Consider the following 57,500-nt stretch of genomic DNA (forward strand, 5'->3'; position numbering starts at 1 on the left):
TTTCATTGAATTTTAAAAGTCAGATGAAATCTGGAGGGTAAAATCAGATTTTATCTAATTTTATTCTGTAACGACAAGAGTCGTGTCAGGAAGAAAACCTTAGGCCTGGTAACATTATTTCAGATTTTTTTGCTCTTTCTTTTCATTAACTTCTGCATGTGCGTGCTAAATATAAGATCATTTTATCTTATTAAACCAAGAAATTGTTAAACTTAAAGAGAATCTAAATTTATTTTATTATTATTAGGAAGGCCACTTTGAAGAACAAGAGTGTAGCGTAGTCGTGATTTGTACATATTATTATTATTATTTGTTATTTTTATTATTATTATTATTATTATTATTATTATTATTATTATTATTATTATGTTTTATTACTGCTGAAGAAATCACAATTGCAAATGTAGATATGTTCTTTCTTCTTTGTATATATATTTCTAATATATATTTACACTTTCACCACTGTGGATTTCTTCAATGTTAAATCTTAATTGTTATGTGTATTAATTGCTTCTTCTTCTTCTAGATATAAAAAAATCTGCCTGCCTCGAAAAAAAACACCAGGTGACCTTCCTTCACATATGAGTGCAAGACCAGTAGGCTTATTAAGCAAAACGCGACGTTTCTTGTCCAGCCGCTGCCATGGTAAATTCAGCGACATCTCACACCTTCCCGCAGGTAACATTTCCTTGCCCTTTCGTCTGGCATTTAGGAAGTAGCCCATCGGAATAATTTTGATATTTCATGCTGACAAGAGACCAATATAGGAAATGTTTACTTTTGGGATATATTTCATACCGGGGGAACAATTATAGGAATCTTTTTTTCTTACAGAATATTTTTATAGTTCCTGACAGGAAGACAATTATAAATGTTTACTTTTGGGAATCTTTTTATTTCATACAGAATATTTTTTATAGTTTTTTATAGTTCATGCTGACAAGAAACCAATATAGGAAATGTTTACTTTTGGGATACGGAATATTTTTGATATTTCATACCGACAGGAGACAATTATAGGAATCTTTTTTTCTTACAGAATATTTTTTTTATAGTTCCTGCTGACAAGAAACCAATATAGGAAATGTTTACTTTTGGGATACGGAATATTTTTGATATTTCATACTGACAGGAGACAATTATAGGAATCTTTTTTATGCAGAATATTTTTTATATAGTTCATGCTGACAAGAAACCAATATAGGAAATGTTTACTTTTTGGGATGGAATGTTTTTATATTTCATAATGGCTGGAGACAATTATAGGAATCTTTTTCTTACAGAATATTTTTTTATAGTTCCTGCTGACAAGAAACCAATATAGGAAATGTTTATTTTGGGATACGGAATATTTTTGATATTTCATACCGACAGGAAGATACAGAATATTTTTTTATAGTTCCTGCTGACATATTTTTACTTTTGGGATACGGAATATTTTTGATATTTCATACTGACAGGAGACAATTATAGGAATCTTTTTTATGCAGAATATTTTTTATAGTTCATGCTGACAAGAAACCAATATAGGAAATGTTTACTTTTGGGATACGGAATATTTTTGATATTTCCTTGACAGGGAGACAATTATAGGAATCTTTTTCTTACAGAATATTTTTTATAGTTCTGACAAGAAACCAATATAGGAAATGTTTACTTTTGGGATAGGAATATTTTTATTTCATACTGACAGGAGACAATTATAGGAATCTTTATTATACAGAATATTTTTTATAGTTCCTGCTGACAAGAAACCAATATAGGAAATGTTTACTTTTGGGATACGGAATATTTTTGATATTTCATACTGACAGGAGACAATTATAGGATAAATATTTTTATAGTTCATGCTGACAATATTTTCTTTTTTTGATATTTCGGACAGAAAGATAAATATAGGAAATATTTTCTTTTGGGATACGGAAAATTTTTTATATTTCATAATGGCAGGAGACAATTATAGGAAAGTTTTTAGAGGATACAGTATATTTTTGATAGTTCGTGCTGACAAGAGACAGATATAGGAAATGATTAATTTTGGGATACAGACTATTTTTCATATTTCATACTGACAGGAGACAATTATATTAAATGTTTTTTTATAAAGAATATTTTCTATATATCGTAATGACAGGAGGTAAATATAGGAAATATTTACTTTTTGGATACAGAATATTTTTCATATTTCATACTAACGGGAGACAGTTATGTCAAATTTTTTTTATACAGAATATTTTTATATTTCCTACTGACAGAGATGAATATAGGAAATATTTACTTTTTGGATACAGAATATTTTGATATTTCATACTGACAGGAGATAAATATAGGAAATATTTACTTTTTGGACATAGAATACTTTTCATATTTCATACTGACAGGAGGCAATTATATTAATTAAATTTTTTTAGACAGAATATCTTTTATATTTCGTACTGACAGGAGACAAATATAGGAAATATTTACTTTTGGGATACGGAATATTTTTCATATTTCATACTGACAGAAGACAATTATATCAAATGTTTTTTTTTTGTACGGAATATTTTTGATAGTTCACACTAACAAGAACAAATATAGGAAATGTTTACTTTTGGGACACTTGGCGTTTACGGTTAACTTTGCAAAGTGATTCACATTCTGTGTAAGCATGGAGAATGTTGACATGATCGAGGTACATGTTATATATTCGTGAAGGTGCAGTAAGGAGATTACTGTGCCTGAGTAAGCACCCTTGTCCTTGAATTGGCAGATCTTCAAAGGGCAAAAAAATATTAATTTTTATTGGAAACTAACTCAATCTTTTTATGCTTCTAGGATTTTGACATTCCAGTGCGGAGATTGCTATTCCTGGGTAAAATTCATTTGTCCTTGAAGCGTCAAATCTTTAAAGGGCAAAAAATATGGATTTTTATTGTAAACTAACCAATTTTTTGTCACTTCTTTTAGTATTCTGGCATTCTACACAGTCTGCGCCCAATATGATGCTTGTGTTAACGTTGATATTTCACTTTTAGTTTTCTCTAAAAGAAAACTATTGTGCCGGCTTTGTTTGTCCGTCCGCATTTTTTCTGCCCGCACTTTTTTCCTGTCCGCCCTCAGATCTTAAAAACTGCTGAGGCTAGAGGGCTGCAAATTGGAATCTTGATCATCCACCCTCCAACCATCAAACATACCAAATTGCAGCCCTCTAGCTTCAGTAGTTTTCATTTTATTTAAGGTGAAAGTTAGCCATGATCGTGCGTCTGGCACCGCGATAGGTGTCAACAACACAGGCCACCACCGGGCTGTGGCTGAAAGTTTCAAGGGCCGCGGCTGAGAGTTTCGCATAGCATTGTACGCTGTACAGAAAACTTCGACTGCGCCGAAGAAACTTCGGCGCATGTTTTACTTGGTTTTTGCTTATCCGGTCTCTTCCTGAAGCATAGCTAGTATTCACTAGCTATGCTTCTTCATTTGAATAGGAAAGCTCATTTCCCGGCTGTTTCAACATGTCCAGCCATTCTTAAGTGATGGGTCTTGACATGATTTCGTCTAGAGATATATTCAAAAGGTATTCACTGAATGAATGGATAAAATTAAACCTTTCAAGGCTTATGGGTTCTCCTAACTCTTAATTGTCAAGAATTGAGAATATCACGCGAATGTCATTTCCGCATTTGCCTTCATTATTTTGTTACGTGATGCTATTTCTTGTAATCGTATGATGATATGCATATTAAAGAACGGAGACAACCCACATTTCAGTCAACATCGATCTCTGCCGAAATGAATAAAATTTTTCCGACAATCAACCAAGCTTGCTCTCCTCCTCCTCCTCCTCCTCCTCCTCCTCCTCCTCCATTTATTCGACCCGTCAGAAAATGTGAGATTATCGTATCCCGACGCCTCTCGCAACTAAAGCAGTCTCGTACAAGCAGCGAATTGATTATTGTGTTTTCGATCTCGGCGGGATGCCACGTCAGCCATTAGTATTGGTTCTCAGCTGGAAAAACACCGAGCTTCGTCATACAAGATTATGAGGTATCAATGAAGAGTTACTAGTAATGTTTCTAGGGTTTCTTTCTTTCTTTCTTTAAGACGCGCAGGTCGTTTTTATAGGAGGTAAGTGAAAGCTATTTATCGGTAAATTCTTTCAGCATTCAAGCTTAACTCCCTTGCAAATCGAGAATTTCCACCTAGCCACGCAAGGTGTGTGTTAGAGAGAGTGTGAGAGAGAGAGAGAGAGAAGAGAGAGAGAGTAGCTTCCTCTTATAAAGTCAAAAGTTCAATGACTGTCATCATCTCGGATTTAGGTAAATTCCTCGAGTCGATAATTTCAAACATTTTCGAAGAACATATCTGCATTGAAAAACAGACCGTAAATTTAATTTTGGCAGGTAAACATTTAAAAAAAAAAAAAAATTTGGGTCATGTGTTTTTGTGTAAATGTTTCTTTATGGGGAACGGATTCCGTTTGATTGTTTTCCCGATTGTTACACTTAGTTGTGTATCTATATTTGCTGTTAGGATCACCAACCAGCATCGTTATGAACTTTTCCTACGTGTTATGTTTCGTCTTGTTTAACTGCCCACATTTGATAATGAATTGGGCAGTGTGCTAAGAAATTAAACAGTTGCACCATCATATGCAAGTGATTGCCTGTAATTATGTTAAGGGACGTGGAAAATCATCCTTAATTATTAAACAAACAAAAAACAATTCGAAATCACAGAGGGAATGTAGTTGGAAAACTACTATCTCTGAAAAGCTCCCAACAGCTTTGTGAAATGTACCTTCAGAAAGGGTGTATTTAGATAAGATTAAAGCACCCTGATGCGCAGACCGAGAAGCTAAAAATAATTAAACTTAATCTACAAATACGTGCAAGACTTTCCATTCGTCCTTGATATATAAGATCAAGACCTTTCGAGGGTGGCCTGGCGTAGACAAGATAATGTCCAAGGTAAAGCAAGACCTTGTCTTGGGCTCCACAGAAAAAATAAATCTCACCAGTAGTCTCGCCCTTTCTGGATCACTTAAATCCAGATTACGAACATTCAAAAGAGATAGGACTTTAGTAATTCATAGCAAACCCCATGTAAATCCTTAAAGTATGACCTACTGCCATCAATAATTGAACTTTATAGACGTTACCATCAAATGGTAAGCCCAGGGTGGCTGGCAGGAGCTTTTTAGGTACTTGTGTCCCCAAATCTGTGGCAGCTTCGAAACACATTATGACAGTCATACCAGTCAACACATGTAAATGTTAAAATGAAAAACAAAATGCAGTAGGTGTTGTGCATTAAAGCCAAAAGATAAATTACAGACAAGCTTTACGAAAATTGAATACTTATGAAGTTTGTGAACGTTAAATTTTACCCGCCCCCCCTCCCCACGCCCTACCCTTCCCTAACAGCCCGTTCCCCTACCGCCACAACCCGGCCCAGTCCACCCCCTCACACCCCGCCATTGAAAGCATGGCTACTCCATTTTTACCATGTAAACTCTGCAATATCTTCAGTACGAGGTCACCCTAATCTAACACTCGTAGGGGTGTAGTGCCATCAGTGCACCTCATGCGGTGCTCTGTAGGCATTACTTAAAGGTTCTTTGCAGCGTGCCCTCGGCCTCTAGCAGCAACCCCTTTCGTTCCTTTTACTGTACCTCCTTTCATATTCTCTTTCTTCCATCTTATTTTCCACCCTCTCCTAACAATTGATTCATAGTGCAAGTGCAAGATTTTCCTCCTGTTACACCTTTCAAACCTTTTACTGTCAATTTCCGTTTCAGCGCTGAATGACCTCATAGGTCCCAGTGCTTGGCCTTTGGACCTAAATTCTATATTCAATTCAACCCTAATCTAACAAAAATCATCGTCCTGGGGAATCACTAAATTATTCTTCTTTTAGAATTCAGTAGAATAATACGTGCATACATAGTTTGTTCCCATCATCATTAATTCATTCCTTGACTTGGCCTAATTCTGACTTAGCACTGGAATTTAGTGTCTGTGTCACTCTTTTAGAAATATCAGACACCACGAACCGTTACAGCAAGAAAGATATCTTTATCTTATGACACTGAGGAATAGAATAATTAGAATGACGATGTTAGCTTAAGAAAATGTAAAAGGTCTGCGAATGTTATGATTAATGCTAACAAATCAAAAAACTGACAGTTTTGACATTTGCATATGAAGTGGGTTTTAGGAATATATGATTTTGACTTTTAAAGCTGACAAGTTCAGGAATATTTGAGTTGTACTGTAATGTCCTGGGAGAAATGGTAATGTTCAGTTACTGTTATCAGATTCACTGGCTTCTAATGGGAACTGAATTTTAGCTGAAAACTAAGTTATAATCATCGTCACCATTATTAGACGCTGGAGAGGGCTTGTGTTAGGCCAGTGTTGGTTTTCCGGTGAAGAACATCTATTGCTGGTGGTTTTATCTCGTACATTTAATACAATACTGAACGATAGCTCTCCGGTTATGGTGACACGGAAGGCGGGAGGCCAAAGTTTGATATACTATATGACCATTGTGTGCATTATTTAAAGCCTTGCATTTGCAGTTCCATTTTCTCCTTGGGTATTACTTTACTGTTGCTATATAGAGGAACGATATCGGTTTAGGTTTACATAAGCTATTCAGGTTCCCTGTCTTTTGCAGAGTCGCGGGGAGTAACTCCTTTCCCAGTTATGAGTCTGCAAGCTTTTTCCTCATAGGTACTCCATGTTTGTTTCAACCCACGCCTCTTCCATTTAGTCATGAAAGCCGGTTCTGGCTACAATAGTGAAGGCTCGACTATTCCTAAGTGAGCCAGCATATGGTCTACAATCTATGTGTCAGTTACTTTTCCTCTTAATTGTACCTTGTTGTATGCAAAAGTACGGAACTGGAATTTTCATCCTTATGATAACATAAAGTGTCTCCTGTAAACACCCAGCCTAATGGTGTAGATGCCAACCAGTTATTTTGAATTTGCATTCGAGGTCCTTTAGCTGGTGCTGTTTCTGTAGTTCCTGTTTCTTTAGGTCCTGTAGGTCGTGCTGTTTCTTTAGGCCCTGTAGGCCGTGCTGTTTCTTTAGGTCCTGTAGGTCGGATGTTTCTGTATAAGTCGTCGTTCTTGAGTTTCTTTCCTGAGGTCCTGTAGGTCGTGCAGTTGCTTGAAGTACAGTAGGTCGTGCTGGTTCTTGAAGTCCTGTAGGTCATGCAGTTTCTTTAGGTCCAGTAGGTCGTGCTGTTTCTTTAAACCCTGTAGGTTGTGCTGTTTCTCTACGGCCTGTAGATCGTGCGGTTTCTTGAGGTTCTGTAGGTCGTGCTGTTTCTTGAGGTCCTTTAGGTCGTGCTGGTTCTTTAGGCCCTGTAGGTCGTGCTGTTTCCTTTATTTAGGCCCAGTAGGTCGTGCTGTTTCTTGAGGTCCTATAGGTCATGCTGTTTCTTTAAATCCTGTAGGTCATGCAGCTTTCTTTAGGTCCAGTAGGTCGTGCTGTTTCTTTAAACCCAGTAGGTTGTGCAGTTTCTTTGGGCCCTGTAGGTCATGCAGTTTCTTGAGGTCCTGCAGGTCGTGCTGTTTCTTGAGGTCCCGTAAGTTGTGGAGTTTCTTGATGTCCTGTGGCCGTGCATTTTCTTGAGGTCCTGTAGGCCGTGCTGTTTCTTGAGGTCCTGTAGGTCGTGCTGCTTCTCGGGTCTTGTAGGTCGTGCTCTTTAAGTCCTGTAGGTCATGTAGTTTCTTTATGCCCTGTAGGTCGTGCTGTTTCGTTAGACCCTGTTGGCCGTACTGTTTCTGTAGACCCTGTTGATCGTGCTGTTTCTTGATGTCCTGTAGGTCGTGCTGTTTCTTGGGGTCCTGTAGGTCTTGCTGTTCCTTTAAGTCCTTTAGGTCGTGCTGTTTCTTGAGGTCCTGTAGGTCGTGCTGTTTCTTGAGGTTCTGTAAGTTGTGCAGTTTCTTTAGGCCCTTTAGGTCGTGCTGTTTCTTGAGATCCCATGAGTTGTGCAGTTTCTTGAGGTCCTGTAGGACGTGCTGTTTCTGGTGTTGACGAAGACTTCATCAAATTTGAATATTCCGTCGACACTCATGAAAGCAAAACTAGAGCACACTATACGTTGAGGGTCATCAAAGTAAATCCTGAGAGCCATAACCAATGAATTTATGCGAACTATCGAATTTGAGTGTGTACGTGGCTAATATAAGGTCTTAGGTCCCACGGAGGTGAACTTAATCAACAGGTGGGTGGGATAGCAGTGAATTCCCCTTGAATTCTCCCTAAACTGTATTATATACTGATTAGTTGATTAGTGTCAGAACGAGGAGTTTCCAAACACGCTCACTTATTTCTGTAGACCGGCGTCACATCTCCCGTGGTCATGCATCCGACCATTAGCAAAGAAAAATAAATCTTGTGGCCAGGCATTGTTCGTACCAAATGACATGCTGACAGAATTCCACATTTTTATAGTCTAGACTGTTTCCCAGGGGATACCAAGTCCACTACAGTATGCAGCTGTATAAGAGATCGTAACAAATACAGTAAGAATAACAATACGTCTTTTTATTCTTATTGTATTGAAATTGTCAGCATGTCATTTGGTAATTACACTGTCTTGGCACAAGACTTATTTCTTTACACATGGTCAGATGCACGACCACGAGAGACGTGATGCCAGCCTACAGAATTAAATAAGTGTGCTTGGAAACTCCTCGTTCTGACACTAATCAAATAATCAGTAAATAGTACGGCTTAGGGAGTATTCACTGATATGCAACACTAATAATAATAATAATAAAATATGGTAAGAAACCAAGAAACAAAAGGAAGCATTATTGAAAAATGACACGAGCAAACACAGCTGGTCCGTAAGTTTGCACAACAGCCGCCGACCTTCAGCGGAAAAATGGTAAGACGGAAATCTTAATAGCAAAGATCAGAGAATTGCAAAGAAAAAATGCTAATACAGACAATGACAAAAATTACAAAAATAATGATAGAAAAAATATTGGAGAATCAGGGAAACAGAAATAAACACTTCAAGGCAACCATAACGTAAAAAATGATAAAAACAAAATTGGTGCTACTTTGCCTTGTTATCTACGCGTCACCTCCGAGGTGCTAGCTAGCACTAAACTTGGTGGAAGCTCAATGGGACGCCGTGTTTAGTACTAGCCCCTCGGGGATCAAAGTATTACACCCATTTCTATATTGTGTGGTCGACAAATTATATTAATGAACGATATATTTGATCCCCGAGGAGCTAGTACTAAATACGGCGTCCCGTTGAGCTTCCGCATATCTTTCTTACTAGCATCGGAGGTGACGGTGAAACAGCTAAAGTAGCACCATAAACACCAACAACCCCCGTCAATGAGATAAGAGAAGTAGTTTCAGATTAGTCTTTAGAATGATTACGATAACAAGGTGTGTTTGCAACCAGCCTCAAGTTGTCATGAAGAAGAGTAATATTTCGCAAGGAAAAACGACTGAAATCCGTCCAAAAGTAGCATCCGCAGACGCTATGGCAGTTTGGTTTCCAGGTGACAGAGTAAATCTTGCAGTCGTGTTGCAAATCGCAGCGTTGACATCGTCTGTGTTCGACGGCAAATAGTTCTTTTATGGAGCGTCATTGCAGCGTCCCTTCGGCCCCTAGCTGCAACCCCTTTCATTCCTTTTACTGTAGCTTCATTATCTTTCTTATATCTTGCTATCCACACTCTCCTAACAATTATTTCATTGCGCAACTGCGAAGTTTTCCTCTACACCCTTCAAACCTACCTACTCTCCATTCCCTTTCCAGCGCTGAATGACCTCATTAGTCCCAGTGTTTGGTCTTTGGCCTACCCTATCCATTCCATTTATGGAGCGTCTACATTGCAGTAAAACATGTCATAAACAGGTCGAAAATTTATCACACAGATATCATAAACTGGTTGACGACGAGTTAAAGACTTATTGGTAGCTCTAACGAGTGCTTCGTAAGATTATCCAGAACTGGCCAAAGGTTCGTTCTCCACTTACGGTCGATGACTTGTTTTCAACCTGTTTGCGATATTTATGCGACGTTTCCAGCGCGTTTATGACATGTTTTACTATAGTGCGGACTCAGCCTTAGATCCCTTGCGATAATGCGCTCTAGATATCGATTATTTGCTGTAGACTTTGGCGTTGATGGAGAAATTAGAACCATAATATTCAAGGTTATGTGACAAGACGTTATAGCCCATTTGGCAGAATTACTGCAATTCAGTCAGTTCATTTGAATTCCAAGTTAATCGCTCAACTGACACCTGCATCTATATCCTGAAAGAGCTGCTGAACTATTAGTCATCTTTATTCTTATGTTTTTTGTGTTAAAAGCATTTGTCAGAGTATACTTTCTGGACATTTCTGTGAAGCTTCATAAGAGATGGACACTATTTTTAAGTGGTACATTACATTATTATTATTATTATTATTATTATTATTATTATTATTATTATTATTCAGAAGATGAACTCTATCCATATGGAACAAGCCCACAGGGGCCATTGACTCGAAATTCAAGCTTCCAAAGAGTTTGGTGTTCATTAGGAAGAAGTAAGAGGAAATAAATGGAAATGCAGAAAAGAAGAGATCTCGCTTATTAAGAAAGAAAAAATAAATTAATAAGTAGATAAAAATGTGTGTTTTTTTTTTTTTCTTCTTAATAAGCGAGATCTATCTTTCTGTGTTTCCCTTCACCTCCTCTTAGTTCCTCGTCGGGCGAGTCGGTAGAGTTGTCGGCTAGCACTCTGCTAGGCCCGAGTTCGCATCTCCGGCCGGCCAATGAAGAATTAGGGGAATTTATTTCTGGTGATAGAAATTCATTTCTCGGTATAATGTGGTTCGGATTCAACAATAAGCTGTAGGTCCCGTTGCTAGGTAAACCAATTGGTTCTTAGCCACATAAAATAAATGTAATCCTTCGGGTCAGCCTTCTCCAGGAGAGCTGTTAATCAGCTCAGTGGTCTGGTTAAACTAAGGTGTACTTAACTTTTTACCACCTCTTACTTCTTCCTAATGAACACTTTAATATTCTTTGGAAGCCTGAATTTCAAGTTAATGGCCCCTGTGGGCTTTTCCATATAAATAGGGTTCATCTGAATAATAATAATAATAATAATAATAATAATAATAATAATAATAATAATAATAATAATAATGTCATGTACCACTTGAAAATAGTGTCCATCTCTTCTGAAGCTTCACAGAGAGGTATACTCTGAGTAATACTTTTAACGCATAAAACATAAGAGTACAGATGACTAATAGTTCAGGACCTCTTTCAGGATATAGATACAGGTGTCAGTTAAGTGGTTAACTGGAAATTCAAATGGACTGACTGAATTGTGTAGATATTTGACGAAACTGCAGAAGTTGCAATCGGATGAGGACTATCCAGGTCATCTGCATCTTAATTTTGTTTTAGATTAATGGTATTGACATCTTTACGATTATAAAAGCTGTTTTTATTTTTTTAGTCTCGCATGTGCATTTTTGTTGAAGGAAAATATTTTACATTTTTTCAGAAATAATTTTATTTTAGTTGATTATCTTCATAATTATATATATATATATATATATATATATATATATATATATATATATAATTATATATATATATATTATATACATATAATATAAAAAAATTTACTTATGTTTATATATTTGTTTTTATATCTACGTTATTGGGTTACATATGCAAATGGATGTACTAACAAAGATATATATATATATATACTTTTTTCTCCCCAGTGAAAGGCCTACTATAATGCCTCATGTGTGTTTCATGGGCCGCGACTCACACAGCATTATACGCTGTACAGAAAACTCGATTGCATTTTTTACTTGTTTAGTTTAGCCTCAGAGATATAAAAGTCAAAATCTCACCTCTCAGAGTCTTGAGTCTCCTGTAGGCGTCCTCACTCGTCAGAACCTGGATGTCAACGGTTCCCTTATAGTTCTCGACTTTGGGCGGCGGCGTCGCCGGAGTCGTCGTAGTAGTCGTAGTTCTGGTCGTGGTGGTGGTCGTAGTCGTTGTACCGGCTGTAGTCGCGGTAGTCGACCCGGTCTCTTCTGTGGCCTCGGTAGCCGTCGAGTCGGCAGCCCTCGTGGGCTGAGCTACGTGGTTGAGCTTCTGCTCCTCCCGCAGGAAGGCGGCGATCTCGTCCGGGTGCCGGGGAATGAGGTCCTCGCACGACATCTTGCTGTACCGGAAGGTTTGCCCCGTCACTTCGAGGGCCGACAGCTGGAGGACCGACGCGGCTAGGAAAGCGAGCGCCAGCGACTCGGAACGGACCATTTCGATGGAAGATTTTAAAAAAAAAGTCTCTCTTCTTTCCGGACCCTAATTCTGGGAAAATCCTGCTTAGGTTCGTTTTAGCGATGCATTCAACAATTCCACATTGTCTGAAGGCCGGTGAATTATCGGAAGATGAACTGTGTATTAACAGTTGTCAGAGAAACTGGCAACGTCACCTAAAAACTGCTTATGAGCAGGCCACCAAAAACAATCTTATGGATCGAGGGCTCAGCGTTCATAAGAATCAGAAAATTAAAAGGTCTGATTTTGCGTTGTTTAGGAAACCTAAGCTACAGTTTATATCTACATATATATATTACAGTCTGTGCAGATGCTTCTGAGAAACCAGTGCTATTCTGTAGACTGTTATAACTCGTTTCCCGAATGGCGGATGTAAACTTGGCGGCGCTCGTTACCGGTTGATAAACCGGGAGAGTAACACTACCGATTCTCTCGCAATCCGGTCCCAGAATGACATACTCTTCTTCTCCGATAGCCTATCGTGAATCGATGCTACTCCTTGACTTAATGATGAGTTACATGCGCTGGACTCGTTCCCCCTTTTCCTGATATTACTTCTGCTGTTACTACTAATACTCTCTCTCTCTCTCTCTCTCTCTCTCTCTCTCTCTCTCTCTCTCTCTCTCTCTCTCTCTCTCTCTCTCTCTCATAGACAGCATCCTGTAAATTCTTCGTAAAGACAGCGCAGTCCCGTGCCAAGTCCACTTCTCTGTATAGTATACATTTAGCTCTACCTAGAAATCCGATGATATAAGCACAAAATTCCTTTCTCATTTAGCTCACAATTCTCTTGCAATTATTTCTTTGTTTCTTTAATTGTTTACGATTTATTGATTTCTTCTTTTCAAGGATAAAGGCGTCCACAGGAGACACATTGTACTTCTCGCTAGTTCCATTCATTCTTGCCAAAATCACAGTTTTTGTCGTATCCTCAGCTACCAGCATAAAAGGAAAAAAATAGAACTGTCAAAATGAGATAAAGAGATGAGAGACACTTTGGAGATTGTTAGAGAGATTTTCAGCGAGATAAATAATGAAGAGATGCTGCCCTAAGAGATTCTGGCATGTGCTGATTCATATTAATAGCTTATTTTTTATTCTGTCTGTGGATGTACGAACGAGTGTCCTGGCCACTGTTCTTGAACACTTTCTTTTTATGATATACTCTTGCCATCAATAAATATGGAGCATAGCAGAGTGGTTGAAACACAAACACACACACATATGTATATGTGTGTGTATGTATATATATATATATATATATATATATATATATATATATATATATATATATATATATATATATATATATATATATATATATAAACAATATATACACCAGTTTAATTACACACCAATCAAAACGATTTTACCAAGTAGCATGTGCAGCGTATAAATGTCATTCGATCTCTAAATTTCTCCCCATCTTTGTGAACCTATTTTGGATGAATCGAATACTTCGGAGTACTTCACATAATATATTCCATAAGCCTTTTTTTTTAATGAAAAGATCAAGGGATTGAAAAGGCAAAGGACACGACGTTTCTCTCTCTCTCTCTCTCTCTCTCTCTCTCTCTCTCTCTCTCTTTTTCAGTTAGTCAATAACCTCTCAAGTTCGTTTGTTTGTTGGTTGTAGTATTCATGAGAGGGATAAATAAAAAAAAGTAAAAAGAACTAAGTAAACGAAGAATGAGAAATATGTGAGGGAAATAATAATTGTAAAGAAAAAAAGAGGGAATGATTAAGAAGCAGCATATGATAAGAAAGATGTGCAAGGTCTGCTATTTAGAAAGGAGGAAGAGGAAAAAAAGTCAAAAGAAAAGGAATAAGGTAGAAGAAAGGCAAACCATAGAAATTGAATAACTCAGAAAGAAGATGACGTGCTGCAAAGTCTACTGTAACATCACCCTTTCTCACATTTCGACATGAAAGGACGAAATGACGATACACTAAAGACTTTTATGAATCCCTTAGCAGTCTTGCTAACTATGAATATCCCAGAGGTGTCTCTTAGCATTCGAAGAAGCACATGAAAAAAAAAAGTTATATAAATAAGTTACTGACAGAGGACGACCCGGCGGGTAAAGTGAGCAAGCTTGTTTCTGGATGAACCAAATGTCAGCATTCCAGAACTCCAGGTGAATCACGAATGCCTGAGATCATTTGGTTTTTAAGCTCATGGGATTCTCCGGGTGGCCTCAGGAAAGACTGTTGGTATTTCGGCGCTGTACAAAAGTTGTTTAAGGTTACAGACACTATAGAAAGCTGGCATTTTAGTGATTTTTTAAAAGTTACTGAGGCCAGTCGTAAAGGAGACTTGATGACCTTATCTAACCTTGTTTGGGAGATATAAGAGCAACGAGGTAGACGTGCGGCCTTCAAATAAGAAGAAAATGCATTGAAAAGAAAAATGCCCCGAGAGGTTTTTCTTTGTGACTGCTACAAAAGACTGGCGTTCAGAATCTTCAGCAGCTGTCCCATGCTGATGTTATCCTGGATAAAAACGAAACATTACAGCTCCCTGTTGGGTTGCTTAGAGAAGATACGGATGACCAGCGCAGAACATACGTCTATAATATTATTGTTATTATTATTCAGGGGCCATTGACTTGAAATTCAAGTTTCCAAAGAATATGGTGCTCATTAGGAAGTAAGAGAAGGTAAAGGGAGTCACAGAAAGAAGAGATGTCACTTATTAAAAAGAAAAAGTGAATTAATAAATAGATAAACATGTATTAAAATGCAAGGAAAATAGCATTAGGCTAGTAATGCATTGCATCTTCGCTCGAACGTTAGAAGTTCTAATTGCACGACATCCTCAGGGAGACTGTTCCACAGTCCAAAGGTGTGAGGAATAAAGGACCTCTGGAACTGAGAAGGTCGACAGCGAGGCACATTTACTACAAATTGGTATCTTTTGTAGGAGACCTTGAATCCCGCAAATCTGATACGACAGAAGCTATAGTGACTCCCCCATTCTTACACTGTCCTGGTTTTCTGTAAGAGAAAACTATTGTGCTGGCTTTGTCTGTCCGTCCGCACTTTTTCTGTCCGCCCTCGGATCTTAAAAACTACTGAGGCTAGAGGGCTACAAATTGGTATGTTAATCATCCACCCTCCAGTCATCACACATGCCAAATTAAAGTTAGCCATGATCGTGCTTCTGGCAACGATATGGGCTTGGCCACCATCGGCCCGTGGTTAAAGTTTCATGGGCCGCTGCTCATACGGCATTGTACAGAGACCACCGAAAGATAGATTTATTTTCGGCGGCCTTAATTATACGCTTTAGTGGCTGTACAGAAACTCGATTGCACCGAAGGAACTTCGGCGCATTTTTTACTTGTTTTTCTTGCCACTGAAAGAGGCAGTGCTTCTTAAAATGGGGAACTCTGTAGACAGTGGCAACTGCTGGACTCGCATAGATCTTGCTTGAGAGACCATGCCAAAGGTACCATCACTGTGGTGGTCATCAGTTTGGAAAAGGAACAATAACAAAATTCGATCATGCCGAGGTGACCAAGATGCGTGCAAGCAGTGAAAATTAATGCTTGCAGGAACTATTCCTCTTTTATTTATATTTCATATTGGAAGCTTTATCTTTCTGAACCTCCTCTCTCTCTCTCTCTCTCTCTCTCTCTCTCTCTCTCTCTCTCTCTCTCTCTCTCTCTCTCTCTCTCTCTCTCTCGTTACCTTTGTTATTTTTCGACTAACTGAATACTTTAGTACTAAAGGTAGTATACATATTCCGGTTGCACTTGTACGTTAAGCCTTTCTTACATTGAACGAATATGGTCCCTTGCGTAATTTATAAGAAGTACCTGAAATGCTTAGTAGTATTAATGACAGACATGTAAACAAACAATTGGAAAGAAGAGTGAAACAGACAGTTAGTACGATGAACAAAGAAATGCAATAATGGGTGAAAATAAAAAGGGAGAATTTTTGGCAGAAATATGAGAAGAAATATAAATTGATGACAACCCTGAACAAACATATACTCCAAATTTAATGTCACGTATGGAATTCGCTTCTGTATTTGCCAGTTTTCCTTTCACGATCTACGACGGAACATTGCAATTGCTTCAGCTCGCGAAAGAAACTCTGTTAAAATGTGTGAACGAAATGCAGAAGATTTCCTAAAGAATTGCGATTACGAGATTGGATCCCAGGGAGCTGATGCTCACGGTACTGAACGTAAGAAATGGTTCTTACTGCTATAGTGAAATTTTTGGACTAAAGTCACTCGGAATTAGCACAGGGTGGCGGTAGTTCTCCGTAACTAAAGTAGTACACTATTCTTTTCCATGGCTGAATCATCTTACACTTGCAGAAAATTTAATTCTTGCCACTGTTGATAGAATTCAGGTTGCTAAAGTCTTATTTTTTTTTTTTTTAGGTAACCATAGATTTCTGAATCTCACTTTCAAGTTATGTTTATTCTTCATGAACCCAATGCAAGGCAGAATGGTGTCAGCAATTGCGCAATTTACCAGTTGTTCGGTGAACTACAAATTCTGCAAATATGATCGGATTTGCTATGATGTAACATCATTCTACAAAGAGTCTCGGGGAATAGATAATATCTGTTTTCAGTTGGCGATACGAGGTGCTTCGGTCGTAGATTACAGGAATTTCAGATTTCATCTGTTCTGTAGAGAGAATCAGTAAACAGCAACAGGGCCAAGCCTATGCAACTGTTTTCTGCCTGGAACTAGAACTTTTATCTGTCTGAGTTCCAGATCTGTTGACCTACTTTTCCAAAGTTCTCTCCCTTGTCATTTATTTCGTCATTTTCTTCCTTGCTATTATATAAATAGAATGTGCTAGCAGTGAGTTGATCTTATGTATTTCGTATGTTTGTTGAACAAAATTCTGTTTGCCTCATATTTCATTATTGGATGGAAATTACTCCCGCATATGTTTTAGACTTTCTGTTTTTTCATTGCATAATAAACACTTGTATCTTCTACTTCCTGTCATTAAATTTTAATATATGCCTGATCCTCCGCTTACTGACTTTATTGTATTTTCATGCCATGAATCAACTTGATAATAGCACTATACTTTCTATAACTATAAAAGATCGCATTTCAATTGCATTTCTTTTTCGTATTCCAGTCCCAAATTGTATATTATATCTTTTTACTTGTTTTTATATCAGTTGCTTTATTTTTGGTTAAATATAGGTCTAATTCTTTCATACGGTATTTTTTTTTATTTTACTTTAATAGTCCACATTTTAAAGAAATTGAAGTGAGATTATATAATAGATGTTTGTATTTTGACTTAATGTGTGTTTTATATGCATCAGTATGTTTATCACTTCTTGCTGTACTTGATACGGTGCTACTTGTTATCTGTCCGTCACCTACTCCGAGGTGCTAGAATTAAACATGGCGGAAGCTCCTTGGGACGCCGTGTTTAGTACTAGCCCCTCGGGGATCAAAGTATTATATACACCCATTTCTTTATTGTGTGGTCGACAAATTTATATTAATAAACGATATCTAGTACTAAACACGGCGTCCCTTGCTCCAACCTCAGATTTCACGAGAGCATTGCAGTGTACAGTATACTTGGTTATCAGTTTTTGCAAATGATCAATTTTTTGTACCGTTTTAATATTTTATTGGCATGTATGAATTGTGCATATTTGCGTTAATGCGTATAGTACAGCTGTGTTTAAAATTTGAACATTTCCTTCTGATGTTTTCGGCAATAACGAGAAGGCATTCGGCACTTCATTTGTTTTTTGGGGGCGGTGCTGGAATCTTCGGTGCCTTCATATCTTTTCAGCTCTTATTTAACTTACATGTAACCATCAATCTGTCCGTTTGTTGCAGTTAAAAATGTTTTTCTTAGTCAGTATTACCCATCTTTCACCCATCTCATTTTGTTCCGCTTCTATAACTATCACTTGGTATCTGTCAGAAATTACATCTTGTAAATACTAGAAGAAGAAGTTTGTTGACATATGGATGCGCGTTCAATGGTACAGCAACAACTGTTAATATGTTTTGGAATCTTGTTTGCCAAATTTCGTAAAGTAATGCGTAATTGTAGGCAAATACGTTATTCGTAAACATTCATTTAGTATTTTGTAGTACTTTTTGAATTGCTAATGTTCGTTCTTGTGTACAAATTTTCGTTAAAATTTAAAATGTAGTTTTCAGTCGGTGTAAAAATATTATGAACGTGGCGAATGCAAGCGATTGATAAATATTTAAAGGCTTGTAGGGCGTACAAGCTGTCATTCCCTTACAAATTCCCTCTGGGGTCGTGGAAGCCTTTCGGAAATTAGGTTTTAATGATTTAAGTTTAATTAATTTGTAATTTATATGCGGGAAACATGGTGCACAAAAAATCTACGTATCGACTTATGTTCAAAAACTATGATTCTGAAGTAAGGAAGACTGTCTGGGAAGAAAACAATTCTCTTAGGTAAGCAATCTTTCCGGTGAAAACTCAAATAGACTAGCCCTATGCATTTATTTCTTCACTGGCATACGTATGTCTACAGCAATATTGATTAACTACAAGCTGTAGCTTTATTTGAGCCTAGGAGAGGTTAAGATATCTTGACGTCACTGACTTGCAAGGCTAAGCTAGCTAGCTATTGTGAACCAAACTAAAGTTTAACTTGTTGCTTAGCGTAGTTTACATATAAGCCAAAGTTACCCAACCTATATTTACATCCTATTATTCTACTAGGCCAGGGACATTTCGTTTTACTTAGTTTACTTTAGCTTAGCCTAATCTGGTAGGCGGATAGCATAGCAGTTTCAGTTGTCATGTGAATTATAGGCTATAAAGCAAACAAATGGAGGCCTATATATACAGTATAACTTACCTATGGGAAACAAAGAAAGTTGGTGTGCGTGATGTGGTAACTGGCCCATTAGGCTAGGCAAGCTTTACTTGTTGTAGGCCTTTTATTTGGTCCAATTCCAGTGAACGTATTCTGTGATACGGAGGGCATTTGATAAGTAATTCAACATAATTTTTTTCACTGGCAATTTTTAATTATTATTTGACTTCCTTAAACATTCCCTCGTTATGTATTTATTTTCATTAATTTGGGATAGACAGTAGTGCTTAAGTCAGCTATCAAAATGGTGTCTGTGACTAAGGTACATTCTAAACCAAGAGCAGTGATAGAATTCCAGTGAAAAACAACTGCCATAAATATTCATAGGTGCTTACAGAATGTCTACAGAGATTTGGCAGTGGATGAAAGCACTGCGAGTCATTGGGCAAAGCATATATCATCAGAAGAAGGACAAGGAAGTCTGTGTGATCTCCAGCCTTGCTGGCTGCACACAGCTGTGACACCTGCTATGGTGGAACATGTAGACACTGTTATTTGAGGCAATTGGCAAATCGCAATCAAACAGCTCGCTGCTAAACTTGACATTTCTATCAGTAGTGCTGACAAAATTTCTCACAAATGAGGGTATTCAAAGGTTTGGTCCCGCTGGGATCCTTGAACCGTTCCCCCTCTTCATGACAACAGGAGGCCACACACAAGCCTGGGCACTCAAGAGGGAATCAGAATTCTTTGGTGGACTGTTCTTCCTCATTCGCCTTACAGCATGGATCTCGTACCTTCTGACTTCCATCTCTTTGGACCTCTCAAGGATGGACTCTACAGGAAATGTACAGCGGTGAGGAAGTTATTGATGCAGTAAGAAGCTGGCTGAGACACACACTGGTAGAGTGGTACCATGAAGGCATACAGGCTCTTACATTTAGGTGGCTTAAGACTAAATCTTGAACGAAGAAGGCTCTTACATTTAGGTGGCTTAAGACTAAATCTTGAACGAAGATTATTTTGAAAAATAGGGTTTTGTAGCCAAAGAACTGGGGTACAGTATGATGTATTTAAACTGGGAATAAAACAAATTTGTTTGGAAAAAAAATACAGGCAGTCCCTGGGTTACGACGGGCTCGGCTTAAGACGTTCCGAGCTTACGACGCTCTTCAAATATATTCATCAAAAATTATTTCCCGGTTTCAATGCATGTTCAGGGATTACAACACTTACGATGCCGATCCAATGGAAGAAATATGGCTCCAAAATGGCAGAATGGTCAGAATATGGAGGATTTTTTTTTTTATGAAAAACTCAATGAAAATGCAGGTTACATCATTTTCAAGATACCCAAAGGATTAAAAGTAAGATTTTCTTAAGATTTTTGCGATTTTTCAGCTTACGACGCGGCATATGAACAGAACCGCCGTTGTAAACCAGAGACTGCCTGTATGTTGCATTACTTATTGAAAGCCCCACATACTTTCAGATTCATTTGACATACTGAAAAGACATCTGACATATATTATCCTAATTGTCAAATTTATTTAGTTGTGACCCTCGAAAAATAAAGTCTTTAGTTTTTTCCTGAAAGACATGATGTTTTTGGTTCACTGGATATTAGCAAGAGCTGATACAGTAAACCCGCCATATTCGCGTTCTCACGATTCACGGACTCACGTATTTGCGGATTTCTCTGTGGAACGTATCTACCCATTATTCATGGAAAATTCGCCCATTCGCGGTATTTTTCACTGAGAAATATTCTTTAATTACTGTATTTTCATATCATTTTCATGACTAAATGTACTTTTTGTGATAAAACTATTAAAATACTCAGGTATAAGCATTTTTAGAGGGTTTTTCTTGTGTCTAAACTATCATAATAGGCAGTTCTAAGTGTTTTTAGAGGGGTTTTAAGTATTCGCGAATTTTAGCTAGCATCCCCCGCAAATACGGGGGGTTTACTGTAGTACAATCTTTGGGCAGCAGATTTCTTGTTGCTCTTAATGTAATTCCATTCAGTTTGGTTTCAACTTTTTATAGCCTATTTATTTCTACCGTAGTCCTAAGTATTGACCATATTTAGTGTAACTGACTTGGTAGTACAATAATAGTTTTATACAGTTTTATGAACATTCTTATTAATTTTACCAGAGAAGTTCTTTATGAAGTTATTGTATTTTAGTAAACTTCTTTCATTATCTTAGTTTTTCCTGGTACGTATTGATATTCTTGAGGTATATTAAAAATTATTAAATTGATCTTTCCCTAATTCATTTGTAGTCCACATCTGCCAGCTGTGTATGGTAATGCATTTATCCAGTAAAACTTTTACAAACCCTTATTATAGATTAAGAAGAAGAGAAGAAGAAAGATCACATCATAAGATAGAGGAGGACAACAGTTGTTGTGATTGTGACTCTTCAGATGAGGAAATAATTAGACCTCCCAAAACCCTAATGAAAAATGTCAGCGTACAAAGTCAGCCAGAAACGTAAGTCCTTTAAAGTTTGTGGTAAGGTCTTTACTTTTTACTGTGTATACAGTAAATAAATGTTTAAAGGCATTTTCAAATTCCTGTGTCAGATATGGAAATCAGCACAATCACATGTGCAGTAGAAATAAATTTCCGTCTCACGTTGGGATCATACTGAGAACTCTCAAGTGACAGGCAAGGATGAAACCCTTTGGGATCAACTTGTGGCAACATTACCATTCACTCATGAGTCCAAGAATCTTAGGTTTGGTCTCAGTGTGAGGCAGAAATTTATTTAATTGTCAAATGTGCTGTGATGGCTTGAGGAAAACATATACAGTACTACTGTATCTAGTAATTTTTCCCTCTCACAGGAGCTTTTTAGTATCTGAAATGAACCAGTTAAAGTTTAAGTATTCATTACAATTGCATGCCTTGCATGAGTGCTTCAGGTTTAATACATGTGAGAATATTTTATTCATGACAAGTATAATAGATCTTATCAAGTGTACTAATTTATTATCTGGTAGCTAGCACTTGTAAATGGTTGAACATAAATATTGTGACATTTGTGTGGCATAAGGGATAAATGCATTATTGATTTCAATTTTTTTTCTTGTATAATGTCTTTAAATTACATATATCATAATGCTCATTTCAGTTCATTAAAACTAAAACATAACGGAAAGAATGGAACACAATAATTTGAATGGACTCATAAGATTTAAGTGAATGTTTAGGCTGTTTCATCTTGTTTTGTACTTAAACCTTAATTCCCTGCTGCATTCAAAACGTATAGTCTTTTCAATGCTAATTGCCCTTATTGTAATTAATATCTATAATTGGATTACAAGCATAATGACTTTCTAGGACAATATTCAGTACAATATGTTGTTGGGAGCTTGCAAATTGAAAAAGAATAGTAAGTACAGAAAATATGAGTTAATTATTGCTGAGATATGATGCAGTAATTTTGCCTAATTAATATATGTTTTCAGATTCCATCAAGAAGTATCAGTAGCACAATCAGACCAAAAGAAGGTTCTTCCAAGTGTACCACGTCTCCATTTTTCACCAGATGATTCCCCAAGGTAGACTTATTTCATTCATTGCAGCATCACATTCTTGTATTTTTTTTAACGTTATATATAATTATTCTACCTAAAACAACTCAAACTTTAGCATACTATATTTTGTTTTGAGTTCAAGGGCTTTAAAGGAGGAATGATGGAAAATTTGCAATATATTTCTGGAAGTTGTGCTTGTAATATCTTTGAATCCCCTGTACGTTGCAGGCAACAGAAGGAAGCTGTTCATTATGAGAGTGATACTAAAGATACTAAAGAAGATCTGAACCCACAGTATTTAATGCCGACAAGTGATCCAGAACAAAGCGAGCCTAAAGACCTATCAAGGAATGGCAGACAGTTAGGTGTTATGCGGTCTCGATCTCAGGAAAGAGAGTATGACCTTATACCAGGTAATTATTTTTTAAGAATGCTTTTGATTTTGTACAAATGAGTTTTGTTGAAACCAGGATGTTTCTTTAACACATATTAAATGAAGCTTAAATTATATTACTTATCATCTTTATTTTATTAAGTTTTATTATAAGAGTTATGAGGAGGACATTACAGATACTTGTGTTTAATCATACAGTGAAGCATGTATTTTGTCAGTGTAAGTGGTAGATTTTCAACCATCTCATACTAATTCAGGGTATTTTGTCATTCATGAAGGACTAAGTCATGTTACAGAAGAATAAGCTGGCTGTTAAGCCAAGAATATAGCTTGCTTTGATGAGGGTAGAAATTGCTCCATGCCTAAACCTAACTTCTGAATAAACTTTTTGAATATTTTTTCTTATTTTTTACTTATCTTCAAAACTAAAAACTAGTTTTTCCAACAGTATCAAAAGAATCAGAAGTTCGGCCAAGGTCAGCATCTTCATCAAAGGCCAAACTAGTAAGAAGTCATAGATACCCTTACACATCTCAGCTCTCAAGAACACTAAGGAAGAATTTTCATGATGGTGATAAAAAGATAATTTACTTACCTGTTGGAAGTGGGCAAGTTGTTCGCTCAATAGGTGATCAGACATCATTTAACGTTCATCTGAATAAGGAGCAGGTGAATAAAAGCCTTTTACTTTCTTGATAGTATATTTATATGAAAACTGAATGCATTCCATTTTATATAGTACTCAGGAAAAGGTTTTTATATCTCATACACTGATAGCTATAATGTGAAATGTGACTTGTACTTGATACCCAAGCAGTTGTCATGTAGTTGTAATTTGAAATTTGAAAGTGTTCAAGCATAAATACAAACCCTCTAAAAAACTTACTTTGCCTTAGCGCTATTAACCAAGTGTTAATTTCATACTTACAGCAAGCAAAGAAGTTAACTCTTGTTGAGACCTCCTCTGGCATGGGGAGTACACCACCTCCCCAGCTGCACCAAGTCACTCACTTTACAGCCACAGTTTATAGTCCAAACAAGAGTGTTCTGATTGATATGTATTTCTCATAGTTTCGCCTTTATTAATTCACAAGTCAACATAGTTGCAGTTCCTATTTCTATATTACAACTGATGTGTTAGGAGTGCTCATCAGCAGGTGTTTTACTAGTATATTTACTGGATTTGTCATTTATGTGATGTTTTCTGCCCTTTTTAGGACATAATCAGCAGTGTGGGCATGAGGGGTTGCAGTCAAATATCAGTTTTTGGTTTAATGGCTTTATTATAATTTTGCAGTGAAGGTAGGGATGATCACACTCATTTACATAAATGTTCACACTTGAAGTATTCCTCATAGACCTTGTGTCTAAGGGACTTTATCCCTATAACCGAACTCCACAGGCTACTGTTTGGAGATATGCATCGTGTTTAGAATTGAGAACTGCTTAAGGGCACTGGAATTTGTCCCTGGGTTTGATTTTGGTGAAGGTATGTCATCACCATTCATTGCTTGGTCAGTGGTTGCTCATCTCATCAGTACTCGTTCATCATCATATTTCTGTCAAAAGCATAACGCAGCATCCTTATTTTTTGTTTTTAACTGGAATAGCTGGTGCCCACATTGTCACTCTGAATTCTTGTTTTAGATTTTTAGAGTTGTACTAGTCATGACAGTTGAATACAGTGCTTTTATATACATATTTTTACTTTTCCTCCCTGACAACTCCTCCCCTGCAATTTACAACATACCTGATGTTGACAGAAAAATGAAATGTTACATTTGTATTTGGACACTAGTACCTTAAGAATTAATGTTATTAATAACAAACAATATTCAACTTGCCTAAGGGCATTAAATTACTTTTAAGAACTACAAGTGCATTTGAATTTATGATAACAGCATAGATTACTTGAACTTTTGGTAAAAGCATAGATTACTTGCCAAAGTGAGCATAACCTAAACAGCACCTGCCACAGCATAGTAAAGACACAAATAGATGCAGATTCCTGAGGGCAGTCTAATCCAGGGTACCCTGAACTGAGGTGGATAAGTGTCTGAGGATGTGATATAAACAGTGAAAAGGCTATAGTGGCCCTTTTTGGATCCTCCGGCATAATGCTGGACAATGACCACTCCTTGTAGCTCACATGGGATTATTGTTTTGCCTTTTAAAACGTCTGTGGCAGATCTGTGCCCATGAGTGGCTGGTACAAGCCACCTCCTCAACATCAGAAAATGGTACTGTAGAAGTCTTTTTTGGCTCTGCTGGAAAAATAACATTGCTTGAGATTTCACTATTATTGAGACATCACTTACCCAGTCGTCTTCTACAAAGTGAACAAGAAGGTTCATATTTCCACCCAAATGGGTAAGGGTGGCCATTGAGCACAGGTTCCCAGTTTTGAAGTGATCCAGGCATATATGAACTGAGGATATTGGCTTGGATTTCTCATCTGCCAAAACCAACAGGAGCTACCAAGACTTCAACCAGCATTGACACATCAGACTTGACTATAATTTACTCCAAGTTACAGAAATGGAAGGTGTACTGGTCCAGGAGGATCTTAAAGCCAAGAATTCAGGGCTCACCCCAGAAAATACTTTTCTATCATGGAGCATTAGTTGGAACACTACTAAGATGAAGGTTCCTGGCAAGGTAACCAGTGGTGAGTACAGGGTGTTCCAGCTCACATAATGGAAGAAGCTTTACAGATCATATGGGTCTTGGTTAGCTAATCAAGGATTTTATCTGTTCAGTCTTTCCCATCTAGTGTCTGATTCAGTCTGACTCTTAAGTAATGGATTTGTTGTGAAACATCATTTCTTTTTAAGACAAAATAAATTTTAATCAAAACCAATAGTTATAATGCAAGTTCCCACCTTCCAGCAACATATTTCCCACAGCTCATGGATCAGACGACATGAATACTAACTTCTGACTGCTTGAGACTGTAGGATCCACAAGCACATACACAATACTTCTAGGTGACTGTCATTTTCTTTTTGAGGGGGACGAATCATTTTGAATGATTTCATGGGTTTGTATGAATAAATTAATTTTTATTTTTATTGAACCAGTAATGTGATTACAGGTTCGTTCAACTGCACTTCAAGCCTCTGCTCAGCGCAACAGGGAAATAGAGAACCTCATCAAGCGGCAGCGTAAAATTAACCTTGAAGATTGGAGAGAGAAAAATAAAGTTGAACATATAAATAATTCAAGTATATTCTTAGAAGATGATAAAAATATATTTTCAAGGTCAAGACCTAAAGAAAAACTGTATGATGATCAGCACAGGGTGAGGGTGTTTTCTAATTTTTGTAAGCATTGTGGTGGAAGGAAATGATTATTTAGAGTTTGAATTAAGTAGTGCAATAAAATTGTTATTTGTGTGTAAAGCAATAAAACCTTCAAATTTTTATTTTATACATGCCACAGCTGCCATTATCAGGCTTATGTTAGACCATACGTTAGGAGTAACAGATGTTAATGCAGCAGACTATCTCAGATCATTACTTATTCGACTTAGGTCCATCCACTTTTGACCATCAGAATTCTAGGAAAATTTAAGGTTATTTGCAAATTGTTATGTACCATTGAAAATGTAATGGTCTCAAAAGGTGAATTAATATGTAAAACTTCAGTTCGGCAGAAATATTATGACAGGTAACACATATTTAAAAGAACTAAAATGGAGTGCCAGTTTTTGGCATTGTATATGTAGTCACTGACTTGCATCCCTTCCAAATTACTTGTCAGGAACGTAACTCAGTCGTGAATATTGAATTGTCCATCTTAGTGTATTTCTGTCTTCCGAACGTTTGTTTAGGCTTTTCACATCACTTGCAAGCTTTCACTGTGTATAAGGATTTTTTTTCACAATTTTCTTACTTGGTAAGTACAGTCAGTAATTTTTAGTTTTTGCAAGTTTTGTTTCATATGTTGCACTTATGTGTAAATATGAAATTGTGTTTTTTGTTACTGAAAAATTATGTACCAAGTACATATCTACCATTGATTTTGATTCTCACCTGTTGGTGCTATCTGCTGGGTTAGGCATCTTTTTGCGCTGACAGATTTGTTGAGTGTGGTCCCTGGTTTGAGGCTCACTGGGAAAGGTATGGAAGCAGGAAATAACATGTTGGTATGGACAGTTTTTACTGTAGGAGGATTTTCCTGTAATGGTGATTTCAGCTCATGAAGCCCCATGGAATGACCTTGCTAATCAATTAGACTGAGATTCCCTCTTTTCTTTCCTGCTCCCACAAGAGATCTGGGAGGAATCTCTTAGTTAGGTCTTACAATTAGGGTTTCTTTAATTGGAAAGAGTAAACTTACTAGCGTACAAAGAAAAGGATTCCTTTCCATTTGGGGCTGTGGACAACTACCTCTATTGCTAATGCTTCTGATAACAAGGCAGTGTAAATCCAGTAATGATCTACTCACCCAACAAGGAAACAAAGATAAATGTTATGTGATGTACTGGTTTGGCTAAATATATCGGTGCTGTGGTAGTGTGAACATAGCTAAAGAAACATAACTCTTCTGCTAATAAATCACTTGATAAGCTGCAAACTCACTCAGAGAAGTCACAGTGTAAAAGGAAAAGCCTTGTAATTTATGGTTTTAACACAATATTTTTTTTTTTTTTTTCATAGCCCCACTTTTGTTCATGGTTTGGTAGTACAGACCCCCTACTGTATTAAATGCAGTGTAACTTGGTTTTGTAGCTTTTATCATGCCTCCCTGTAGCAGGTAGCTCTTGTGGAGAGTCCCTTCTTATTGTCCAGTAAAGTCTCCTCCCTTCTTATTGTTTGTACTCAATTTTATGTAAATTTTTTTTTTGTCCATAGAAACTTGTATACGGTAACATTTCAAGAATTATGAATTTATCTGAGAATGTTTATCTTGAATTTAAAAAAGTACTAGTCTCTTTACTCCACAAATTATGCTTCTTGGGAATAGGAGTGAGTATGTAGCATAGGTGTGTGGGTAATCCTTTCATCACTGCCATCCATCGAGTGCTGACTGTAACATTTATGAAGATGTACATTCAGCAAAAGTTGGTCCTGTCTTTGAAGCTCAGCTCAGTGGATGATGTGTGTTCCAACCATTTGTGCCCTTCCTAACTGTAGACAGTCTAACCTGTGTTCTTGCTGGTCTAGAGGCTGGAGATGAGCTATACAACCTGTTTTAAGATGATGTATGCTCTTTGTTTTCTTTAATGGAGGCTGGGCCTGGGAGCAGGAGGATGGTGAGCCAAACTAGCAAAGGGTTCACTCAGACTCTTGTATCAGATGCCAGGTTGTATGGAAAGTTAGAAGTCAGCCTTCCACTGCTCATATACTTGACCAGGAAACTGGCATTTCTAGGTGGTAATAGGCCATCTCTCCATTCTTTTACCAGAGGCACAGACTATTTGGGACATGGCATGAGGCTCATAACCTCATGTTCAAATTCTTTTCAGAATGGTGCCAATCTTGTTCTGTGAAGCAAAACCTTTCACCTAAGACAAGATTCTTCTTCTGAAAGATGAAAGTATGTACTCACTCAGGAACAAATTGCAAGTTTTAAAGATACTTTGCATTTTTCATAAATAAGAAAATCAAAGTTTTTTTATCATAATCCCACTGGACTTTCCATATTCATCCCTGTTTGCCAAAGAAAAAATGGGCTGACATTAAGGTGAGCTTCAACAATGAGATGCTTTTGCTTAAGGACTACCATTGTAGACTTCAGGTTTTTATACCTAGGAATAATGGAAGTCTTATTAAAGATTTGCAATGTTTGTGACATTTAAAGACTATAGAATCAATTTATTTATAAATTTAAATACCAAAACTTGCACTCAATATTCTTGCAATCCTATTACATATTTCCAAAATACTAGTCTCTTTCTTTTTGTTAAGTAATGAAAGGTTCCTAGAACTCTCCCAAATTTAGGAATTTAAATTTTCACTGCTTACCAATCCATATTTCTTTACTGGTTTTTCAACATAATGTACAATTAATCCAATTATGTAGGATAAAATATAATGAACCCAAAAAGTTATTTAAAACATATGTTGACTGCAGGAATTATCATCAATAGTGTTTAGGAATTAAACTTATTTGTATTAATAATGTATGGGGACCAATACTAGGTATGAGTATACAACTTACATTATGCTACTGTAATTTAAAGGTGCTATTTGTTTAATGTACTACATTTACATTTTTGCTGCTAACACGGGTGGAATTTTTACTGACCCGCAGCGGCAGTTTTTTGTGAAAATCAGCCTAATGCGGAAAGTGCATTGTTGCTGCAGGCTTATACATGAAAGATGGGCCATCCTTATGAGAGTTGAGAATGTTAACTTACTAGTGTGGTTAAATTATTTATTAATAATTATGACAGTACATAAGAAGTCATGATGATGCCCTCTGGCATGTCTTGTATAAATGAGGAGAAAATTTAAATATTAGGTTTAGTGCGATATTGTATGTCACATAATAAGGAAAGATACCTTTTAAACAGTGCGTATTTTGTCGTAATGTTAACGTACATTTTAGTGTGCAGTTGACTAATATTTTGTCATTTTAGTTGATTCCGTCCATAGTGTCAGAGTAATAATACTGTATTGATAACTGAAGATGCAATAATTTTGTGTGATTAATTGCAGCACATAGATTTCAAATTTGTCTCTAGTCCTTGGTATTGTTACATTTACTATTTATCTTGTTCATGCACTGGGAAATTGTGGATCATGTCACTTAGAACATAGTGTGAGTTTAAGTATTAATGCACATAGTTGATTCATATGATAAATCAGGAATAATTTGTTTCAAAGAAAAAACTTCAGTTTTATACTATGTTGGGCAAGAATGTGTCATATAGTAGAATATATGCAAAACAAAGTCTCTCCCATCTATCAGTACCACAGTAAAAAGATTTTCAAGTGTTTACATTTTCCCAAGTAAGCTGATGTACTGCACTGTAGGTAGTAATTATATATTTTTTAAATGTGATCTTTTAGTAGATAATGGTACTTACTATTATGACATGAAACATTACAGTAGACAATAATAGGATGCAGTTGAGTAAATATGTGTTCATAAATATTATAAACATATTTCTTGTACTATATCCATAATTCCTGTTGGGTAGATATATCAAATGCTGAATTGCTAATTAAAAAAAAAAGCTTAGTGAGTGTTAGAAGGAGTGTGACATCCTCAGCTTGGGAAGCTCCATGAATCTGCTGAAACCTTTTACTTCTTAACTTATGTGAAAATATGCATCAAGTGCTTTTCACCTGACCTTATACCTTTTTATCTGTACCTCATCTTTATTTTCAATTACAGTATTAACTTTAGTTGACATTAATTACTAGTTTTTTCCTAGTAAATTCTCAGCATTTCCATTGAAATGGAGTGCTTATACATTTTGCTGTGCGGGCAAATTTTTAACAAAGAAAATGGATGAGATTTTGAAAAGGTATGACTATAGAAGGTTATGATTCATGGCTTGAGTGCAGTAAGAAGCTTATATTATTAATTGATGAGTTGCAGAGAGGTTTGTTGTCCAGCATTTGAGAGATAACCTGCGATCTGAAGATGGCATGGGTTGAACCTATTATGGTGGGGGAAAAAAAACAATTAGTCAGAGAGGTAATAGATATGGAAATGAAGGATGAAAACCAGAAATTCATAGAAAATAGCAGCTTTGTACCAGTCAGTATAGGCCCAGTCAACCCAGACCCATTCTGGATGCATCTAGTCATTTCATATTCATTCAAGGGAGGACCAGCCTGCACAAATCCAGTTGCAGAAGGTTTGGACAGCACAGGCTAAACCAAGATGATCCCAATCATGAATAAGCCAGCCATGGCAACTGTAAACTCTTGATGGGGAGATGTGTTTTAAGACACAAGTATTTGTTTTGGCTGGAAAGGCCTATAATTCTAAATAAGCCTCGAAAATTTCTGCACAGAAATTATCCCAAGTTGCAGCTGTACATGTAAATTATATTGCACATACCAAATTTCAGCTTTATTGCTGTTTTCTTTTGGATAGAAGTGGCATCAGGAAATAATAATATTTGGCTTTATATTCTTATATGAATTGCATTTATTGGGTGTGCCTTCATTAACTCCTTAGACAGGCTCAAGTCTGGTCTGAAGACAAAGTAAGAAGTGGGAGCTTTTGGTAGGTGATACAGGTGCTGGGAAAGGTCTGACCCATCTTCTGTCACTTTGGTTATTTTAACTAACAATTCATCATTTTATTTTATCCACCCATCAGGACATTAAGGTTTTAGTGATAGTAATAGGTTTATAACTGTGAAACAAATTGTTTGTAGATATTTTTTTTATGCACAACAGAGTTACTCATAAGTGCTGTAATGGTTACAGTAGTGCTATAATGGTTACAGTGAAGGAATAATGAGACTTCATTTTTATGAGAACTAGTGTGACTTCACCAGAAATTAAAAATATTACTGTATGTCCGATATTTAGCATTCAAATTGTAAGCCTCTTTTTAGAAGATATTTAGAACCTCATGGATAAATAATACTAGCTAAATGCAGTCCTGTCATTGTTCAGTGGCAATTATGTACAGTATTAGTATTAAGCTATGTATCTGACACAAGTAACGTGAATCCTGAGAGAAAGCAGAATTCAATACTTTGACTTACATAAAATTAAATCTATTTTTAGGATACTGTACTTAAATTTTTGTATTTTTATTTCATTTTATCAAGCACATGACATTTTAGGTAGAGCATGGTATATTTTTATTTAATTTGGAAGTGACGAATGTTGCTTTAAATATGGTTGTTCAGGAGCTTCTATAAGTGAGTATTCCTTAGTAGATAAGCGAGTGGAATGTATGGAATTGAAAAATTCAGATTTTATTAGCATTGATCTGACACAGTATGAGAATTCATTTATTTTAGGAAGCTTCACTTCCCTAAACCTTTTTTTCCTTTAAATTGAAGAAGAGAGTGTAATGTTAATATCCATCACCATATCCATGTATTGTGTTTTACATATTATCAACTCATTTTCTTAAAATTGCTTTCTTTGCTGTCATATCGTGTAATTGTATCACTTGACTTTTTCACAAATTAGATTTTTTAGCAATATTCTTAGACAAGATATTTGTGTCTGGTAAAAGTAATAACAAGGATCCTAGGCACCTTAAGCAGATTTTACTTGGAAATTTGTTGCCTTAACCAAATTAATCTTTGGTTTTAAAGGTTAACATATATAGTAATTTACTTCTCAAGAGCATAGTAGCATTTCTCAAGAGCATACTACAGGTTGTCTATCACTAATCCATCATCATTGGGACCTGGAGGGTGCCGGATTAGCCATTTATTAGGCTAGAATACACAAAACCCAGTAGCTAAGCACCTCATCTTAGAATTAAAATATCCCATAAATCAGTACAAGTTGGTTAATAAAGCTCAAGGACATAAACTTTTACCAATGACCAGCAACTTACAGCAGTATGTTCCTGCAGCATTGGAGCAGCCCAGTACAGTAACACGATCTTTCGATGCTTTATAAACTGTCGAAGACCCAGCATTGTATAATTCACATAAACTTCTCACAGACACGCCACTGTCAAGTTTTTTCAAAAGGTCAACCTTTTCCGATATGGACAATGTTCGGTGTTTGCGCTTTACACCACGAGAAGCACTTCCATTATTCACTGGAGTCATGGCTGGGGCTAAAATATGGCCAAAATACAATAATAAATGTAAAAAATGAAACAGCAAAAGCATGCCTGTGTTTACAAAAACCTCCAGTTTGTTGATGCAGCACACTGCGCCACCAATCAAGCGACCGCGAGCGAGTTAGCGCAGCGACCAGAAATTTGAAAATTAGTGCAGAAACATTAGAAATTACTCTAGCCGAAATTTGTGCAGATTACTGATTGTTCTGGACTACTGATTGCCGGATTAGTGATGGACAACCTGTACTTAAATTTGCCTCTGTACAATTACAAATGAATTAAGGTGGATGCTTTACACTATGAATGTTTGTTTCATCCCATCTTCCTTTAAAATATATGTGAAGTGGATGAAACATGGCTGTATGATATGCGAATATAGGGAAAAAATCCTGAAATGAAAAATTGTTTATACTGTATAATATGAAGAAAGGACTCTTTGATATCATATAGATAAATTAATAAAATTTGTTACTATAATACACTATCACAGTTTATGATATCAGATCCTGTGCTTTTTAAGTACACATTTTTTTTATTATGCATGGAGGCATTGTTGTCAGTTTCTATGTCATGGATCTGTGGATCTTTTATTGCCTTCTAAAGGACCAGGTAGTTGTGTGTAATGAATTTTTCATTATTTACTGCACTGTAGACCAACTTTACCTACTGTTATTGAGAATCTGAAGTTTTTATGTCTTTGAGAAATGGAAGTTTTATATTTTCTGAAGTGCAATTGCACCACAAGACAGTCATGCTTTTCATGGAAAATATTCAGTTTGTTAAAGTGAGAACAGTATGAATTTTGCACAAATGAATTTCCTCTCAGTGGCATGACATTATTGATGATTGAAGTTGTGATCCAAGTTCCCATAAGGTACTGTGATTTCTAGTCATTATGGGTTTTTGATGCCCCGGCTCTGGATTGTTTTTTTTTCGCTGTGAGCTGAAAGTCTTGTTTTAATGTCACCGTATTACTATCTTTTAAATGATTGTGTTTTACAGCTGTTGGTTTATGTTTTACTGTGAGACATTTACTATTTTATATTAAGTTGTGATGTTTGTCCTAGTCATAATTTCTGTGCTGCTTTTAAGCTATTGCTGGTCAGATCAAAAGTTGAAAGTAGTTTTTTAAGAACTGTACTTAACTCTTCTCACTGATAAAGTACCTTTACACCATAACTGAAGGGGTTTTCCTCACTTTTCCTTTGTATGATATGATTTTGTTGTAAATATTATTGTGTTGCGGCATAGATGCCTTTGCATTGGCTCAATTATATTTAAAGGGTTGATTTGAAAATTCTGAACCTTCATAGTCAGTAGTCTCTTCATGAGTTGAAAACATACGGAAAGCACTGTACTGTGCACTGTTGGATTGTTTATGGGGTTATTTTGTACTTACTCCTTGCTTAATACCTGACTGTGAAGCCAAGCAAGATATATTTACATGACATGAAAGAACTTATCTCAAAATGGTACAAACTGAATTGCTGTTGGTAGTTTGGTGTAAGATTAAGGTACAATTATAATTCCTTTTCTAAGGCATTTGTTGCTATGCAGTACTGTATCCCTTTGAACTCACTGCTTGTTCATCCTAGTACATATTTTCATCATGCAATTAACTTTTATGGTATAGTAAGAGATGGCAAGGCCAGTGTAGGTAATTAGGTGGTGCTTCACTCTTGTATGAAGTACATGAAGGATGGACAGGAATTCTATAAAAAATAACCCATGCTTACAGAAGAAGAGTTTGGTAAAGCTGATGCTAGTGCATAAATCTGCTTCTGTTGAAATTCAGCTCAGTTAAGGTGCCTTTTTAGCTGAAATATCCAAATGCATCTACAGACTTGGTGCACATTGTGGCAGCCGGTTACTGCTTAGCATCAAAGGCCTAAACTACCTACAGTAATGGGTTTGAAGGGATTCGTTCTCTGTATAAACACAGCTTTTACATAGATTTATTACTTTGTTTGGTCAGGTACTTAGTAAAGGACATTAAGTTATTATGGCATGTAACACAGTCTTTCACAGAGTGATAAATGTAAGTAGCTAACCTAAATTTCAATAAAGAGTATTGACACAAATGATTCTTTTATTTTACAAAGGAAATTATTCTAATTGTATGGAAAATTATTTTTATTGTGACTGTTTGGTTTGACGTAAGTCTGGCCTGTGTATATTTTAATAAACCAGGGATTATAACCTTGTGTTCGTTCAAAAAATACCTGTGCCCAAATTTGAAAATATATGATTTATTACTTCTTAAATTTGATTGCACTGACTGCAGTTTTATTAATTGTTTAAGTAAATAAACGCTAAGATTTTAACAAAGAAATTAAAAGTTTTCCTGACTTATGACTGGGTCAGCTTCCCAAATGCATCTGGAAAGGGGAGTACCTTGTAAAGTGTGCCTGGGGTGGCACACTGTATATGGTACTAAAGGCTCTTGCCTTCACCTATGTTGCTTTTTGCCTATTATTTGTGATCCACTTTTTTTCTGGCTATCATTTATTTTTTAACTTTACTTTGCTATACTGTTATGTAAAATGCAATTTATATCCATTGCATAAGGTTGCTGAAGTGCTAGCAGTGCTCTTTTCTTTTTATGAGGCAGGGATCCTTCCAAATTTTTCAACAAACCTTGAGAATCTGTTGTGACTATCAGTGGGTTGCAACGAGTCTCAAGAAGACAATAGAATAAGTGAAAATATAGTAAAACTAGATACAATGATATGTCTGAATGAGGTAATGCAGAAAAATGTACTTTATATACAGTTTAATTACTTTCTTGACACTGAATATCGTTTTCCTACTTACATTCATTTCATCGTTCATCCAGTGTTTGGGAACATAACCTGGTCCAGAGCCGAGAGCAGGTTACCTCTGAACCACAGTTTGTCATTTGTTATTACATTATTATTTCAGTTTTGATTCCTCAAGTATTCTTTTTCATCATAATACTTTAATATAGTGTGTATGCAATGTGATTTACAATACTCCATACTGTGCAGCATGGACAGGTGGTCACTGTTGTATTTTTTTTTTATTTTACAGTAGTTTTAAGTTCCTGAGCTAATAGTTATTGACTAGCAAACTTTTTTTGTATTTTTCTTTTCATGGTGTTCTTTTTCTAACCTTTAATTGTATACTATTATTCAGTTTGTTTTTAATTTTTAGTCACATTATTTAGCTTTACTATCTGCTTCAGTACATTGTTTATAAATTACTTAGTCGCTCATTAATACTTTAAAAGGAGTCAGTAAGACACATAAATCCAGGCATTGTTAAAACTGTGCTTTTGTATTTACTGTACACAAAGAGTAATAAAGAAGGTAAAGTAGTACCAATAGAAATAAAATGCAAAAATATAAGTTTAAGAATAGTCATGAAACAGTGTAGGGGTTTCAATTTTTGCAGCTGCTGTGCCCCGTTTCTTGAAGGATGTCATCTCTGTGGTTAGAAAAGTTTTCCAGTGAGTGACCCTTGTTATCATCTTCCTTCATTGCTGAAGAACATTAATCAAATCAAATCGTCCTCCACTTTTTCAAAGTAGCAGCAAAAGGTAAGTGTTTTCTTCCACTTTTCCCAGTCATCTTGGGCATTTCAAGTTATGTGGGACAATGCAGGCTAGAAAATGAAAGTGATGTACAAAGCAGCTCACTGCATGGAAATGCAGAAGCAGATTCACAATGCTGCTAAGCAGCCTTTGGTTTTTATACAGTGTTCAGAATGTTTGTGGATCTGTAAGTTTATGCACAGTATCTAAATAATTACATCCTGAAACTTACAATTAGAGATAAAGAATGATAAAGTTTACGCATTTAAACGTATCAAAGCGGTTACACTGACTTGAATTTTTTTCCTGTGGCACACCCTACTGTTTGTTTTCAGTGTTAGTAAAAAAGTATTTATTGCAGGTACAAAGTGTGTAATGCATCTGTTCTTATGAGTCAATAGCAGTGTTTTTGCAGTCGATATAGTGAATATTTAGTCCCTGCCTCAGAAGTTTGTGTCATTTATGGGGCCAAAATTAACCCCCCAAAATATATATATATATATATATTTTTTTTTTTCATTAAATAATTTATTATTGTTGCAAACACAGGATAAACTATTCATGACATATTGATGTTCAAATTTAGACTGGAGCCTCTTGAAGAGAGAGGATATAGACTTAAAACTAGCAACCTAAATACCAAAAGTCAGGGTTTAGAAACATGCAGCAGGCCATAGGAATTTCGTGAGTAGCAATGAGTCAAAATAAGACTTAAAAGGCCAGCAGGTTTTTCATTTGTTAAAAGTAAGAAAGTTTCAATCTTAAGTTAGTACATATATTAAAAATATCATGTACTTTGTGACCAACTGTAGAGGATTTTGTAATGAATACCGAAAACGATAATTCAAGAATTGATTAGCATAACAGTATTACAATCAAGTACAGTACTGTACATTACAGTCAAGCACATTACTGTACTGTACAGTGAAAATGATGATATTTACGTATAACCAAAGCTGTTATTTATAACAGTTTGTGTATAAATATTTGCTGAATTTTTTGGGAGAATAAGCAGAACCTTTTCCAGTCCTCCAAAATCCACAATACAAAAGAAATACCAAATAAACTAGCAAAACACTTTGCAGATAATTGTAGCTTGAATAATTTGCATGAATATTTCTGCAAAATGAAAAGGGGGAAATGGCTTATATCTGAACAACAAGCCATTTTCCTTAGCAGGGATTGACTCTAGATGAATAGCAAGACAACAGTTGCTGCTACATTTCTAATGTAACTAATGATTCAAGGGTGAACCCAGATTCTAAAAACTTATTTATATATATATATATATATATATATATATATATATATATATATATATATATATATATATATATATATATATACATATATATATATATATATATATATTACTGTATATATATATATATATATATATATATATATATATATATATTACTGTATATATGAAATATATAGAAAAGAGAGAGAGCTGCTAAAAAAAAAACAGCAAGGGGAATAATATCTATTTTGGTTGATATTACTTAAATCACAAGCCTTTCCCCAAATTATGGTTCCAGTCAGTGTCATGTTTATCGTCTAACCGCCGAATCAAAGATGTCCCTAAATCTTCCACATCAGCTGACTCTTATATTTAGATAAAAATAGTCTTAACAGCAGCTGTTCAACATACAGTGTGCCAGTCACTTCAATCTTGCATACACCTCTACACATGCTGTGTTTTAAGTCCTTCCTTCCTGTTCCTACACGTCTTTAGCTCTTCACTACCATATCTATAATGATCATTGTCCACACTCCTTTCTCTGACTGTGTCATCACACCAACCATAAGAATATTTAAAGACCATGAAAATATAACTTACACTTACACTTACATTAGACCTACTTTACATCAAACCAATCGTTCTCCTGTGTGCATAACACAAACTTCACTCAGAGTATAAAATCTCTTAATTGCCTTCAACATATATCTTGTATACAAAGCATTCTCAACAACCTCTGCATTTTATTTATCAGTTAACCATATTTTTCCCACATCCACGTATGCCCCATTCATTTGGTTCCCTTTACTTTAGAAAATCTTTCACTAATGATTCGAACAAAAATACTTGAGTCGTTAACCATCTTCCTTGTTTCAAGTTAATCCTTTTATTATCTGTGTTGCTTTCTCAATCAAGACTCCACTGTACACTTATCCTAGGTAAAAATGTGCCATGCCCCTAAAATCCATAACCGAGTGGCCATTAGGGAATTAGACAAGTAAAGGTGTTTGGATCAAGTGTCTGCGATGGAACAGTTTTGTTACGAGGTGTGTGAGTGAAGGAAAAAGCTGTATGTGACATACTTAGGTCTAGGGAAAGCTCGTTACAGAACTAACAAAGGTTTTAATTTAAAAGGCGTTAAAGATGCGAGGTGTAGAAGGGGTGTGGATTGACAATGATAGAAGTTTTAAGGAGAAAAACAAAGCATATGATTGAATGTATAGACGGGGGTTTGGTTGATTTCCTGTAAAAATGAGGGTAGGACTAATAAGTGTTTTATTGCCATAATCGTTTAGTGTCTATGAATGAATTCACGAGATAAGAGGAAGGACAGGTAAAGAGGTGCAAATTTTTTAGATAAGAAAATGCCTTTTGAATGAAGTGAGGAGTGGTCGATGTTTGTGGAAGATACACTGTGTGTCGGTGGAGAGAAGTTGCATAGAGTTGTGAAAGAATTTGAAACTGTTTGTAAGTAGAGAAAGTTGGGAATGAATGCTGGTAAGAATAAAGTAATGAAGATATATGGGAACCAAAAAGTTGAAAATATTGATGGCGATGATGGATGAATGGAAGGAGTTAGTTTGTTTCGGTATTTACTGGTGAGTGTAACTGATGATTGCAGAATGAAAAAAGCTATGATTCACGGTTAAATTAAGGATAATATCAAGATCTTTTTAATACTTTTGGAGCAAAAGTTGGGATTCGTTCAATTGATTTTCCTTTCTGAAAGGGAAATATGGGTGAGAAGTGTAAATTATAGAAAAAAGAAAACCTTTGAGATTAAATGCTTGTTCAGAACAAGTTAAGAAACAGAGTTGGATATGCTGTCTATAAGATGTTAGCACAGGTGAAAAGTTGGATGAGAGTTTGGCTATGTTTGGGTACTATGTACAAAAAAAAGAGAACAATGGATTGGTGAAAAAAATAATATAATATGGAAGTTTTGTAAGTAAGAAGTAGAAGGAAACCGAGACAATGTTGGTCAGAAAGGGCAGAAGAGGATTTGAAATAAAAGGGCCCCAATATCCATGATGAGTGAAACTGTAAGTGGCTCAGTGTGCATAGGATGGGCTTGACGTCCTGCTGAGCATTCTTTATAGGTCTAATGACCGGCTAATGCCAAAAAAGTGTTCCTTACAGTGGACTGATCCCTGAATCAACTGGTAATGATCATGCTCAAAATCGAAATGTGATTAATATTAAATATACAATGCAGGGAATCCCCGAAATTCGGGCGTTGTGTCATGATTACCAAATTCGTGGAAGAGCCAGTTAGGCCTACAGCCTAACCGGTTGCTATCTGGTTCTGTTTAGATTAGCAAACCTGCCCTTTAGAAGTCTTTAGTTACCCCCATAATTCAGAGTGTATTATCTTAAGTCTCATATTTTTGGGGTTAAAATATTACATTTATGTATGTGAGTTCTTTTTTATCGCTGTGAAATGGGCGGCTATATTTTATTTGACATAATCTGACATCCCTCTGTTTAGGCACCTCTGATAACATGTTTCCATTGAAGTAACTCAGTTTTGAAAATAAATTGATGGTCATTATAAAGCTTCCCAGTCATAAGGACCTGAAAACACTTGAATTTAGTAATATCTTGCAATCACACTCATTTATTTTTAGAAGGTAGTTATGCATAACCTCAAAACTTATTTCTTTTCCAGAATGATTGTGGTGGTGTAGTACTACTTGGCAGTCATTCTTAGTAACAAGTTAGCCTTGGCCTGAATAAACTAAGATAATTAACCTTCCTTTGTGCGAAGAAGACGCTCCGAGCAAAGAGGGTAATGTGTGCCATTGCTTTTTTTTTTTTTTAACTCTTTAAGGAAGACTCGCTGCACGCCACACGATCCACTAAGCTTTCAACCATCGATCCAAGGTGCCGGGACTTAATCATTGACGTAGGTGCTTCGGGCAAGGTAAGAGTTTTTTTTTTCTGTTTTTAAAGTCATGGTAAATTTCAATTTAAAACGACTTTGCCTTTATGGTGGTCACGCTTAATGAATAATAAATGTGTAATATTTGGGGACTGGCAGATTATGTCTGCAATGCCGTCTCTTTTTCTTAGTTCTTATTCTCTTAATATATTAAACCCACCAGTTAAACGATTCGAGCATGGTTTCGAATATACAGTCGTAATAATCTTCGGGCATAGGCCTATCGTTTCTTCATCATTTTCTTGGTTATAAACTCGTTCTTCAGGAAGAGCTTCTCTGAATTCTGTGCCACAGTGTTGGGTTATGTTTCTGTTTGGTTTCGTTGTCGTAGTGGAAACTGTGAATCTGTGTTTGGTGATATTTCGCGGTCTCTTCACTGGTGATCATCTTGCTTCTCATTGCAAATTTGCTTAAAATACAAAATTTGAAGATGGAAGCTAATCAGAGGGTTATGTTCATTCAGACTATGGTAATATGCTTGAGTTTTCTCACAAGTGTGATTTTACTTTGGCTTAGAATATGCGCAGTTGTTGCGCTGATGTTTTGGTCTCGGATTGATAGTGTAAATAGAATATACTTGTCATTTATCTTGATTTTTCATTCGAATTACAATTAGGAATTTTAAATGTTACAAACTTTTTAGGAGTTAGTAACTTGCATAATACAATTTTGTTTCTTTTTGTTTACGTTTGTAATTAGACTCACACATTTGTCTTAAAACATTTATGTAATCAGAACCTTTTTGTATTCTTATCTAAGATTACAGTTGAGTACAATTCTGAAACTGATTAAAAAGTTTTTTGAGTTTTCGTTCCTAATGAAATTCCACAGTGTTCTCAGCTCATTAATCATACATAATATTTTTACACATGTTTCATGTTTAGCAGGAAACGAAGCGAAGTAACTGATAATGCTTTTCGCAAACTTTTGTTTTTATCGTTTCTTTCCCAGCATTCCCAGAGTTCAAGATAGTACTTTATGTTAGCTCCTCGACAGATTTGTCTATTTTTCCTTTGCGTAGCTGAATTTAGATTGGCGTACTGAATTTGCGTGATAGCGAAACGTTAAAAGATGGCTGAGATAACGCTACTAAAGTCCATTCTTTTTTAGTTTTCTGTAAAAAAAAACTATTGAGATGGCTTTGTCTGTCCGTCCGCACTTTTTCTGTTCTCACTTTTTCCGTCCGCCCTCAGATCTCAAAAACTACTGAGGCTAGAGGGCTGCAAATTGGTAAGTTGATCATCCACCCTCCAGTCATCAAACATGCCACATTGCAGCCCTTAGTAGTGTTTATTTTATTTAAGGTTAAAGTTAGCCATAATCGTGCGTTTGGTAACGATATAGGACAGGCTACCACCGGGCCGTGGTTAAAGTTTCATGGGCCGCGGCTCATACAGCATTATACCGAGACCACCGAAAGATAGATCTATTTTCGGTGGCCTTGATTATACACTGTACAGAAAACGCGATTTGGCCAAAGAAACCTCGGCACATTTTTTACTTGTTTGTTTTATGCACTTACGTAATCACACTTGCCTTTTCGCTTCTTTCATTCGGACAGTTATCGCCCACCCCCTCCTCCTCTGGCGAGCGAGTGGTCCTGTAGTAAAGTTTATGATGACCGTGCTTATATAAAAGGATCATATGGCAGTCCTAGAATAAATTCTAGAGTTGCACTACTAACTGAACGATAATATATATGTCATTTAATCTAATTTGAAAGATAATAAATCATTTATGATCAACATCTATGTATATTGTATTTGAATATCGATGCGATACGGTCAGCTGAGGGGAATCTTTCCAGGGCTTTTAAAAAAAAATAATGCGTCATCAAGTCATATTTATTTTAAATAAGTTTTGCAAGTAGTTATCAGTTATTTAGTTTTCTTACGGTAGTTTCTAAGAGTTAAAGTAAAATTATTGTAAAAAAAAAAATCCTCTCAGCTTTCATAACCTGTATACTGTATGCTGTAGGTAAATCGGCATTTACTTGGCGCCTTTCACCTTCTCTATGTGAATCCAATTCCTATACAAACATTTCTCCAGATCTGATCCTGCTGTCGTTAAAAATGAACTTGTTAGCAAACGAATCATTCCACCTTGTTTCATATTACAGCCAAAAGGAATGAATTTTTTAGTTACAATGGCATCAATTAAAAGACCAGCTTTTGCAGAATAGGCAATGCAAGCATATTTATAGTTGGCTTTTAATGTTCCGCTTTCCTTTACACATCATTTTTTTAGTTGTTGTTATTATAGCACTCAGTCCTATCATAAACCCGGATAAAAGGGAAGGTTCAAGAATAAATAAAAGCAAATGATTAAGGGTTATATAAACTTGCAACATACATTAGCAATCTGATGCAAATGGGTAGTGGACCACAGTGAGACCACTCTGTAGGGAGATAGTGCCGTCAGCGCACCTCACGCGATGCACTGTAGGCGTTACTTAAGGCTCTCTGCGGCGTTCCTTTGACCCTTGGCTGCGACCCCTTTCATTCCTTTTAATGTCCCTCCGTTCAAATCCTCTTTCTTCCATCTGACTTTCCAGCATTTCTTAACAACTGCTTCAACATTATTTTCAAGGCTGAATGACCTCATAGGTCCCAGCGCTTGTTGGCCTTAGACCTAAATTTCTTATTCCAATTCCAATCCAGTTCTAAAGCCAACACAGTAAAGTGATAGCTCACACGAATATGTTTTTACAGTAATCTTTCACAAATGTAAAATAATTCGCTCTGAGAACACTTCTCACCACAAAGATAACACGTACGTTTATCCATCAACTCTGAAGTGGACGGTCGCCATTTGGTAAACGTATTGTGAAGTGGCAAAACTTAAACCAACTCTATGCGCAAAAATCTACGTGTTGCAAATATTAATAATCGTGTATTGAAAGATTGCAGTATGGCTCACGTGCTCCGTCCGAACGACACAGTAAATTTAACAAGTATTTTCTTGAATCGTATTATACCAAGGTGACATAAAGAAAAAGAGCAACCACTTAAATACAATTTACTTTCACATATAAACTGCTATTTTTATTCCCCAAGGTTAACAATCCAACCAAGCGAGCAGTTGTTCAGGATGGGGCGTTTGTATGCAAAGTACTCGCGCAGGGCGATTCAGTGGGTCAAGTTATCTTTTCACTCTGTCCTGGCACTGACTCATTCCGGTTTAGATCTACTGTGTCGGTTATCTGCGTTGCACGAATGCCAATGATGTCCTTGCTGTGCCCAGAGCTTTTGTTTTTATTATGAGTCTATTATGCTTGTTGTGGTGCTTGCTTTAGTACATCTCCCAGAATTATGTTGTTTGTTTGTATGTGCCGGTTTATGAATTTTTTTAAGTTTATCAGCAATTTAGGCCTATTATTCGCCATTCTGCTGTTTTTTCAGTATTCACACTTGGGGTTCTTTTTTGGCTTATTTCTATAGTGTGCTCACAGTTTCGATATAATAATAATAATAATAATAATAATAATAATAATAATAATAATAATAATAATAATAATAATAATAATAATAATAATAGCTTTGCGGATTTCGGTAATGCCTCTACAAGCAATTTTGGGGCAATTATTTTCTCTATACCTAGAACCCTTGCAGTGAGCGCATGTAAAGGTTAGCGAAAGATAGACACATTTGCGCCACTTATGCTATTTTCCATTTGTATCCGTTGGCTTTTGTGCCGTTTACAATAACGGCATTGTATGCGATATCGTGACCCGCTATTGTTATCATTCCCATGCAAGGACATTTCAGGATGTCCGGTGTCGTATTGCCCACCCATAAACATTTCCCCTCTCTCTCTCTCTCTCTCCCTCTCTCTCTCTTTGTACTTTATTCGTCACGGTGACTGTTAGATTACGCTGCACAAACATTTAATCATCACTGCTGTTCATGTCATGTTCCCAGATAGGGTATTCACGCATTAGATCCTCGCTGAAAGTCATATAATTTCCAATCGTCCTTATATATGACCTCTGTTTCAACAGTGGACTTCCATTAACAAAAACAGTTTCCGCTACAAGAAACAATTACTGCAGCTCGCTTTGCAGAGCATCAGCATCCACATTCTGTTGGCGTGCCACGTTGTCACACTGTCCAGTGGCGGACGCAAACAAGACGAGTAATGTAAAGATAATTCCTTTTACTTTTTTTATCTTAAGCTCCTGTTTTATGTATGTTCAAAGATGGTTTGTTCTTATCGTCCTTTTACCATTTGTATAACATCCTGACGATGATGGGAGAGGCAGCCTGTAGCAATGACCTGTGAACTTTATGATTTCTAATCACCTTTTGGATATTATCACATGCCTTGAGTCCGAAGGAAAAATGAATGAAGAACTCTTATGGGACTTGAATTCACGTTAGGCAAAAGAGTACGGTTAAGGTTAAGGTTAACATACCATGCTTCATAAATACCGTGAATTTTGTAAGTTCATAATTACATTAATGTGTCAAATTCAGGTACATTTACTCAAATCAAAATAACACCAGTCCGTTACTTTATACAACCAAGATCTAGCAACCGTTGGCAACACGAAAAATTGTCTATTGTTGCCAACGGCTGTTATCATTTCCCGTTAAATTGAACACTAAACACTGCTGGCGTTCGAATGCCACTAGATTTGTCTCCCCGCTCCTTGTCGGAATCCGCCAAAGCAAAAAAAAAAAAAAAAAAAAAAAAAAATCAAGATCTTAAAATGGCAACATTTCTACACAAATACTTCACTGTTTACACAATATACAGTAAATGTAAATTGCTCGCTTGGCTTATTTTTAATCATAGGTAAGAACAGTCGCAATTCATATGTGCAAAGTAAATTGTGTACACGAAGTTGCTAGTTGTTTTTATTCTTTACATACCTTGGTATTAATACGATTTAAGAAAATGCTTGTTAAATTTACTGTATATATCGTTCAAACGAAGCACGTGAGCCTCAGTGCAAATTTTCAGTACACGTTGATTAATATCTGCAACACGTACATTTATGCGCAGTGCTAGTGCCAGGTTTTGCCACTTCACTATACGTTTACGAAATGGCGACCATCCACTTCAGAGTTGATGAAAGATTACTTTCATGAGACTGACAGGCTGAGAGAGAGAGAGAGAGAGAGAGAGAGAGAGAGAGAGAGAGAGAGAGAGAGAGACCAAAGACTAGGGCTCTGGCGTTAAGATACTGATAATTAGAAAGTGACAGCAATGTCAAGGTCGTGTTGGGGCAGTCTGTCCTCATTATCTCCTAATTGTATCTGTGGATGATGACGGAAGGAATGAAATGTTTGTCTTATTTTCATCCTTGTGAATGTTTTAATGTATTAACACGTTTCCAAGGATATCTGTGCACATTTTAAAGTTTATACGTGTATAGAACGGAATCACTTTCAGTTGAGGGCACTGACTCGCCGTCCCATCTGCTTCTATACCTAAAATAGGCCAAAAGCAGAAGAAGAAGAAGAAGAATCATGGGCCGGGGGAGATCTTAAGGTCTGAGACAGAATTTTACTTCATCGAAATCCGAAAGAGCTAGTCATCAACTGCTCGTCGTGACGCCGGGAATCTATCGTTTATCCAACGTTTCTCCTACGAAATTCGGTTTGTGAAATATTACGTATAATAATGTCAGCAAAGGCTTCCTTTCATACTTCTTCTTCTTCTTCTTTTCATTTTCAGTAGCATATGTTGCCATTTTTTTTCGCAAGCATGTGAGCGATACTCCACCTACATTTTCTTAAGGACGAGGAAGAGAGATTATAGTTCAAATCAGCTTCCTGTGTTTATCAAGCTACCCTACGCCTATTTTGCTCTCGTGGTTCCGGCTTGGAGATACTTGCGGGAGACGGATATGGATTTGATAATGTTATCTGCCGGTATCTCCTCGTATCACATCATTGGTGACGGTTACACGAAAGCCCCTGCTGAAAAATAATATTTAATTTCCAATGGCCTACTATATTTTGAATTACCACTTGCTAAATGAGATTTACCCCTTTTTCCAGTTATGATATGTACTATCCTTTGCTGTCCAGAAGTATGGACGGAAGGCGTAATATAAAATTTATAATTGTGACGGTCTCTTTGATGACGACGTTTCATAATGTTTCGCGAATTGAATTGTGTATCAGAACGTTACTTAAATTCCGATGTTTACGCTCTTTATTATATTTAATAATGAAGAAGTTGGAGATTTGAAAAATAAAGTCACCACAAGCATTAGATTTTGATGGTTCTTTCGGATTCCGGTGAAGAAAAAAAAAAAAACTCGTTCTCAAACCTTAAGATTTATCCCGGCTCATGTAAGAAACTCCTGACGAGGGTTCCGCGATAAAACCTGAATCTTTGGATTCCCCAGCTGAGCTCGGGAGAGATCCCCCGTGGGAAGCACAGGTAAAGAGACTCTCTGCCTGACTTGAACCCTGGGGGTCTCCGGAATCCCAGGAGAAACACGCTTCATGGCTCCTGTTTCGCCACCTGGAGACCGAGCCTGAAATTGCAGCCATCTCCGAGACCGCGGAGCCAGAGAGATGCAAAATGGTCTCAGAGCGCATTGTTGGAGGATTCAGTGTCTCTGACGAGCCTTATTTCACATTTAGAGTAAATAAAAAGCTAAATAGGGGCAATCCTCCGGGGATTTCGAAGGAACTTTGTGGTCCCTGATCCGGTAGAGCGTGGTGCTTCCCAGGGTAACCTATAACCTGGGCTTTGCTAAGAAACCCTGGGACTTAGATCTAGGTGAGGGTATTCAATGTCAATAATTCATGTAGCACAGCATGCTAAAGATAAGAGAGATTTAATCCAGCCTTGAAATATTCCATGCAGTCAGTTACACATATACATACAGTAATTTCTTTTTGGGAAACTGTAGATATTATACTTGCGAAAAGGTAACACTGATAGCAGGCAAACATTAAGATTGTGACATCAGTATCTCTTTTAAAACTTTCGTCACATAAACTCAAAGGAATGACAGAATTAGTCCTTTCGAAGAATGAAGCAAAGGTGCTATACCTTATTTTTATGCGCCCAGTGGTTATCAGAGTTGCACGGTAAAACATTTCAAATCGGGTGAATCTCTCTCTCTCTCTCTCTCTCTCTCTCTCTCTCTCTCTCTCTCTCTCTCTCTCTCTCTCTCTCTCTCATGCAGGAAAGGAGACACCACACTGAGGTGGCACAGGGTGGACACGAACGCGCTATAAAAAGAAAAGTTAGTACTATTTTTCTCTCCCTGGTTCTTCTTCTTGATTCCACTAGGCCTGGGCGAGATATAGCCAATAGTTTTCCTATACTGACAGAAATATCTCCTTGTTAGAAAGTTCAATGAAGGGACGGGCAGATTATTAAGACGATTTTTTTTTTCTTTCCTCTTGCTCAGTGATACACTTTTTCGTGCGTTTCTCCGTTTTTCTCTATGAGAGGAGGCGGGTAACGACCAGGATGAACAGAGTACTCTCTTAACCCTGGCAACGACAACCATGCGACAATCCTCGTCAGCTAATGGCTGGTCTCACGAAGTAAGTGGATCAGACAGTCGTTATTCTTCTGCACCTCCGTTAAAATTTTCACGAATAAATAAAGGAATACTTTTTCATCCGTGAAAAAGAAACCAGAAACACTACAAGAGGAGGGGATTGTAACAACCATCCCCCCTCCCCTTCTCAGGACTGATCTGTATGTGGGACCAAACAGGTTTAAGTTACATTCAGATAGCAGCTGTTTCACCTAAATGTTGTTTGGTGGTTTCAACCTGTAGGCTATCCATCGAACAAGAAAAGAATTGAAATATTTGTATCCCATACTAACGTAAAGTACCCGATTTTTCCACTCTATTAGTCTCTCCGCTTTTACAGTACTTCACGTGCTGTGTCACTCCAAGACTTTAACTGATACCTCATCTTCCATTAACTGGAATTCCTAATCCAGTCTTATCTTCCACAAGTAGGTGAGAATGGAAATGTATTTAGGGTAGTAGGCATGAACAGACAGATTCCAAACCAAACTCATTATTAAGAAAAGGCATATTTACACCACTGGGTCAGGACTCAGGATCTAGCATTCCAGCTCCATATCCTAAATTAACTGAACAACAAAGAAGCCTCAGCCTTGAGAGAGAGAGAGTGTGTAGAGACAGAGACAGAGAAACGTACGACTTTTCCAGAACCATTAAGTATGTGAAATTCTAATTATCTTTTAGCCAATTCAGTTTATTATTTGTTCTCCAGAAATTACTTTTAGCGTGTTCAGAAGCGAGAATTGACCAGCCTAATTTATATTTGCTTTTCAGTCAAGATTCCGAGATTAGGGAGGAAAAGAATCGTTATTTGAAATTAAGGCAACCAACCATCCGTCCGTATTCATATGTCTCAAGAGAAAGAATAATAAACAAATGAATGGCCGCCCCCCCCCAAAAAAAAATATGGTTTCTCATTTCTCAAATTGAGTAGAGTTAGCCGAGATCTGGTTAAGCAGCCAAAACAGTATGGCAAAAAATAATGATAGTCTGTCTTGAAATGCTTTCAGTAGACGGTAATTATTAAATAGATGCGTATTATAATTTTGTTTAATTTGATACATACACTAAATGGGTGCTACTCTGGCTTGTTATCTAAGCGTCACCTACTCCGAGGTGCTAGTACTAAACATGGCGGAAGCTGCTGAGGACGTCGTGTTTAGTACTAGATATTGTTTATTTTAATATAATTTGTCGACCACACAATATAGAAATGGGTGTATATAATACTTTGATCCCCCGAGGGGCTAGTACTAAACACGGCGTCCCAAGGAGCTTCCGCCATGTTTAGTACTAGCACCTCGGAGTAGGTGACGCGCAGATAACATGCCAAAGTAGCACCCAATAAATGTGTAGCAAGAGCCAGAAGGTAATAATGAGAGACATCAGCACTTGGCGCTTTCGTGTATTTGACATAGACTTCTTCAGGGTACAGTACAAAGTGAAACACAACTGAGGGACTTCAAAAAATATAAGTGAATATATAAATAGAATTTTAAACAAATAACTGCATAGTAAACAAGCAAACACCCCACAACCAGAGAATTACGTAATTTTGAATTGCTGAGCGATAATACCCTTCGTAAGCCAACTGTCCAGTTTATATATAAACCCTTGCTGGTGCTACTTTGGCTTGTTATTAACGCGTCACCTACTCCGAGGTGCTAGTACTAAACACCGTATGGTAAATGTAAAGTAGACGGCCGCACGAAGATATCGTTTATTAATATAATTTGTCAACCACACATTATAGAAATAGGTGTATCTAGTGCTTTGATCCCCGAGGGGCTAGTACTGAACACGGCGTCCCAAGGCGCTTCTGCCATGTTCAGCACTAGTACCTCGGAGTAGGTGAAGCATAGGTAACAAGCCAAAGCAGCACCCCCTTGCTTAATATTGAGAATACAATCTGCCTTTAGTTTTATTGTTCTTGGTTCTATAACATTTCTTAGACCAATGTCCTTACAAAATAGTCGTTAGAATGATTATAATTGTTCTCATGCGAAAAGAGAGTGTTTGACACATAGGCCTACTTAGGTACATCTCGATGTTTCTATAAATTTTGTTGTGTACAATTACTCGTGCTGTTAGGAGTAATGAAAAACAAGATAAAGCTATTGCACGTATTGGCTAATAGAAGTTACATTTGAAATTGATATAAATTTGAATAAGCATGTAATTACAACGGGCAAATATTCCTTTAAAAAAGTGTACAACTATTTCAAAAGTACACAGTCACAAGATTAATATTTTATTTTAATTATGTACTGATTATAGCGTATAGATATTTAGAAAGTATGTAAGACAAGGAGAAAATATATGAAAATCTTATAAGTAGTACAATATAAAACTATGTAATCACAAGTTAATATGTTCCAAGTCTTTCACTTCAATACGTTGGACGAAGCATTAACTTTTGCCAGCGATAGCAAAAGCCTTAACAACATACACAATAGAAATGGTTATTTCTTAACCCATCCAGCGATAGCAAAAGCCTTAACAACATACACAATAGAAATGGTTATTTCTTAACCCATCCAGCGATAGCAAAAGCCTTAACAACATACACAATAGAAATGGTTATTTCTTAACCCATATAACATTATATAAAAACAATAACAACAACAAAATCTTGTGTAAATTTTAAAGTGTCTTATTGTTTCATAAGTACACAATCATTGATGATCTGCTTACTCTAAAATATATGCATCTTGTGGGGTGACTGACCCAACATAATTTACCCTAAGAATCAGAAATTGTATAAAAGATTCTTCTTCAAAAGATAGCTCAAATTTTGCATGCTGAATCTCAGTTTCAAAACGGCCATTATTCCTCACAATATTGCATAAAGTTATGTCATCCAGTCAGAACAGAAGTCCGTGAACCTTGTTTTATCATTGACAAAGAAGGGAACACTTTACATATTTTTATGTCCCTTATTTTGAAGTTGGAACACATCGGAAGTTTTTTTTTTTATACTCTGCTAAATGCATGAACAGACTCCAGTAACAGGGAACATTAATAACTTCCAAAAAATTTTGAACAGGACCTAAAATGTTCACGTGCATTTCCTGCCAAACACAGCCTTCTGATGGAATAATGTTCAGTGCTACGAAGTTATTTCCTTCTTATAATTTGTATAAATATTGATCCTCTGTTTTATTCTCATGCATAAACTACTGTACAGTAATATGGCGTCGGGTTCAGCATGCAGTGGGATGTACATATTTTACGTGAACAATGTGGGGGGAAACATTTATATTTAGAAAAGGAGAACTGTAAAAGCTTTGAAAATACACGTGCGAACAGTAATATATATATATATATATATATATATATATATATATATATATATATATATATATATATATATATATATATATATATATATATATATATATATATATATATATATATGTATGTATGTATATATATATATATATATATATATATATATACATGTACATATATTTTATAATAAATCTGCTACAGTTCCCAATCTTCTCTTATTATGAAATCAAACATTTGCTGTACGTCTTCACATCTACATTCCCCAATGATCTTAAAATTTCGTCAGTCCCACTCAACAGTAAAATCACTTTCCATGCGAGACTTTTCAAGTCATTTCAGTTTGATTAATCTGGACTCATGCCAACACGGGTTCTTGCTCGTATAAGCAGCCTGTAATTTCTGGTCTTCTCTGATGAGTAATAGCCTATACTGGCATTAGGCTGACTTTGAATAACAGTAGTAGTAGTAGGAGACGGGATTTGCCTTTGAAACGGCTCCCTTGCTCGTTTTATTCCCCCTTTGCTTGTGAAACACAACCAGCACCAGCAACGTGTTCACTTGGTTGGTGGAAGCTTTGCCTCTGAAACCGCGCCCTTGTCATTTGGGTAAGAGAGACAGGAATCTGAAAGCTCGCGCAACCCTTCCTCGTTCTGTAGAAGGCAGCAGCGACAACGGCAGCAAACAGTAGGCATAAGAGGAAGATGATGGTAATTATAGCGATGCTGAGGTTCCCTTTCGCAGGAATTGTGTCACTGGCATCTCTGCCCTCTGTGGCTTTGTTACCCATGCTGGTGTTGTGGTCTTGTGCCACTCCTGCATGATTCTTAAGTTTCTCATGCTCTTGAACCGTAGCTGGTGTATCTTGAGCAGTAGAGATGCCAGTCAGGTCTTCGTATGTTTCCTTTTCGTTGCTAAGGGTAGACATGTGCATATCTCGCTCCATTTCATTGCTAAGGGTAGACATGAGCAGATCTCGCTCCGAGTCATGAGAACCGGATGAACCTGTGTGTTCCTGGATTCTGGTAGAAATGGTACTTCTGGTGGCGTCATGTGCTTCATCGTGTGGCGTGGAAAGTGTAGAATACGTTGAAGTCTCGTCTCTAGGATCGCACTCTGCTATCAGAAGATTACTTGAGTGGTCTACGTTCTTACAAATTCCTCCTTTCTTTCCAAATGTGTAATCATACCATTCTCGATCTAAAAAAGCATGATCAGAGGTTTGACACACTAAAGCCTCATGTCCTGGACTTACAGCCTTTAAGAAATATGTATGATTCGGTGTTGGGGAAAATCCCTTTGGTGAACTAATACCACACTTTCCTTGACAGTTGACTTTATATTCACTCCCACTGGTTTCAATAGAGAAATCAATGGAACTGCTTTGTGGCTCGTCGTAAGATAATGAGATGTTTCCAGAGTAAATATGAAGTTGACCATTCTCCTTAAATATGTCAAAATACGACCATTTTCCAGTTTCCAGGGGAACACTTTCCTTTGTTTTTCCTTTCTGTTTTGAAGTATATGTCACACTGCCAGTTGGTTGCCCGTTGAACTCTAGTATAAGATCAGTGTCTGGAACATGAAGCGTAAAGTTCCATGCTTTGGAAGCCTTCGGTTTAATGCCCACAACAAATGGCAGAAAATAATTAGTAAAGTTGCGGGAAGCTGAATATGTGTTGCACTGAGAGCTTCCACCACTGGAGGGAAAAGAACTGACTGCAAAGAAGACCACAGTACACACCACTGTGAGGAGTTTTGTGCTGCTTCTGGGGTACATTTCTGCAATGTGCGACACACACTTCCTCCTGCTCGAATCTTCTGCCACTGGGAGCAGAGGAAATTGTTTCTCTAAGGCGGCATAAATGTACAGAGGAAGTCACGATGATAGTACTTCCTTTGTCAGGTAAACAGATAAGACTATGCGTTGTTTGTGTTGTTATAGAAGGAAGTCTGTCATGAATGTGGAGCTGAATTTCCAGATAAGAAAAAAAAATATAGACAAGACATTTTACTTCCAAAGAAAGACACATGGTTGCCAGGAAATCAGGTTTTAACAAAAGATGATTCGTTTCTTTTATCAGTTCGAAAAGTCAGAGTTTCGTTAGAGTCAGCAGAACTGAGCCAAGAATAAGACGACAAGAAAATATAACAAGATGTTATATATATTTTCACTCTAAAAATTCTGTATATTCCTTAAAATTAGAAAAGCATAGTTTAGCGAAGTTTCTGGTTGGTTCAACAAGGCCCTTGCTATAAACTTAGAAGTAATGGAATATAGAATTAGATAATAAAGCTGATAGATTGATGCTGCTGTAGTTTGGGAGAAACAGTGGACTCTTAAAAATGTAAAGGTTAGAAGTTTCTGAGGAGAAATTTTCATACATCATTGCACGTTCAGTACAATCGTCAGAGATTACATTTACGCAAGTACATAAATATGAGTTTCCTAGGCCTTTTAAATAATATAGACACGAGAAATTACAGTTCAGTGGCTGCAAAGTTAATATTTGGTTTTCTTAAATGTTTTCATGAATTTCGTAAGAATTATTTACCTGAATTGCCAGGTATGGTATTTGGGTTTTTACGAAAATAAAATTACAGGTATTTATCATGTATCAAAACGATGATTGTAGGTATTCATATATACCTATATATATATATATATATATGGTATATATATATATATATATATATATATATATATATATATATATATATATATATATATATATATATATATATATATATATATATATATATATATATATATAATGTTTAGGTTAATGATGAACATACAGATATATGAGTATTTCAAGAGTGTGAATATTTCAAGACCAGCGTACAAAAGATGCGTTGATATATTGGACGCTTTTAGCGAATACTTAAAAATAAAGGTTTTAAAGCATTGCTGAATTATGAATACACAGGTGCTTGAAATTGCTGAATTATCATATTGCTTGCAAAAATCTTAAATGTAGAGAAAAGATAATTCGCCGATTAAAAGACTGTAACTGCATGCAGTCATAGGACATGGAAGAAAGACAGTATTTTGCAAAAGTAGGATATTGTTTTGCGAAAGAGTATTAACCCTACCCTAAGAGCGTATTCCCCTAGCGAACAATACTCAGGCGACTGCGTCTAAAAATAGTCCCAAAAGCCATACAAGGGCGCTTGTTAAGTTTCCGCCAAGGCAAATCCACAAGGAAGTTTGTATGGGACCCTCTCTCTCTCTCTCTCTCTCTCTCTCTCTCTCTCTCTCTGTCGCGACGTTGGAGGCGAATTCTTACAAGTGTACAACGAAGGTCGACACTGGACGACGCCCCTTATATCGATCCGAAAGGAGTTTTATTATAGCAGCCTTTCCCTGAATCAGCTTCTACTCAGACAGAAAGAGAGAGAGAAGTCTGGTGATATGACAGGTCGGGGTTAGTGCCGTCAGTGCAGCTCACGGGGTTCACTGTAGGCATTACTAAAGGTTCTTGCAGCGTCCCTTCGGGCCCTAGCTGCAACCCCTTTCATTTCTTTTATACTCTACCTCCATTCATATTATCTTTTTTTCCATCTTGCTATCCACCCTCTCTTAACAATTATTTCATAGTGCAACTGTGAGGTTTTCCTCTTGTTACACCTTTCAGACCTACCTACTCTCCATTTCCTCTCCAACGCTGAATGACCTCAAAGGTCCCAGTGCTTGGCCTTTGGCCTAAACTGTATATTCCATTCCATTCCATCTTACACTCGGGTATCATCTGTAATGTACCATCTACAGTGACAAATTCTCGTTCATATTTTAATTGTTGTGTCCGTGGCAGCATATTCCAGCCTCATATCTTTTTCCTGTAAACAGAATCGTAAAATCTGACGCTCCTTTATCCCTGTTAACTCTTGCATATTTTACAGAAGAAAAGAATAAGGGTTCAGTGAGTCAGCTTTCTTTTACTGTTGCCAAGTATATTTGCTGAGGGAAGAACTGAGGATGTAGCGAGTTGTTCTACCAAGTACTGTTGCTAAGCTTATTTGTTTGATAAAGAAAAGCATAAGACAGATTTAATAAGCAAAGGATAATTTGTTAGTGTTTTCTATCGAGTCAGTGCTCATGTCATGTTCATATTTTTTTCCAAGCTAGTCTGTCTTCCAAAGAAATGACTAAGTTTAGCAGATTAGTTTTATGTACGGTTGCTATTTATTCTCCTTACAAAAGTCAAAAGTTGCTTGGTGAACCGTTCCCACTTGATTATAATTAGGTTAGTTTATCTTTTTTGCTAAAGAAAGAATTGAAGATTTGGCGTCTCTGGTTTCATGAATATTTTGTATTACTGTCTGTTTGTCGAAGAAAGGGCTGATGGTTTAGTTTGTCAGTTTTCTCTTGCTGTTGATAGTTTTTCTGCCTTCAACAGTAACGACTGGGAATTTAGCGAGTTGTTTCTCATGTGCTGTCACTAATACTTTTTTTCATTAATTTTTTTATTTTAGTATTTTATTTATTTTTTTTCTTTTGCAAAAGTAAGAACTTGCGATTTCGTACGTCGGGTTTCATAATATTCTTCTAGACATTCTGTAACGTAAAGTAATTTGTTGGTATTTATCAAGTCCATTTTTAGTTTTCTGTAAAAGGAAAGTATTGAGATGGCTGTTTGTCTGTCTGTCCGCCCTCAGATCTTAAAAACTACTGAGGCTAGAGGGCTGCAAATTGGTATGTTGATCAACCACCCTCCAATCATCAAACATACCAAATTGCAGCCCTCTAGCCCCAGTAGTTTTTATTTTATTTAAGGTTAAAGTTAGCCATGATTATGCGTTTGTCACCGCTATAGGTGCCAACAACACAGACCACCACCGGGCTGTGGCTGAAAGTTTCATGGGCCGCGGCTGAGAGTTCCATACAGCATTAAAAAATGACAATGTCATTTTGTTAGTATCTGTGTATACCGGACACCGAGACAGTGGTGGGAACTTTGACAATTGTTTTTTTGTCTTTTTTTTTTTAAATCCCTGAGAGTACAGAATCCTCATCAGATTTGTTAGTATGACATTCTCCGCATCTGTTTACCTGACAAAATAATATTGGGGATTTATAGAGTCACCTATTAATCTGTACGTAGAATGAATACAACTCATTATTTTGCTGATTTATACAAGCTGAAAATCTGTGTATTTTCCTAAACTTGTTTATCAAAAGCAGCTTATTATTCAGGACAGTTTAATTGCTCTCTCTCTCTCTCTCTCTCTCTCTCTCTCTCATCAATCATAAAAAAGAAATCTGTCCAATATTTATTTTACTTACGTGAGCCACATTAATTATTATTATTATTATTATTATTATTATTATTATTGCTCTTGAAGGGTTCCATGTAAAACTTACCCCTTTTCTATATGATTACAGTATATAATTCTATTCTGTTTTCATTCCAACTCAGCCGCCCAGTGTTTTGCCTTTCAGCATAGAATGTTGGTATTCTGCTAGGTTTGCATGCACCAGATGTTGAACGGTATGCCTTTTATGCATAAGATTGTCTGTGTGTGCTTGCGTTTGTGGTCTCTTTTGGATGTTGGTAGTGAATGTTGCAACGCAAGAATTGTGCTATGTTGTACTAAAAACGTCGCCGGTAGCTGTGTGTGCGATTCTAGATTTGGCTGTAAATGCACGTTATCTCGTCACTGGTATCGGTCTATCGTTCGTTCTAGAGTTGACTCTCTCTCTCTCTCTCTCTCTTCTCTCTCTCTCTCTCTCTCTCTCTCTCTCTCTTCTTCTTCTTCTTCTTCTTCTTCTTCTTTTTCTTCTTCTTCTATAAGCCCGTTTCTTCTTCTTCATCGTCTTCTTCTTTTTCTTCTTCTTCTTCCTCCTTGTTTTTTGTAAACCTGTTTCCTCTTCTTCATCGTCTTCTTCTTTTTCTTCTTCTTCTTCCTCCTTGTTTTCTGTAAGCCTGTTTCTTCTTCTTCTTCTTCTTCTTCTGTTTTCTATAAGCCTGGTTTAGATAGGGACAGTGGTTGTACGTACCACTGGTTTTCCATTTAAAAAGTGTAATAAGGGCTTCGTAAAGACAGATCAGTTGCCTTGCTCTTGCTAGATTTCATAATTTGTACTCATTCTCTCCCTCCCTCCTTCCTTCCCTCCGTCGGCTCTCGGGCCTCATTGTGATTCTTTGCCTGTA

The 57,500-nt window shown here is 36.6% G+C and overlaps 2 protein-coding genes across 3 annotated transcripts in view; one reads left to right on the top strand and one right to left on the bottom strand.

The window, feature by feature from the left end:
* The window catches only part of LOC136839954 (uncharacterized), a 63,705-nt gene extending 51,402 nt beyond the window's left edge, over positions 1–12,303 (bottom strand). Inside the window, exon 1 of the mRNA XM_067106228.1 lies at positions 11,892–12,303. Within this exon, the coding sequence (XP_066962329.1) occupies positions 11,892–12,303 (412 nt within the window). The remainder of the gene's footprint in view (positions 1–11,891) is intronic.
* Positions 12,304–18,289: 5,986 nt separating this feature from the next.
* On the top strand, positions 18,290–40,523 carry LOC136840106 (uncharacterized). Of its 2 annotated transcripts, XR_010853535.1 has the most exons (8): positions 18,294–18,768; positions 21,492–21,635; positions 22,616–22,708; positions 22,913–23,097; positions 23,527–23,747; positions 26,173–26,379; positions 36,219–36,363; positions 40,269–40,523. XR_010853535.1 is itself a non-coding variant. In XM_067106497.1 (6 exons), exons 1-6 carry the CDS (start codon positions 18,677–18,679, stop codon positions 26,425–26,427), a joined length of 990 nt encoding a protein of 329 aa, XP_066962598.1. In that variant the 5' UTR covers positions 18,290–18,676; the 3' UTR covers positions 26,428–28,003. The 2 variants fall into 2 exon arrangements, 1 of the variants encoding a protein (XP_066962598.1); XM_067106497.1 differs by lacking the exons at positions 36,219–36,363; positions 40,269–40,523 and having other exon boundaries at positions 18,290–18,768; positions 26,173–28,003.
* The last annotated feature ends 16,977 nt before the right edge of the window (positions 40,524–57,500 follow it).

Source organism: Macrobrachium rosenbergii, chromosome 7, assembly GCF_040412425.1.
Source record: "Macrobrachium rosenbergii isolate ZJJX-2024 chromosome 7, ASM4041242v1, whole genome shotgun sequence".
NCBI classification, from domain to species: domain Eukaryota; kingdom Metazoa; phylum Arthropoda; class Malacostraca; order Decapoda; family Palaemonidae; genus Macrobrachium; species Macrobrachium rosenbergii.

Excerpts from the sequence above, each read along its gene's own strand:
- LOC136840106 (XM_067106497.1), top strand. The coding sequence starts at position 18,677 with ATGGTGCACAAAAAATCTACGTATCGACTTATGTTCAAAAACTATGAT. Across the intron at positions 18,769-21,491 it reads GAAGAAAACAATTCTCTTAG|ATTAAGAAGAAGAGAAGAAG; the intron begins GTAAGCAATCTT and ends CCCTTATTATAG. Across the intron at positions 22,709-22,912 it reads TCACCAGATGATTCCCCAAG|GCAACAGAAGGAAGCTGTTC; the intron begins GTAGACTTATTT and ends TGTACGTTGCAG.